A 71,127-nucleotide genomic window follows, 5' to 3' on the forward strand; every position below is an offset into this window, starting at 1 on the left:
ATAAGCTCCAATCTGGCCTCATCCTTTCCCTGGTCCTTTCGCTGAGGAGCTGCATAAGCTCGGGTAACTCCTGGACGGCCTGGAGTATCCCCAACCAGGATCTCTCAACTGTGCCCAGACTCTGGAAAAAGACTCCCGAACTGGGTTGGAAAGGATGGGACACTCCCGTTTCTCTCTTTTGAAAGCGAAGGGAACTAATTGGGAAAGGGGAAGCACAGAAAGGTGCGAGGAGGCCAGCAGGCCAGCGCACCCCACTCCCTCCAAGTTCACACCTCGGAACTTCCCGCTCAAGAATTTTTCGCAGAGGATGCTGGGAGGAAACCTCTGCCCCATTCCTGGAGGAGGGTGTTGGGGAGGTGGGATCGGACCCAGAATGGAAGTTTTCGCCCCAATTGCCCCCAGAACCCTGGAGGAAAGAGGCACAGTAGCAGAGCAGAATCCAAGACACGTCTCTGGAATACGCTGTCATAATCAGTATCCCCATCTTGTGGGACAACCCAGCTAAAAATCCACAGGACATGAGGCTAGCTCACATCAACCCTCGTTAAAGGCTCGTATATACCAAATCCTTTTACCTTTGCTTGGATTTCCCCACCCGTTTGTGATGTCGGAAGTGGCGAAAGATAATTCCTGATCTCTACACGGTCGGAAGAGGCAATGACAACTAGACTTCTGTCAATGTTTTGCCTACTTCTGGCACCTTGCACCTCAGACCCAAATTAGAGCCCTGCCTGGCAGAAGCTGAGTCAAGTGTCTTTGAGTTAGGGCACAGACGCCTCCCTCCTCTCCACTCCCCACTGATGCTAAAATTCATTCCCACGCAGGTTTCCAGCCCCGGACACCTTGAGTATTTTCACCTTCAAGAATAGCAATGAGAGAAAGAGGAATTCCAGGACTGAAATTTGTGCAATAAATCACTTGGAAATGAGGGGAAATGCACGGACTTTATCTGATGATTTCCTTAGTTTTAAATCAGAAAAGCAAACTGCCTGTGACCAATAGATGTTTGTGGGGGTGGGGTGGAACTGATTTATATAACTGTCCTAGCAGACCCTTGACCTTCTGGGCTAAGAATTTCTTATGACTAATGAATAGGGTTTGCGCTTTTCAATTATAATTAAACTGCTGGGGACTCTGCCCACTTAAATACATGTCTGGCTCTGATGTGATGAATTGTGGTCTGTCCAAGGCATACGCTTAGCCTCAGCCTTTAGGACACCCCATTTGGACAATTCCTTTAGGCCAATGTTTGCTAACACCCCCCCCCCCCAACCTGGCCTCTCTCTCTCTCACCCCCTCCCTTCTTCCCTCCCTCTCTCTGTCTCCTTCTCTTTTTCTCCCAATTCTCAGTTGTTCTTGGCTTTCTGGGTTGGGCAAACATCAATAGAAAGGAACTTAGGCACAGGGTGGGTGACTTTCCTGCCTGAGGTGGAGCTCTTGCATTAATTGTCCCAATAAATTGAGATATAGTGTGCATAATGCAATGGAACAATATGGTTATAGTCCACATGTATGACTTAATTAAGCTATTTGCAGCTTGATGCTGTAAGTCAACGGGTGTGCAAGTGGATTAACAATTGCCCGCTCCCTTATCCTCAGGATGGCGCATAATTACTTTACTAGCAGTACATATCAATTTTTGATGATTGCGGAAGCCATGCTCACTTCACCAAGAAGCCGCTTAATAACTCTCCGTTGTGTATTAAAAAAGTAGTGTTTGGAAATATTTTGAAGTCGCTCCCAACATTTTTATAGGTTCTGATCGTGGCCTTTAATGGGTTGCCATTTTATTCCTGATGTATATTTTATAAAGGAGCAAAGGCTAAACTCTAAGCCCCCTCCTGCTCTCCACTCAGTGAAATCCCTGTGCTTCTTCTGGAAACCCCTAAAGCCAAGTTATAAGATGGGGATGTAAGGGACACATATAAAGGCTTGCAGGGGGACAGCCACCCTTCCTCTAAACTTTTCTGGTTCTGCTCCTCCTTTCCCCTACCAGAGAGACTGTGAGTGCCCTTCCTCCAAGTACCCCCTCCCCAGCTTCACAAACACCACTATGTCCCTAAGGATGCATGTCCCTCATGGGCAAGACCAAAGAAGGCAAGGCGTCTGGTGGCCCAGCAGGGAAGTGTGTACTAACATGGGTTGATAAAATTTCCAAGAGGGATAATAAAATTACCCAACCTGATGACAGAGACATTGACATTCTGACTTCCTGGGCTCCATGCCCTTTGTTTAGAGTAAGACGGCACCAAAGCCCTAGCTCAGTTCCATCATGGCTGGAGATGGTGGCAAAGATGTGCATGTGTTCCATGTGATTTACTGTTTGAATCTTAAGTCAAGGCTGATCTTTTGACCTCTCTGGATTATACTAAATTCATCACCTATAATTTTGTTAAAATGCCCTGTGGCCATCAATCTTAATGAGAGCATGGGGAGCCAACACTTTCCAGGGAAACGTGTCAACTTCATGGACACATGGCGGTTACACCATCCCTTTCCTGTCCTGGACTGAGCAGGCACAGACCTAGGGTTCCCTCTGAGGAACACAAGGTTATTTCAGCTCCCAATGGGTGAGGACATTTGAAAAGAGGAGATTTTTGCTTGCCTATCTCCAAAGCTGAGTGAGTTAGTGTCAAGATTTAGGCCAGGTTCTAAATGAGCCCCCTACCTTTGGACTCAGGAGATGGTTTACAAATGGTATGCCCATCCTCAATCCGAAGGAAATTTCAAAACATTCCAAAAATTCCTGTGAAATCAGGATCAGAGCTCATCTCCCTCATGCCTAGCTGTAAATCACTTTGAAACTGCAATATACTTCAGCCGTACATCCTTCTGTGTATCCATGTTATTGCCTGTTAGTGAAATAAATGTTACAGCAGTCTCATTTAAAAATTTAAGAAGAGCAAAAATTTCCAGTGGTCTTTAGACTCTACTCAACATTAATCCTTAAAACTAAGGTTACAGAGTTCCTATTTTGAGGGTTTCCTAGTTAAAGTCTATTTTTCTTATACCTGAAGCAGGTGATGTTTCTGCAGAAACATCTGAATGACAGCGGGAGTGAAGGACAAATCTAATAAAGCCTAATAAAGCATGAGCATCGAAATGTCATTAAACTTACAAAGATGAGACTCAAAATCACCAAAAAGGTAAATGTCTTCATTAGTCTGATCTCTGAAGACTGTCGAACATTTCATTAATTTATAATTTATGATTGTTTGACAAATATTGAAAAGTATGTAAATATGAGCTGGATAATGTCTTTTCTGCGGGGGATGAGGAAATGACCCAAACTGTACGTGTCTGCAAGATTACACACAGGACCCAGCTCTCTGTTATCAAACTGTGCCGCCCCTTTAGCCAACATATTGTGCAAGTGACAAGTGAAATAGTGCAGATAAACCAATGGTTTAAAACGTAATAAAGACAACAGCCATTTGCATTTTTTACATTTTATTACAAAGGTAATTTACTATGACACATTTCTGAATGTAATTTATGAAAACATGTTAAAGCAATTACATCGTGTATATAGCCCTCAGAGCTACAAAATTCAGATAAATAATAATATTATAGACCTTTAGAGACTTTCCCTATTGAAAATATATCATAAAGGGAATCCTTTATTTCAAAAATGGTTTGTAAGAAGAAAACAATGGCATTAAAATTTAAAATTAAGAATAAAATCTTGACAAACATTAGAAAGTAAATGAATAATATTCTTTGCTGGAGTTGCAAAATTAAATCTTTATGATGACAATTCGTTTATTTCACACAGTTTATTATCAACAATTTCCTTTCCTTCCTGGAGTCAATGTTAAGCACAAAGTATTAAAAGCTTTTGGGGAGGAAGATACAAGAGGAATGTGTTTCCTCTTTCAAACTTCTGAGCTCATTCCTTCAACCCATTTCTCTTTTCTAAAGCAGAAGACTGTGCCAGCTCTGAAAAATAAAAGGAAATCTATTCCCTGAAGGTCAGTACTGTCTGAACTTATCCTTCAAGTAAATTTTCTATACCAGACTGTCATAAGTTATCAGAATGGCAGAGGATTCCATGGGGGGAAAGGAGAAGAAAAGTTTAGATAATAGAGTAGGAAATAGAAATGAGAAATGTTTCATTTCTTCTTCCATTCCCCATACATGAATTTATTTCATAATATCTCCATAATATGTTTTAAATCTGGGAGTGCAGGACTTGATACTTTAGATTCAGCCTCCAACTATTCTTATCAACTTTTTCGGGGGAATGGGGGAGGTGGGTGGATCATCCTTCCTTTTTATTTATAAGTACAATGCTTTGCAAATGCTTTAGCCTTTAAAGTCATAAGTACTATTCTTTGCAAATGTTTTAGCTTTAAGTCAGTCGTAAAAACAAGTCTGAGATGGGCCCTTTTCCTGCCTAGGGGGGTGGAGGGGAGGCATGCCCTGGGTTTATTCCACAGCCTTGAGACTGTCTGCAAGGTCAATTGTATGTTTGCTAAAATGATGCCTTAGGGAGTGTTACTGCTATGTGACAGGCTTATAGCCACAATTTCCTCCTAGCCACTTTAAATATCAAAAAAAGAAGAAAGAAAAAGGAAAAAACCTTGACATACCCCCCAAATCTGAATTTGAGGAGCATCAGGAACACATATTGTGCCTAGTCTTCTTTTTTAATTGGGGGTGTCTAGCAGCCCACAATAACTAGCCTCCACATCTTCCCCTACACCTCCCAGCCAGGTTCAAACACTCAACACCCCCAAGTGAATGCACAGGCACTGGGGCCCTTGAAGGGTGACTGCAGAGTTCTGTCCAGTTACCTAACCTGGGCCATCACTCCGGAGCAGTGGACAGGTGAGTCTCAGGTCTAAGGACCAGACTCTAACTCTCTGCCCAGGAACTTCTGCTCTGCCCTACCCCCTGCTATACTGAGCACGCAGCCAAAGTTCCTCCACTTCCAGGTGAAGCTGGTACTGCTGCCTTTCTCCCACCAAACATCCTTTGGTTGACAGCGCTGGTGAATAGACCTGCAGCTCAGCAGGCTTTAGCTTCGGACCGATTCCTCACCTCCATTAGCCCCCTGGCCCTAGCCGAGTCTCAGCACCTCCCCCTTGCCTCTAGAGCTGGGCTGAGACAAGGAGGTGGGCTGTGCACTAGTTCTAACCAGGGTTAAGTCAGTCCTTGGTTCCAGCCTTTGTCTTCTCTTGGAATGTTCAGGGGCTGCATATGCTTTTGTGTTGCAAACAGCAAGCAGGGTCCCCAGGAGTCTCTAACCCCATGCCTTGGCTGGAGCATGGTTTCCCTAGACGACTGTGGCAGGGCAGACCTCTGGGCTGTGGTCTTGTGCACTGCCATGCAAACCGGCAGCAGGGCAGACAGGCAGCATCCTTCACAAACACAAAGAAAAGTTCCTAAATAAACAAGTAAATAGTTTAGGAATGAATTGCACTGATGGTGAACTCCCTGAATTCACAGATAAGCTGCAAGAAGGGAAATATAATGAGGGAGGGGATCAATAAAGAGAGGGGGCTGAAGGAAAAAAAATACCTGCTGATGTGTCAGCTTCAATGGGCAAACAATCTTCTAATAACAAATGAAACAATGAAAGGGCTGCATTGTTTCCTATTAAGTGCTCCATCCATGACCCCGTTTATATCTGCATGGCCATGTTTTGATGACTTAGAGTATATGCAAAAACAAACTTTCCTGCAGTGTCATTTTTTTTCTCTTTCTTCTCTGCCTGTCAAGCTTTTCTTTCCAAATTGTAGGATGATTTTAAAAAGACGGCAAAGCAGAAGAAGGGAAAAAACCTCCACCACCATCACCACCCAAGAAATGATAAATAGCATCGAATAGCTAATCGCTGGAGGGTGCGTTTACCAATTCATAATCATTTATTCTTGGTGATGTATGGCTCTTACTCTTAAATCTGAAAAGCTTCTATTTGAAGGTGTAAATAGCTTTTTTTTCTTTGCTGCAGTAAACCTTCCTGCATTAGCAGTGATTGATCTCATGTACAATTCGTCCCAGAGTGCTATTTTACAGGGGGAACACTAGCTTTTGGAGATTAACTGGGGAGTCTGTTACATATTAATGAAGCCGGGAGATATACTAACGTTTTGGTAATTTAGTTATTTGTGTCTATAGCTATCGTCGTTATTTTCTTTTAGACCCCTGCGGTTGTTATCCATCGAATTAAAAAGTGGTCCTTAGAATTATTTTTTTTCCACTGGCAACTAAATGCCATTTAATGTGAAAAACAAATGTTGACTTCTCTCTTTAAGGAAGTGTGTTTCTTGGCAAGACATCAAAGTGTTTTAAACTGTATTAGTGGGTTATGTTAGTTTTCTTACTCAGAGCCGGCACTAAAGTAATAACTAATGGGAAGAAAAAGAAAAAAGAAGTCTTGGCCTGTCTCTATCTTAGAAAAATTATTTGATCTTCTAGGGGAGTAGGAGGTTAAAATTCTAGAAAAAAAAAAATGTTCCTGGCAAGAGGTTCCCCCAAATATTTGGAAATCCAAACTTAAATTTGGGAGTGGGGGCAGTGGGGGAGGAGGAGCAGAGATTGCTCATTGGTTTGCAACTTGATAATTAATATATCCCCAAATGAGACATCAAGGTCATTAATGCCTGTGTGTTCACAGAAAGATATTTTAGTGAATTGCAATCCTGAACAAAAGCCACACCTGGCAAAGAAGTTGCTTCATGGCCAGAGATTAAAAACGGCACTGCTTCTCTTTTCTTGTAGGATTTTTATGAGGAGATTTCCTAATATGATCTGTCTTCCCTCAGAAGATCTGGGGGATCGTCAGCAGACAGGAAGTCTATCCAGACATCCCCCAATTTCTCGGGTTCTGTGGAGGACAAAGGATCACTGCCCGTTGCAGGAGTAGGGACAGGGGAGGAGAAAAGCAGTTGTGAAAGTCTTTGGTTAGAATAGAGAGAGCGCGCGCGTTAGATTCTGCCTTGTGTAGGAAAAGGTGGATCACCCGCTTCTACTTCCGGAAACTGCCTACTGAGTTCGGGAGAGTCCAGGAAGTGGCAAATCATCCAAGAGGGTCACATTTGCTCCTCGGTCCTGACACTGGGAATCTTTGCTCCAAGTTCCCTCTGATCTCCTACCCCAAGCCAGGTGCATCTGTCTTACCCTAAAAGAGAGTCCCCTCTACATTTCCCTCCCACAGCCTGTTACCAACCTGCTCCCATGGAGCTCCGCATGATTGGGGCTTTCCATCCCAGAGTTTAGAGCGAGTGCAACTACAAGACGCAACCAACTTTCCAGAGCCAGGAAACACTGAAGCGTGATGGCGCCAGTTGGCCGGGGCGCGCCCCTTTTGTTTTCGGGGGGCGATTTATGTTCTTTATAAAAATGTGGTTTGGAAAAATAGAAAGGGCCTTGAAAACGTTGTTACAATGAAAAAGGGACAAATTAGAAGACATTTTCCGTGATCAAAGGCGGGAGAGAGAGCGCGCATGGGCATTCACAAAGCTTGACTTATTCACTCCCCTCTGCAAGCCAGGGCAACAAGCGTGTCCCCCATTGACAAGGCGCCCTATTCAGACTGCAGGTGCGAAGTGGGCCGGCGTGCCCGGCCACATTATGTCAAGGTTGTTGGAGATTAGTGTTCGGCCTTAATAACTAAAGCGCTTGATTTACATTGGAAAAAAGCCCCCTCAGCCGTGAAAACAAAATCGTTGAACGCGTGATCATTTCGAGGGCGGCTGATATCCTAATACGCGTATTGTTCTCCTACTGGGCCCAGGCACGACCTGGCCTCTTCAGGAAGGGCAAAGCTTGGGTTGCTGCCCTTGGACCATGTCTCCAATCACACACCCTGACTGGGGTCTGGAAGAAAAGGTGATGGGTAGAAGTTTTACAGGGCTGTAAGGAAGACAGAGTGGGAGCTTCCCTGGGAGTCCAGATCCGCGCTCCCAGTGTTAGCAAACCTTAGGATGGGAGAATCTTGGGGGCTCCAGGGCCTCAGGCCCAACAGTCCAGTGTCTCAACGCTGGAGGGCCTCAAACGTTACTTTGGTGGGAGAGCAGAGGGATGTGTCTTGAAGTGCTATGGGCAGAAACTTTACCCAAAGGTGATGATCCTTTGGTAGTAACTGGAGAGCTGAAGAAACTTAAGACTAAGACACACCTACTAATTTGGGCTGCCTCCTAGAAGGCCATAGCATTCAGGCCAATTCTCTCTCTCCTAGGATAGCCTATTTCAGGGAAATCCAGAGCTACTTGCAGCCCCTAATTCACTTTCTCCGTACTTTCCTGTTTTGCTTTCCCACAGATGAAGGGGATAGGGTGAGGAAGAGGGGTAACCACCTTGGCCTTAGTCAACTCCATTCCCCCCTATGCTACTCTATCTGTGCCTTTCAGATTTCCCTCTCCCCCACCCTGAAAAGCAACACAGAGAACAAGAGATCTGTGGTTGGGACCTATGAATAGCCATTTCAATATGTGTATGTATCTATTCTAACTGTGATATCTTTTGTAGACGTCAAGCTACTTAAGGCAATTTCCATAAGATCTGTACTAGAAGAAAAGGTTCAGTGGGGACAAGGTGAGAAAGCTGTTAACTATTGTCTGGCCCTGAAAAAGTCGTAAGTCAGTGCCTTGGTAGCTGACCTGTCAGTGGAAGGTATAAAGGCTTTATTCATGCAGTTGCTGCAATGTTCTCAGCTCTCACAAATGTGTTTTTATGATTTGGTTCTCTTACCTCTTTTCTTAATTAAAAAGCTGAACCATTAGAATAGCACCTGCATCATGTCCTGATGGTGCCTGCATACTAATTCCAGAGCCTTTACAACCAGTAATTATAACATAAAATCAGAGATTGAATAAAACAGAAGGATTTTGCTCCCAAAGCCCTGCTAATCCCCTTTTAAAAGGGTCTGGTGAAATAATTCAGGACAGTATCCGGAAGTTGGATTACCGCTCCTTTTTTCACTTTTTACAATGAAATGATATTTCACACTTGAAGCTCTGTTTTTCTTCAACAAGTTTTTTTGGGTTTTTTTTCCTATAAGAAACTTGGCAGGTTTTTTGAACAATACAAACACTTGACTATGGATTCACTGCTTACTAAATACAGTGGTAGAAAATGTAGGGAAAATTTATGTGACATGTTTCAAATACATTTTCTCAGGTGAAAATGGCCGCAGTGTGATGGAGAACTGCTATGTGCATCAGGAAATTCTCCTCACTTCTCTCAGAAGAAATAAATAAGCAAATCTTCTGGGGTCAGATGCCTATTTTTCAAGACTTAAAAATATGTACATTTCAGGTAAAACACTTTTCTCTAAGTTGCTGGGTGTATTTTAAAAAAAAAAAAAAACACTTAATGAATACATTGATGAACTCAAAAGCTAGATGTCTCCATTAAACCCCAGGCAAGACTTTGCAGTGGCACAAGCCAAGGACCTTGAGCTGCCTGCAGTTTCTCCCCAGTTCTGGCAAAGAACATTACCCTCTTCTGGCTAATCTTATCTTGCATGGGCCAGCCGTCAGTCAGAAAAAGGAGAAAATGGGGTCATCCTTCTGATTTTCTGTGTAAATCATCTGATAATATTGTGGCTGGGTTTTTTTTGTTTTGTTTTGTTTTATTTTGTTTTGTTTTGTTTTACAACTGCATGGCATAGCCAAAACCATAGAAATTTACTTAATTTTGGTTTCTTTTCTCTGAAGACATTTCCCAAAGCTTCCCATTTACTATGAAGTTCAGAACCACACACACTCTGCTTGACTTGTTTTGAATTGATCAATATTCTTGCCCTGCATGCTGGCTCACATAGAATCTATATTGAATCTAAAGAAGCCAAAATGCAAGACAAGTTTCAAGTTCACCTCCCTGGTCATATTTACATTTTATCAACTTGCACCTCTCCCTCTCTCTCTTCTACAAAGTTGTTTGGATGTTTACAAAGCCACTGGAAGATGCAGAGGCAAACATCAGACCTCTTTTAATTGTCCAATGAATTTCTCTTTTTCTTAAATGGTTTTGAGGTCTGAACTTAAAAATATTCCTAGAAAACTAAGAAACTTTCCTCATTGAAGATTTTTAGCTAAAAGAGAAATGCTGTCCTGATGCCCAGACAGGGAGTCTGTGACAAGCGGAATGTTATTGTGGGATTCTCAATTACCTAGTGACTACGATGTTGTTAATTTTCTCAGAATGAGGATTCAATATGAAAAACAAAAATCTCTGCTTCTAAAAAAGGTTCTGATGCCTTCATGGATAGAATGTGCTTTTGTGTGACTCTTGTCCCAAATCGCTCTGTCCTGGGTCACCCACCTTTACCTCTCCACTTGCATAGTCCTGCCCTCACATCCAGGATGGGTCTTGAAAGGCTTAACACCAGACTCAGAGTAAACTCAGAAACTTATGGTAAAAATAAAATCAACCTCTGGTTCAGCTGCAATGCTAGTGTCTAAACAAATCATGGGAGTGACATTAGGATGATCAGGTTTCTCCTGCTTCGTTCTGTGCCAAAATAAATTCAAATCCCTCTAATCATTCTTGGGCCTTTTGAAAATAAATGACATCTCTGCCTCAGTTCCCCTCTGCACCGGCATCTGGAACTCTCAGAGAACATAAACTCATGTGGTTTCAGGACCCTCAGCCTAGAAGAGGAACATCCTGCTGCAGATTTTGAGGTTCCTGTGGAATGCCACTCTTTCTAGGAGGGTCTGGAAAGCTGATTCAGAGAGGAGCTAGGGGATGAGGCTGAAAGTAATGGGGAGTCTTGTAAGTAATAGTAATAACCAAAATTCTAAATATTTCAAGAATTATCTTATTTACCGCTCAAGACAAACCTCACAAGAAAAAGATTCTTTGAAATTCTCTTTTAGCAGATGAGGAAACTGAAGCACGGGGAGGTTTCATCCCTCATGCAGGGGCACAGGGCCATAGGTGGATACATCTGCCTTCCTGTCACAGATGCACTTTCTACCTGGAGCTTTTATTTAGAGTAGGGAAAAGGAGAGGCCCAGTGGAAATCACTAGCAGGCTAAGGTGCCCCCAAACTCCCCTCGGCCGTGGTGCTGTCACCTGCCATGGGAAGTGGATAACTTCCCCAAAGTACACGAGGTTTTTCTCTAGGTGAAGCTAGCCAGGAGCACGTGGGCACCAGGGACTTCACCCCTCTGCCAAAGGTCACATTATTGAACTTTCCGCCAAAGAACAACACTTCGCAGAAAGCCCGAGCAGTCTTAGGGGCAGGCGGCGCACAAATGCCCCCGCGCACTTCGCCTGTCCTCGCCTCTTTCTCCCTCCACTCCGCAGCCTCAACTCCCAAGCTCCGACTGGAAAGGTTCAAAGGCAGACCTTTCCTCCAAGGCCCGCTGGGGGGCCAGGCGCCCTTCCTCACACTCTCCTCTCGGTTCCCGGAGATGGTTGGGCCATGACTCCCAGGGGCACAGCGCTGTCCGGGGCGGAATGGGGAGGCGCGGCTGGAGGGGCCGATGTTCCCTCTGGCGGGCGGCCGTCCAGACTCGGCAGCAGGACCAGGCGACGAGCCTCGAGGGCCCTTGGCCCAAGGTGCCGGGGCCGTTCTCACCCCTCCTTGCTCCCACCACAAGGATTCCGTCGGTCAAAGGGTTTACTGAGCGCCCTCCCACAGAGGTCAGGAGAGGAGACGGGAGCAGCAGGAGAGGCCTCTCTAACTGGTCCCCAAGCCGGAGGAGGGGGACTCTTCTGAGAAAGGGACGGGAGGGGGCGCTCATCCCAGGACTAACCGCCAAGGGCCTCCTACTCGCGGCGCCCAGCGTTTTGGGCCAGTCCAGTGCCCGTCCCCTCGGGGCCGCTCTTTTCAAACACCCGCGGGTCGCCCTGAACCTTTGAGCGCTGGGGTCCCTCCCAGAACCTTCTCTGCAAACCTGCCGCCCTGACCCTATGAACTGGCTCTTTAAAGTGTTCTCAAAAGGAACACCATTCAGACCCAAGAGCCGTTGTCCTCCCACTCAGTTCATCCTAAGCCCTAGCTAGGCCTGTGGACAGCTGATGGAGAAGCTCTAATGCGAGGGAGGAGTGCATACTGGTGCCCAGAGGCTCGGCAAGAGCTGGGAAGGTAGGAGGAAAGTTCTGGTGGTTCAGGTAGTTCTGATACATCTGAAATCATTTCTCCAGTGACAGGGCCAGATAAGAGAGCTTCTGCATCAGAGGCTAAAACTCACCGGAGATCCCAATCGCGGCACAAAGAAGAGTCAGTAGACTGTAGCCACCTAGTCTTAGGGCTTGGCTCTTCCCTGTTCTCTGAAGGAAGGTGCGAGGTCTGACCATCTGCTGCTTCCAGAGGGAGTGGGATCCAGCTGGGAAGACTCCTGAGGGCAACTGTGCCCAAGGTACCCCATCAGCGCTTAGGGAAGTCTTGAAGCCAGGCTAGCCCTCTCTTTTTCTTCCTTTGTTTTATTCTTACCAACTATCAGGGTTTTTTCTGGTAAGTCAGAGGTGGTTTGTGAGAGGGTGCGGGATGCCAGTGCCATGAAAGGCAGCCTTGCCCAGAAGACATTGAGAGCATTGTTTTACATTTTCTGTCCCTTAATGGACACCAGTTGATTAGTGCCAGTGTCATTGCAGTGAAATTAGGGCAGGGGAAGTCTTCCCTTCCAAGGCTGCTTTGGTGGATTCCTCCATTTTGCTGCCCTGAATAACTAGGCTTTAGAGATGTTTCTGTGAAGCCATGAGGGAAGGTAGTGAAGAGGACAGGGTGCAATATGAGAGCCCTAAATCTCTCCCAGGATGATAAAACAATAAATAACAGGACACTCAGATTCAAAGGAGGAAAGGGAACATCACGTGGTTTATTTCCAAAGAAAATAGCAAAATGGAGTTCCATTACACAAAAGTCTTTGAAGGGAAAAAGTCACAGACTTTAATTCATTTTTACATATTTACAAGCAAGATTAAACCACAGATTTCAACTATGTTTTCATTCAAAAAGCATTTTCAGTCAAACACATAACAACTTTTTATTTCTTTGAAGTTAGTTCATAATTTAAGGATGCTAAGGGGACAGATGATAAATCACAGTGTGGGTAAAGAGGGCATCAAATAGTCTAAGGTTTAAGTCAGGCTTTCTTGCGTGTGTGAATTATGATTACAAAACATTTGCCTGTCTGTATAATTCACATTCATTGCAATCATTACATTTTCCCATAAATTAACAATATAAACAAACATATGGGGACCTCCAGTAAACAAAAAATCAATATAAGAGACAACATTTTGTAGCAACTATAATAACAGCATGGGTTACAGCTTGGGGAAACTTCTTTACAAATCATTTAGTCTGCACACACAGGGTGGGGAGGCTGCAACATCCTCATTTATTTAAATCACCTTTAAAACCACATCCAAAGGGTTGGGGGAAACCTGGACAGGGTGAAAGTTTCTTTCCTGGGCTCAGTATGAAATAAAGAACAGGACACGAGGATGGGAGGGGGGGGGTGTTTGCATGCACTTTGGGATCCTGGACCTTCTGAACTCCAATTGCCAAGATTCTGAAGAAAGCAGGAAATTATAAAAATGTCTCTCTCCCTCAAGCCACTCTCCTTTCTATTAATGGCAGAAAGGGCTTGCTGATTGCTACTAGTGGGAAGAAACACACAATGGGTCTATTTTTAGCAGAGATTGTCTTTGAAGGAGCAGGAAATGTTAGCAATTGCTTGGCTGCAGCCTTAGGTTCCAAGGATCAGGAGCAAGAATGCTGGGAGCTCAACGGGTCCCCAGGTGACCTGCCTTGGACTGACTGAATGCAGACCAGTGAAGAGAGAAGCAGACATGCAGTGTAGCTTAGGGTACCTAATCTCTGTCTGTACCACCTACATTATTTCCCTCCTGTCCCAGAGCCAAGCAAAGGGCCTCTCAACATCTGCACACCTCGACACACCCTGGACTTGATGTCTCTGCATTGCTTTTGTTTTTCCGGTAGCAGGACTTAGCCCTAAGTTACCAGTTAGTGTAGTGTGCATGTATTTTCTTTTTTAAGAAGTTTGATTTTATCTCTTTAGAAACGGTTTGAAACTAACGGGGCAGAGGGAGTTTGACAGAGAGGAGAACAAATCGCTGACAAAGAACCTTTTACGTTTCATCAGCGTTGTTAGGACGACAAGAAGGAATGTCTCAGATAATAACTCCCACTTCAAAGATTTCTCAGCTCAATAGAAAGCGGACCATCCTTTTTATTCAACCACAAGGACTGGCACTAAAGAAGACTCCACTGTTTGATTTTTTTCCACCATGTTTATTTTTCCCCTATTCACTGGGGTACTTGGATAAAATAAACAACAAGACAATTAAGGGAACATGGACTTCTAACTTTCCTGCCATCTTCCCTATCCCCTTGGCCTTGGGCTCTTGAGTCTGTGCCCAGGGCCAGCCCAGGCCTGAGGGGTACCATAACCCCTCGCTAGGGAGAAACAAGTTTGGAGAGCTATGAGTAACTTCTGGGATAGAGAGGCAGAATGCGCTGTGCTGGGGCCAAAGTGAAAATGTCCCAAAGGCACAGTCTGAACTTCCCAGACTCATCCAGGGTGGCTCCCTTCCTTCTCTAAAGTCCTATTCAAATTTAGGCCTTCACCGTGCTTCAGACGCAGAGAGGCACTTGGCACTGAACTGAGCTGGGGATGCTCATTTGTTAAGCTTCTGAGCTTCCCCTAAAGTTATTTAGTCCTGACCCTAGAGCCTCTTTGGGGCGCAGTCGAAATGCACAGAGTCCAGCTCCTCCCTTTCCTGAAAGCGTCCCTGGAGCCAAAGTGCCCGCGCCCCCATGGAAGTGCAAGGTGAACCCCTAAACTCTGGCCAGGCAGGCCCCTAAGGAGGAAGTATATACTGGAGAGCACGGTGACAGTATTAAATGGCGTGAAAGCAAAGGTCAGCGCAAATGTATCTTAATAGAGTGTCTGCAGTGAAGTGTGCCGCCTTTGAAGCGGCCGCTCCCCGCGCGCATTTCCATGGCGAGCCTAACGCGGCATGCTGATGCGCCGTCAAACTCACACTTTCAACCCCAAAACCCGACTCTTTGAACAACCCGAGCTTGATTAGACCTTTCTCCTTTTCTTTCCCCTCTTACAAACCATTTCCTCGCCTTTAGAAACTCGCCATCAAACCCAAATGCGCCCTCTGATCACCGCAGAAAGCAGAAACAAAGGGGGCTGAGCGGCGATTCAAGCGGCCCTTTTCTTTCCTCACATTATTATCCATTTTTATTATGATCGGGAACAAGTGCCCATTCGCGTGGGTTTTGTTTACCGGAAATTAAATGAAAATGATTTAGCCCGCGTCAAACAAAAATATATACTTGTATACACAAGAAAAAAGGCCTGTTAGACGTAAATATTATGTCCTTAATGAAAAGCCTGGACGGGCTCCAGGCTCGGCCTTTCAGGATTTCAGTGCGACTTGCCCATTGCCATAGAAATCCTAACTTACCATGAAGATGCACCGTGGCGAAGAAACATTGCTTTGTGAGCGGGCCCTTTGATGTCGCAGGCGCGAGATGCGGGCGCTCAGCTGCGCTGGGCGAGATTACCTTGCGAGCAACGCGGTGGACATCTGTAACAAGCAAATGAAAAATTAAAGGCGATTAGTGACCGACTATGCATTTTTATTTTATTTCATTATTTTGGAGCGGGGTAGAAGGGAAACTAGGGCCTAGAAATAGAAAAGAAAGGAGTCCTCTTTGGAGGGGGGGGGGATTTTTTCAAAACATCTTCAGAAGAAGCAAGTTCCCCAGATGCCCTCAGCACCTTGGCACTGGGACGCGTATTTCCCGATGGGAAGGAGCTGTTTGCTGTGAATCTCACTCAGGTCCTTGGCTAGGCAGCCTCTGGACCCTATTGTGGTGGGGGCAGGGTGGGGAGGGGATTGAAGATCCCCTTCTACAAGGACAGATTCACTAAGGATGTATTTGGAAGATCCTGGTTTTATTAGCGTTAATGAAAACAGTCCTTCTCCAGTTAGGAGTTATTTATCTCATGTAGGTGTGCAGCAACAGACAGAACCGAGGATCCTGGAATGGTCTCTGTAAAGAAGAGAGAACAAGTGTATCCAGCAGAGTGACAGAACAAGGGCTTGTTGTCTGGACTCAGCTTTTTAAATTGAGCTCTTCAGGGGAATCCCCCTAGGTAGGAGTACCACACACCTACTTATCTTTAAATTCTTAGGGGACTGAAATGGGTCTACCAAAACTTTTCTCTCCATTTCTCCCCCACCCCCAAATCTTAGCAAAGATTTTGAGCAGCACCCCCCCCCCTGCAGAGGGTGGCAGACTGAGAACCAGCCCCTGATTTTTTTCCCCTCTTGGCAAAAAATTCAAAGATTTTCCTCTTCCCTGTGCCCAACATCTGGTTCTCCTTCAGGGAATTTGGTGCCCAGTATATCAAATGCACATTCAATCTAGACCCAATTGGGTATTTGCCTTTAAAAGATTTATTATTACAGTTCATCTCTTGCCCCTCCTTTAAAAAAAGACCATCTTTGTGTGTTTTTTGACAAAGACCACTGCAAAGTTGACATGATTCATCCAGATGTTGTTGCCTAGGCAGAATCTCTTTGCTGTGGAGGCCTGGGCTTAGTGATATCATTGGCCCATTCTGCACCCTCAATGCCAAGCTCCCACAAAAATCCCACAGGCAGCACCTCTAACAAGGGTTGGGTGGGGAAAAGGTGGCTGGTCTTAGGAGCCTTTAGAGCATTGAATTGCAAAATCTTTTTTGAGCTCTTTTGTTTATATTTTCTGTTGTTTAGACTCACAACCTACCCCAAGCATATTGAGCAGATAGACAGACAGACAGATGTATCTGTGTGCTTGGGACAGTCTACAGAGGAGTGGCATGTAATCCCTAGTGAAGATGCTGACCCCACTCTGTATAAGTGGTTGGAAAATTTTGAATCTGGGACTTGAATAGGTGGGGGAGGGGGAAGTGTTGGGAGGTAAAAGAGGACAGAAATAGGAAGGGACAATACCGGCAGAGAAACTCCTAAGGAAGCTCAGACTGGAAGCTGGGAAGGGAGTAGGGATGGCAATCCAAGTGACCCAAGCCTCGAGGAAAACATTTCCCATTCTGTGAACCACACAAGATCCTTGTGGTCTTACTTATGCCACCTGTAGTTGCTAATATTGCACATAAACTCTCCTAATACGGTTGTTGTTTACCTCTTGCTTATCTCTTTCTCTAGTTTCTTTGCACTGGTTTCAGGCTACCCAGTCATGAGGGCATCTGTGTGTGAAGGTGGGTGGGAGTGCAGGATGTGATGATAGAATCTCTATGGGTACCATTATTGATATTTTAAGATAATGGACATTATATCAGCATATTCAACAGCTCTAACAACTATCAGTGGTGACCTTCCTTCCCTTCTTCCTTCCTCACTCTCTCTTCAATCCTTAATACTGGAGGCGGCGGCGGCGGCGGCAGCAGCGGCAGGGCCAGGTGGTGACACGGCACTCAGGGGAGCCGCAGGGGCTGCGGCGGCGGGGCCAGAGCCCTGACACACGTACCATTCACTCAGGTCGGCGCCACGCGCCACCACCGCCGCCGAGGAGGCCACTGGGGGCTCGCGGCCGAAGTCCGAGGAGGGCGACACGAGGGCAGATGGCGCGGCCGAGTCGTAGCCAGAGCTGGGAGGCGGCGGCGAGCGCCCGTGCACCTTCATGTGCTTACGCAGGGAGCTGGGGTGCGTGTAGCACTTGTCGCAGCCGCGCACTTTGCACGTGTAGGGCTTGTCGCTCGTATGCACGTGTGAGTGCTTCTTGCGGTCGCTGCTGTTGGCGAAGCGCCGCTCGCAGCCCTCGAACTCGCACCTGAAGGGCTTCTCCCCTGATGGAGGCAACGCAGAGACATTAATGCGCGTGGGCTGTGGCCCCAGCCCGGCCTCACCACCCTCCCCCAATTTCTCTTCCATTTTGGGAAAATTACCACGAAAAATTTCAGAAACCTCTTTCCCCGGCGCTTCAGGCCCCTGCTCTGAGCTCGCCCCCTGAGCTCCCTCCCGTACGCCTCCACCCCTCCCCTTCTCCCGCCAGGGCCTGGGGGGAGGGGACGGGGAGGAGCGACAAAGACTCCATCTTAGTCTAGTTGCCTGCCTAGAAAATCCTGATCCACTCCGGTTGTTTTCCTCCAAATTTTCTGCACCCAGAGTCAAAAGCACCTCTGCCCAGAGAATAGAGTTGACTGAGGAGCTTACATCCGCTCAACTTAAAGTTGCTGTTCCACCCAAACGTCTCTGCTCCCCCCACTTCCCCGCCCAGCGGTCCTACCCGCATACATTCAGTAGTGGCCCAAATTGTCTCCTAAAACAGGTTTTGTACAAATGCCAAGGCGATGGAATAATTTAAGGATGCGCAGCCGATGCACACGGCCTGTGCATAATGTGGATTCGTGCTGCAGGGAAAGGTATTCTGAGCAATGATTCACTTCAGACACGATTTTTACGGGAAATGGAGCCCCCTCCCCTTCCCCTTTACCCCCTGAGGGCAAACATTTAGCAGCATTCTTCAAATCTTGCCTAAACCTTCCCGGATCCCTCCAGATACGCGCGCCGGCAATAATGTTTTATTACGTTGCTCCAGCGGCCTCCCGGAGACTCTACCGCGGGCAGCCGGCTCTCCTGGTCCAAACTGACTGTGAGAGGTTGACCGGTCTCCCCAGACCATCCACGACCCGCGAGCGGTCCAGCCTCCCAGGCCTGAGCCGAGAGACCCGCAAGACAGGTTCTGCCCGAGCCAAGCGGGATCCGGAACCTCTCCCGCAACCTCACGATTGGTCGCTGCGGCTTCAGGATGAGCGCAGCTGCAGCGGTCAGGCCAGGCCTGGCTCTGCGAACCAGAGAGCAAGCGAGCTGCTGGGGTAGACCAGGGAGGGTATCGGATCCGTGGTGTGATGCCCTGTAGAGCCGGGGGAAGGCGCGAGCGCGTGTTAGGGTGGAAACATTGGCTGAGGACCGAGCCCCAATCCGGGAGCTCACCGCCGGCTGTCTTCGCCAGCTTGTGGGGGAGGAAAGGACCCCAAGAACCTGGAAGCCCAGGTTCCCGCTGGAGCTGCAGACGCTGCGGGAAGGAGGGGAAGAAGTGTCCATGCTCTTTAAACAAACGGATGCGACCGGACGCCCTAGGTTGACTACCAAGCGTCTGGCTAAAGAGGAAGAGATGAACAGCTGTAGGACTCTTGCCTTTGTGGTCGCTTCTCCTGCCGCGTCCTGGAAAGAAGGGTGCTTAGGGGGCAGATTTGAAAAAACAAAGCCCGCGTTCTGGGGCCCTATGGAGGCTCAGTCTGAGCTAGAGGTTTGCGCACAACCTTCGCCTACGCGCGGCAGCGGCTGGAGCTCCAGCACCGCGCGGCCGCGGGGTCCTCTCGCTGCAGGAGTATTGTTAGTACAGTGGAACACTGGACGGTGCCGGTATCAGCCATTTTTCGGCACACTGGTACAATTTTATTTAAAAAAAAATAAGAGAAAGATGCAGAATAAACTTGGGCTCCTATTTGCCCTCTTTTTCTCCTCTCTAATTCCTGTTAGCATCTGCAAAACTAAAACTTTTCTTCCTCCCTTCCTTCTTTTCTTTTTAAAATCACTTACAAGAACCATAGAATTCAGGGCCTGCAAAAGAAAGCAAGATTTGCTGAGACAACAGAGGAGAAAGGGATTTTGAGGTTGATTGTCACCCCCAAATATCCCCCCCAATCCCATATCATGATCTCCTTGTTGGACATTCATGTAAAGCAGATACAATGATTTCGTCCCAGACTAGGAACAGAGGCGAAAAAAGCAGGGGCAGCCTGGAAGTTCCAAGGCCCCCAGGGAGGCCTGGTGAGGCGGCGCCCCAGCTTCTTCCCGGTTCTCCACAGCAGCAGGAGGAGCTCAGGACTCCTCGCCTAACTCTGCAGCCCCCACCCCCCGTCACGCAGCCTCCAGCTCTCTCCCTCCCACCAGTCTGGGCGCTGCGCCCTGGGTGGGTGGGTGGATGTGGAGAAGCAAGGTTGGGATAGGGCCCCGCAGCTAGCCCCAAGGAGCCTGGGCCGGAGGCTAGGTCGTGAAAGGCTAGGAGTGTCCTCCCAGAAACTCAGCAGCCGGGAGAGGCCTCGTCCCCGGCCCGGCGCCCAGGCCCCCTGGACAAAGTTCGGCAGCAGCGGGGCAGTTCGGCTCGCGCCATTTTCTAGCACTTGTAGCTGCACTAGGCTGTCCGAGCGTCTCTGCCCAGTGTGGTCTATCCTCCTCTCTCTCGGATCCCAGCCCTGCCTCCTTCTACCAATTGCCTGGGAGAGTGGGGTGAGCCCCCAATTCAGGGGTTTTGAGAAGGGCGCCGGCCGGTAGGCCCGCGCCTCCCTCGCGGCGGCACCATTGTTCGGGGATTGCTGTGAGCCCCGCAAAGCGAAAGCTTTCGGAGCAGGCTCGGAGCAGCTGCCTCCGAAGCCAGGCCCGGGATTCAGATCCCGGAAAATCTCAACTCCTGAGAAAGCAGCTCCTATTCGCCGCTTCCACGACTCGAGGAAATGAAACGTTATTAATATTTGAAAAGGCAATTATTTTCTTGTTGAATCGAAAACTGTCTTCATGAATAATTTGTAGTGAGGTCTATTGCCATTTGAGAAACATTTTGTTGGTTTTTTTTTCCCCCCTCTTTTCATTTTTTGAGAGGACGGTTTGAGGTAAACGCCAGAGCAGGAGAGGCTCTGTAGATCCCCCCCTCCCCTTAACTCCGGCGGTAATGAATCAGGACTGCCAGTGGAACCGGACAGGGTGCACTTAGAATTCTGTTCTGAATAGATGTAAACCTGAGCCAGCTCGAGCGCACTGAACTTGCTTCTCTGCTGTAGGTCGATTGCACTGAGAATTTAACCATTTTCTGCTTCACGGACTTCAAACAGTAGGCCGGCAAAGAGCAGTAAAAGTTTGTTTGTTTAACCCCCCCACCCCCACCCCCGTCATTAAAAAAAGAGTTCCTTTTCTGGCTCAGGACTGCAAGTCTACCTTCGTGGTGCTCCCCCAGCTCAATGAGCAGCTAGCCTGAGGGCTGTGATCCTGGCCTCACTTCTCTACTCCTTACCCAGGATAAAACTGCAAGCAAGGGGACACAAATGTTTGAAAGAGGTTGGAAACAGCTCAGAAAAAGCTCAGAAAATCCGGACATTTCTGGAAATAAAGTAGGAGACTAAAGTGGACTTTGATCTAGCTTCCTTGTGTGCCAATGTCCTGGTCAGGGATCTGCCCCAAGATTGCATGGTGTGGGGGGAGAAGGTAGAATTTAGCAATCTTCCTTCCTGGGCATTGCCAGCCTGGGAGAGTTCTTTGATTTTAATAATTGCTGATGTTTCCACCAAAAATAGAGGTGAGTAAGGCAGAGTGCCAGGGAGTAAATGTGGGGCACCAAACTGTAACTTACTTCATCCTCTCCTCATGGGCCTCCTTCTCCCACCCCTAAAATGGAGGAGGAGAGATGTTGACTTCTCAAACTTTGAGGAAGTGGGGGCAAGAAAACCCTAGCTAAGGAGAGTACAAACATCACCTGCTAAACTAATTAATGTAACTTAACAGGCTGTTCTGGGAAGTGTGAAAACTTTCTCCTTGCAATTGCATTAATTAGAGATGCTTCTGGCCAGAGGAGTTCAACTTTGCAGGCTTTTGAGCAGGCTCCGTTTCTTTCTGTTAACTAGAACTAACAGATGTGGTTGACACATGTCCCCATTTCACTTATCAGCTCAGTAAATGACATTTAAAGTGGATGAGTCTCCTTGAGTCTCTGCTAAAGCAAAAGAGAGGGTTTGTAAAACATCCCAAGTGCAGGGCACCAAGTATCCATAACAGGGGCAAAGTTAGCCCCTGAGATTCCTAGTCCTAAAGAAGGAACCAAAGGCCTGGTGGACATCAGTTCAGGTGGCAGTCAGGTCATCAGGCCAACCATTGGAAGAGTGGTGGCCACACAATTCCAAAGGGACTGGGAAGAATTAAATTGTTCCTATGTCTTTACGACTTCGAGGAACCATGCCTTTTTAACTATCTTAAAATCAAACTCCATAAGCAGAGACCACACATTTGCACACACACAGAAACCCAAGCACCCCCCCCCCCCCCGCAGCAGTAATCTCTTACTGTCCTCCCCATACACAGCCTCAGGAAACTTCTGTGATTCTAACAGAAGGGCATAATTAATATTTTATGAACTTGGCTCACGGAAACACCAAAATACCCCCCCTCCCCCAAGGTGGAACTTGAGGAAATCTAGCCCTGGGGGCCTGAAAGAGGCCCTCTGCTTCCCCAGAGGGTCCGCACGAGACAGATAGTGCAGAATACTGACCTGTGTGAGTTCTTTTGTGTATTTTGAGATTTTCTGATCTAGCAAAGACCTTCCCACACCCCGGGAAAGGACAGGGGAAGGGCTTCTCGCCCGTGTGCACGCGGATGTGATTTACAAGTTTGTATTTGGCTTTAAAGGGCTTGCCCTGGCGCGGACACTCCTCCCAGAAGCAGATGTGGTTGGCCTGCTCAGGGCCGCCGACGTGCTCCACGGTGACGTGCGTGACCAGCTCGTGCATGGTGCTGAAAGTTTTGGAGCAGAGGCGCGGGGGCGCGGGGCCGTCAGCCGCCAGCCACTTGCAGATGAGCTCCTGTTTGATGGGCTGGCGCATGTAGCGGAAGAAGGCGCCGGGACCGTGGGGCGCGGCGATGTTCATGGTCAGGTTCATGCTCCCGTAGCCGTGCAGGGCTGCGGCAGCTGCCAGGGCGTCACTGCGGGCCACAGGTCCCGGCGGGAAGGGTTCAGGCCGTGCGTACATGTCTCCGGGGAGCCCCAGACGCAGGAGTCCATTCAAAGTGCCGCTGGGGGAGGCCTGGGGAGGCTGCTCGTGAAGGCCTGGGAACACCAAGGGGCTGGAGGCGGCAGCGAGCTGGGGGCCATGGTGTCCAGAGCTGCTACCTGTTGTCGAGACAAATAGCGCGAGTGAGAGCGGGCGGCGTGGGCTGAGCGTTCTACCGGGCCCCAGGGGGCAGACCCAGCCCAGCCACACCACGGCCTCTGCGGTCAACGCCGGGACCGAGAGCCAGACGGCGGCGGCAGCAACCAGGGCGGACAGCGAAAGGCCAAGCGCCTCCACCAAGGTCCGGCTGAGCGGCAGTTCAGTAGAGCCCCCTGTCGCTTCATGAGCAAGACAGTGACGGTGGCGGCAGGGTAGGTGGAAGGGGCCGTGGGGTGCGCAATGCTCAGTCTGTGGCTTGTGGTGGCCCCTGGGCTTTTCTCCGAGGGGGTCCCACCTGCGCTCCAAGCGCACTTTGGCGGCCAACTCCCCGGGACGCTCCAAGCAGCGGCGCCCTGCGGAGGAGTGGAGGTGGGGGAAGTGATGTTGTAGGTGGTGGTGGTGCCGAAGCGCTAGGGCCATATATACTAATTTCAGAGCCCAGCTCGGCTGGGAGAGGGCGGCCTGCTGCATCCCGGCCGCGGCTCCCCGGAGCTCCTTAGGTCGGGCCGCTCACGCCACTGTCACCTGACAGAGGGGAGGGGAAAGAACAACCAGAAAAAAACTTCTGCAAAGTTCCCCCCACCCCCCAACCCCACCTCAAGTTTTGGGTTGTGACTTTTTTTTTTCCTCCCTCTCTCTGTCTTTAATGCCTACTTGAAATCCTGTCCACTACAGAGGCAGCAGCGGGGAGCGTAAGGAAGTGAATAGAGATTCGGGGACGCGGCCCGGGCCCGCCGAGAGGAACAATCGCCTAGGTCGCCCATTGGCCCGCGGCCCGGTCCGACGTCAGCGATGACAGGTCTCTCCGCACGCGAATACACACACACACACACACACACACACACACACACACACACACAATCACAACTGCTCCAGCTCCCCTCCCCACCCCCATCTCACGCTTCTACTGCTCATGCGCTCTGACCCGGGCATGGATTCTTTTCTCCACTTGTGAGCCCCCTCCCCCTTCTCTCCCGCAGGCTGGGCAGATCCGCTTGCCTCGCGGCTCCTGGAAAAGAGCGGGCTTGGGTTTGGGGAGGGGGCTTGCGCTGAACGTAAGGTCCTAAGGACAGACCAGAGCCCCCATCCCCGCCGGGACTGATGGGCAGCACCAGGCGTGCGGGGACCGCGGCCTGCTTCTACAGTGTGTCCCAGGAGTCGGGCCGAGGCGAGGGCCGGGACTGGGGGAGGAAAGGTGGCTACAGACTGGGAGGCCCGCAGCCGGAAAACTCCTAGGTCCGCAGCTCTAGCGCCTAATTTTGTTTTCTCGCTTTCTTCGAATTTTCTCCTGTCTCTGTCTCTCTCTCTCATTTCCACGAAACCCCTGACCACACTTTCGCGTCTTACTTGGATCCTTTCTTCTCCCCTCCTCCTCTCTTCTTCCCACTCCATTCTTCCCACTTATCCTTGCTGGCTCCTTCACCCCGGTGCCTGGAGAGCTCAGAGACCGGCAGAACAGGGAATCTGGTCCTGAACCGAGCCCCAGGAGTGGCCGGAGACGGTGATGACCTGGGGGAGGCTGGCTTGGAACCCACATCGCCCTCCTGAGAGGGTCTAAAGATACTCCATCACCACCCCCAAATCACACGGACCTGCGGGGCCAACCAGCCAAAGAAACAAAGGCGAAGTATGAAGAGGAGGAGCAGGTCCTCAACCCCAGGTCTCCCACCGTCACCTTGCTGTCTTGAGCTTGGTACCCGAACGCAGACTGAGCCTCTGGGAAAAGGGATAGGAGCACTTCCACTTTGAGCTCCCTCCAGCCACTTGTTGCCCGCGGCCTCATCCTGTCTCTCGTTGCTTGCTTTCTGGGTTTTGGAAGAGGGGATGCCAGGTTTCCTGGCCCTGGCTGGGAGAGCGACCGCGGGCCATGGCCTCCTCTCTCGGGATGCCCTTCTGGGCTGTGGGTTCCGCCGTCTTGGGGTGGGGTCAGCCGGTGGACAAAACCTTCAGTTCTAGCCCAGCCGAGTGTGGCATAAACAGAGGAGTGGGATTCTTTGTTTGTGCCGACCGGCTAGGGCCAGATGCACCGCCGGGCGGTTTAAAAGCCTGCTGGCCCTAAAGCCAGCCTTCCACTAAGTAGCTGAAAATCCCATCCTAAGTTCTTGGGGCTCCCCGGTGGCTATAGAAAGTACCCTCAAAGCAGCGAAAGGCTTGGATTTTTTAAGAGAAGTTTTAAGGATTGAGTTAAAAAAACCCATTCCCCTAGCAGAGGTGACAAGTTTGTACAGATTACAAGGAACTCTGATGGAGTTGATTGAGCTACCCCACTCATCTCCAGCACTAAAGACTATTCTTAAACATTTCCTGGTCATTAAATAAGGGTTTCTTTTAAATTTTTAAAAATAATTAACTTATTTATAGTAGTTGGCAGATTCTTTGAGACTTTCTTCATTTAATGGATTGTTCCCTGCTCAGGGCCACAATCTCATGAGGGATTGATTTCCACAACAATTTCCCTCAGCTTTGACAAGTCCAGGTCTTTCTGCTCCTCTGGCCAGAAGAGCTTAAACAAACTACCAATAGATACTGTGTTAGCATTAGGAAAAAAAAAAAAAAAGTTGAAGGAGGGCATTTGACAGCCAAATGTTTTCTCCTCTGGAAACCAAGAGCTTCCATATGGCAGTGTTGACACTAGACTTTGAGGATTTTTCTCCTTTTCTAGCTTTCACCCTCTCCCACATGCTCACTTTCTGGGATTTAACCCCTCTTCCCACAGGTGCCTTGTTTCCATTTCCTCCACCCTTTCGCACTTCCTCAAAGCACTGGTTTCAAGGCTTCCCACCACACAGGTACCTGTTAAGTAAGTGCTACAGCTGTCTAGGCCAACCCATGAAGGTTCAAAAATCAAGCAAAAACCAAACCAAAATCAAAAATCAAACCAATGTGTTCCTCTTTGGGGCCCCTTGCTTAGCTGTTTCTGTTAACCATTCTTCATCGCAGAACTTAGACTACTCCTACTGTAGTATTCAGGCCTAAGTGCAGGGGACATTTCTTCAGTAGTCCAGCAATTAAAAGATTTTCTTTCCTATCCAAAAGTAGGTAATCTAAAACCTACCATTAAGGATGTTTGTCAAACATCTACTTTGGCATCTATTAAAACTCTGATTTGTGCAAAAATGGATCACTTATACATTGTGACCACACCTGCAGTTCTCCTGTGGCACGGTAGGTTAAGGCTCTGGCACTGTCATGGCAGCAGCTTAGGTCACTGCTGTGGCACAGGCTCAATCCCTGGTCCAGGAACTTCCACTTGCTGTGGGTTTGGCAAAATAAAATAAAATAAAATCAGCCTGACCACACCTGCATCAAAAGCTTTGACTAATACCGCAGTTGTTCTAGGCTGTGGACACTTTTGGAAGTCTGATGAAGCTTGTGATTTTTAAAAATTCTTTGTTTGTTGCCCACACTTATAATGGAAGGAAACTAAAACATTCCATTAGAAGGTGGTAAAAATAAAGAAGCAATTTTTTTCCCCATCCAAATTTGTAGACCTCCTGAATTCTAATTACTGACTCCATGAACTGCAGGGATAAGAAGTAGATACTTTATATACATAGATTTTTACTACACTACATATTCTCTCTTAGTAAGTTTATCTTTGAAAAGCTTTGAACATGAGTTTGGCTTTTTGTTCCAACAGTGAAAAGGCAGATACATCTGATTCAGCCAAATTCACAGAGAGTAACTTGGCCCCATGGAGATCCTTTCCAGATGCAGCCTTCTCTTGAAGCCCTGAAAACATCTGGACAGATCCTGGGTAGATACTTCTTGAGAAGGCAGGGGTCAGTTGATCTAAGGTCATTGAGTTTGCCTGATCTTTGCAAGTTCCTTGGAGCCACATGGTTCATACCTTGGTTGGCTAACCACAGCAATGGGACCAAGCATTCTTTCAGAAGGACATTTCCCAATGAACAGAGATAGGGAGAAAGAAAAAAACATTTCACTCACAAATATTTATAGACTGGGAACTTTGGCTGATTACATAAGGGTATTCAATGCATATCTCTAAAATAAGCCCCAAAGCAGTATCCAGCTAATCACAGATGACAGGTGGGGCATCAATGTCAAGGAGGCATATTTTAGTTTTCAGTGCATTCCTCCAAGTCTTCCAGTGCCCAGGTAGCAAGGATTCCAGATTTCATTCACTATTGCCTGGGCAGGCTAAGTAGTAATGTCTATCAGTGTTGCTCAGAATTTTTCCTTCAGAAACTTTCTCACTACACTTATCCCCAATACCAAATGCTTGGCTGAAGCATTTTCTTCTTAATCTTTCTGGGGGTTATATCAATGTTAAGTCTACATTTCTGTTTAATTTGCAGAAATGACGTATTCTGTAGCTCAGATCTTCTGCAGAGTTTCAAGAAGCACTAGGAATTTCCATGGGGACTTGTTTGGAGCAAGTTTCACTACAAGACTTCAAACATGCTATTAGATCCCAGAATCATATCCTAAGCACCTGTGTTTGCCCAGGCCATGACACAGAAATGTCATAAACTAAAGTGATTGTCTAGTCCTGTTGTATAGAAATATGATATTTTGTGGCCCAACCATCTGCCAGAGCTCCTAACATCATTGGTTCAAATGGGGGAATGTCTATCTTCTCTTCTTTGGGAATAAAAGAAGTGGGGGAGATTTCAGACCAGTAACTGAGCTATTTTTCCATTTTGCTGTTTTAAACAATGCTAAAAGATGATTATCTGTTGCTGCTTATGCTAGGATCCCAGGGGCTGAGAGCCACTGCACAGAGCCTGGCCAATCACAAAACTTGTTGCTGAGTATTCTGCATCTAGGTCTGCAGTCTCTTGTTAATCCTTTCTTCCCTGTTTCTGGTCAGGATACCACCCAAAACTAGGGTCAAATCTTTTCATAGGCTATTCACAGACAGAATTCAAGATTCTTACAGTGAGAAGTTGTCTCTAGTGTTACCAGGGAAAGAAAACAACAACAAACAAACAAACAAAGCCCTTAAGCTCCTGAAGCCTGCTTTTGATCCATGCCCAAACTATACAAAGGAAATGAGATCTTTTGGGATTGTTGAAATAAAGCTATTCCTTCCTTCTGCTGTAGAAGTTTAGGCATTAATCATCATTAATGAAACTGAGTATGAAAGAAAATATGCTTGAATAAAATTCTTGGATACAATTTCCAAGCAAAATATCTTTTGACAAAAGATTACAAAACATGGTTAAAAGATCTCCCAGAGCAGCACTGAAGAATTAAAATAACTGAAATTACATAATAGCCACATCTCTCTTGAGAATTCTGCTATTGAATCATCCCAAAACAATAGAAGAGGATCATTTCCTAAGTTGTCCTTTTAACTTCTGTTAAGAAGGTTGCTTTTCCTACCAACAAGGAAATACCTTGGAGGCAACCGTCAGCTGATAGTATAGTTGAAATGAAGGGAAAACAGATGCCTGAAAGGGGACACACCCAACCCTAAATCATATGCTTATTCTAAATGGAATATTAAATTAAATTCTTCACAATGAAGGTATTCCTGACAGAGTGGCTGTCAGTCACTCCCCATTCAGACACCACATTGTGGGAACATCGTTGCTGCCACATTGCAGAAGGCTGGTGTCCCTGGTAAAGATGATGCATATCATGTAAACCCCATCACCAAGATCAAAGTCTGCTCCTTTCATGGAAGCCAATACATGTCAAACCTCATTCCAATCAAATCGTCCGGAAATGAATTCAAGATGAATATGTCATAGAATAATGTGACAGTGGAACTGCAGAAGGTCAGGGGTGGTTGTTTCAATGAGAGAGTCGTCAAATATTAATTCTAGAACGTCCAGATGAGTAGGCATTGAGGGGGATTAGCTGGCTGCTGGTGGGACCTTGTGTCGCTGATTTGTGTGCAAATGCATCAAATCACTTAGAACCAAGGTGTTGTTCTAAGTGTCACTGAGTCTCAATTTCAAACTTAGCAACCAACATAACCAAAAGACCAAAAGAATACACAAATAACTTCCTACTTAAAAAATAACTTCAGCAAACCAGTATTCAAAAAGAGGATATTAACTTACTTGACTCTTTCAGGGTGTTTCGGTAAAGCCGTATTCGTTTCCTCATCACCAAAGAAGTCTTGTATCTCATTTTCTGCCTTTGAGCCTGTTTGGGAGGAAAAGAGAGATGGTCACTACTTAAATAATTTCCTACATATTTGCATGGCAAGACTGTGTGGCCTGAATAAATGAGTGAAATAACATGTTGGTCTAGGGAACTTTTAAGTGTTTCTTTGATTATTTTCAAATTTGGAAGTGAAGGAAGAGGACCCTGCTGGAAACTACCTACATTTACTGCAAAACAATATATCCTTGGTGATAAAAATATTAAAAGTCATCATTTTCCCACTAGATTTTTATCTGTAATTCATTTGTGGATCTCCATTACAGGTAGAGTTAAGCACCCTTTCAGTCAGTCAATGTTTGAACCTCTCACTCCAGAATTTAAATTTTTTGTTTGAGAAACTCCAATAATTTTCTGTAAGTTTATGAATTGAGTTTGGTGAGAAGGAGCTCTGGGTATCCTTTGGGAGGTTATCAGATTGAAAATTGAGTTGTGGATGTGGGAACTGATGAGATTTTTTTTTTTTTTTTCGGATTTGTAGAGATCCTGTGATGGTGTGAATCCCTAACCCTCACATGGCTTCCACCCCCTCACCCATTTGTAAACCATCACTTGGTTTATCAAAGTTAATTTAAGATCAGGTTAAGGAGGGGAAAGATTTCTATCAGTTGGTCCTGGCTATCCACATTTCTTAGTTAAGAAGCTCAGAAATACCCCCCCCCAAGCCCCCCAAATATTAACATTCCTTATTGGATTCACTTTGTGGCTACAGCAATCCAGCCTTTGGCCACCTTAAAGCCTTAAACCAATCCTGGGGGACCTCTGCATCTGTCTGGCAAGGCTGAAAGCAGTGGAGCAGGCAAACAGAGGCGATTCACCCAGCCCCAACCCTCAATTTGGCCTAGAAAGACAAACAGTCATTGAAAAGGTCTCAGGCTGGACAAACACAGCAAGCTCTCTGTCAATGAGGACGTCTGCCTGTCTTGACACTCCAGCCCACAGAACAAGCGGTTGTTTAACTTGCTGAACCACAGGCCAAATCCAAGTGGGACTCTGCTATCTCAAAGGCTTTCCAGTTCTCTGTGCTCAAGGATCCCTTTCTCTCTCCCTCAACCTCCAACCCAGGCTTGAACTACCTTAGGTGTTTTCACCCTTCCCTCTTCCTTCTTTTCTAGGTCCAAGCCTGGGGTACGAAGGGGTTGGGGGGTAAGGGTGGGTGCAGTTAGACTCACCTTTTCCCAGAGGGTTTTATTTATTTTCAATTCTTTCTAACTGAAAGACATCTGTCCCCAAAGGTAATAAGCTCCTTCCCGCACAAATCAGAAAAGAAAGGAAGCCCAACTTTGCATTCCTACAGAAGGGCAGCATGCTGGGCGTCCTTGCTCTAAAATTTCCTCATGGCAGGATGTCTGGCACGAGAAAAGTCCTGGTTGGTTGGAACTAATATAATTTACTTTTTTGCTTCTGAGGGAAATGGGTGTGAGTTTCCCTAGAGAACTCTGTCCACCCACAATGCTGCCCAGGCCAGGCCCTCCCTTTAAGAGTCCTGGGTCATTTCTATCCCCAAGTCCTGGCAGCCTTTTGTGCATTATAAACCCACAGGCATGCAAACAAACATTTTAGAGACTGGGCTTCAGACAGGCAACTGGGACCAAACTTAAGCTGCTCCTGGAGCAGCTCCATTACTGGCCTGTGCATGGAACCTGGGTAAATATCCTCTCCTTTGGTTCAAGCTCTGACCCCACTTAGCAAGTCCATCATCTTGCTGAAGGAGGGCTGAAAGAATCTAGGAGCAGTCCCTGGGACCCTGGACCTGAGCTCCCTACTAACCCAGGGATATAAAACCCCTGAAAATGCTCGGCTTAGTTTTCTCCAAGTGGTTGCTTCTGACTTGTCTCTTCTCATCAGCCCTGCACACTAAATCATCAGTCAGGAGCACAATCTGGAGACTTACTGGAATTTGCCTTCCTTCCTACACCTTGAGAAAAGGAAAGGGTGTTTCAGTAATTGATCTTGCTAAGGGGAGAGCCATGAAAGTTGACCCTTGGGTACAGGCAAAAGGCATAATATTTCTTTGGGGGGAACACCAAGGTTACACATTGTGTTGTCGCCCTAGCAGGTGCAGGCCTGCCCAAAATCAGAGGTCATCTTCAGCCTGCTTCCCAAGCCAGCGATTTCAGTCCGGAACCTTCACCGCTGCTTCACACTGATTAACCCGCAGGCGCGCCGGCAAAGCCATGCCCGCCTCTCCCACACAGCTCTGCAGTCGGCTATGCAGGGGCCCTTCGGGCTGCCTGAAAGCTCCCCAGTCAAAGCTAAAATGGCTCCCCACCTCTGCCTGGCCCGAGGTCACCAGCTGCACCCAGGACTTCCCTGGCTCCCCTCCATCGGGCCTTCATGCACCAGGAAGTCGAGCTGCGAGTCTGGGGTTGTGCGGCGGCCTTGTCTCATTCTTCTGTTCCCTAGAGGGTAAAGCTCGGCATCCGCTAGCTCAGGGCTGAATGATGCCTGGGCGACCTCCGTGTGCCCAGAATAGAATCTGCTTTAGTGGGTCGCTTGAAGCCTGGATATTTAACAGTCCCTTTGGAACCACCCTCAACCTGCCAGCGGCTAGACAGAGGACGGGAACGTGGTGCCTTGCTGCAGGTCGCTCTAAGGTCAATGCTGTCGGAAGGGGTGTAGAAATATGACCTTGGACTCCAAAGGGAGTTTCGTGATGATGGTGCCAGCCAAGATGCAGCCATTCGGATGCCCCTTCTCCATTCCTAAGAGTTCGCTGGCTCCCAGCCGTCCCCAAGGACCATTTATCAACCCCAAACTTTCCCGTTAAATCTTTCAGGCGGTTCTTGCTTTCTTTCCCAGCCTGACTCTGTTCCCGCCCAACTTGCCCCTAATTTCCAATGCGTTTAGGTGTCTAGGGTGGTGCCCAGAATCCCAGGTGGCTATTGCTCTTTCCCTTGAGAGCTAGTTCGCATCCTGGAGAAAAAAACCAAGTCCCAAACCCACGGCCCGGTGGGCACAGAGAGCAGATCCCAGCGGTCAGCGTCCTGAGGCAGGACCAGACTGCACGAGGGCAAGGATCCGACCCCGCAGCAAACCCAGCCGGTATCTCTCTTCTGGTTGGGGGTGGAGAAGCTCCATCATCTTGTTGCCAGTCAGGCTAACTTGGCTCCTCTGACCCTGGAGAAGGGAAGCCAAGTCCTTCCCTGCCATTCTTCTGAGGGCAGGGCCGAGAAGCTGCTTGGAGGGGCCCCTCCCTACGATGTCCGGCTTACTCAGGGAGAGAAGCTCTGGGCTGTGACTCCCCTTCTTGTGGCAACGGTGAGGCACCCAGGTGATTTACAAAGGGGGGAGGGAAGGCAGGAAGGCAACAAGCTGTTCTTCGTCCCCTTACTAGTGGGAGCCCCATGCATCCCCCTTGCACCACTACCCCCCTCAGAGAAGAAGGGATGGACTCATCCCCAGTGTTGCCCGTGGGCAGAAGGTCCCCCTCCTCCCTTCTGTGTCAGTGGGGTGGGGCCTGTACCTCTGGTTGGGGGGGGGGTAAGAAGAGAGGGGATGGGAAAGAAAATCCAGCTGGGCCTCTTACCCAGTGAGGTTCGGGTGCCAAGGGCAGCGATAAGGGTGCTCCCTACCCAGCTGCTGGGGGGACAGGTCCGGTCTGGCTGCCCCCTGGACTCATACACTTACCCCACTCCACCTGTTGCCGGAATCGCCTCATTTCTGCACATCACTTTGGTGTGGCTGAGGGGGGACCACAAACCCCTCTAAGCCTCTCTTTTGTGGTTCCAGCGAGGCGGTCATCTTTCATTTCTCCTTTTCCAGCTTTCGGGAAGCAGTTAGGGAATGTATGATGAAGCAGAAATGAGCCGTCAGGATGATATTTTAATGGCTTATATGTCACGTTGGTGCATGTGGCTTTGAACTGGAGCCGCTTGCGTTTCCTGCAGAGAGCGCCGCAAATCCCACTTGATAACTTCTACAACCCACAACTTTTTTTTTTTTTCCTCACATTCACTCTTACTCTGTATATTTGGACGCTTTTCCTAAAAATACCCTCTTGTCAATGTCCCCCCTGGATTTTCCACGGACTGGAGAGGAGAGGACTGATTTTTTCTTTTTTGAATAATTATTTTCCCTCTCCCCCTCCCAACAACTACCCTTCTCCCCTCAGGTCCCCTCCCTTGTTTTTGAAAGGCAGGCGAGGTGGGCTCAATATTTGTTCTCCCGGGTGAAAGCCGTATAGCCTCCGGAGAAAACTTCTCTCTGCAGATAAGATTTTTACAACTCTAGTGGAGGCAGGGTCTAAATTCCCCTTGTAGGCACCAGAAGGCTCTGTGTGGCTTTGATATACCTTTTTTTGTACAAGGTACAAAATGATTTTTTTTCTTTTTTGAAAAGCAACCCTTCAAGCCCCAGCTTTTTGCCTCCATTCCCTATCCTGCTTTCACTCAAAGTTGGCAAGGAATTCAGGGCTGCTGCACTCAGACTTGTTGCTGAGTACTGAACATTTGATTTTTTTTTTCTTTCTCAAATTTCTACTTCCCAGCCAGTAGCACAAACGCTCAGCCAGTTCCCTTTAGATGCTAGGAAACCATCCCATTTAACAGAAGTCCAATTTTGAGCAGGGAGAGCCCAGGGAAAGGGCAGCTCAGCTCACCAACCCAAGTAAGTAATCTAGCTGATGGAAAAGACTAGAAAATAAGAAAGGTGGAGAGGCCAACGTTGACCCTGCCTTCCTCCAGCCTCTCCAGCCTAAGCCGGAGACTGGGCAAAGAATATTCATTTTCATTTTCCTCTTGCCCAGGCACTGGTGCGTTTCCTAACGGGTCGCCTGTGAAAGGATGAGTTGAGGTCTCTTTGTCTGAGAAAAGAGTTTAGGGCTCTGATTCAGCTGCAAAGAAGCCAAATGAAGTTAGAAACAAAGGGCAAATTGAAGGATTCCGACTCTTGGCTTTTTGTGTTTTCCTTACTAGAAAATAATTAGACCTAATGAATATGCAGACGCTTCTGCTAAACCCTCGGCCAGGGCTGCTGGGTTTTAAACAGAGCTGCGGAGAAATGCAACCTTCATCCCCCAACCCCCCGCATCCGCGTGCATTTTTTGAAATGCATAAATGTTGCTCGCCTTAATTGATTGAGTCACAGAGATTTTTTTCCCCTGCTTTTAAGTGCCATACTCCTCTACCTTTCAACAATCATTTTAATATATAGTCAATGGCTCTTTGTGGACGGGACAAAAAGCAACTACGCGCAGTTGTTGAATAGAATTTGCGCTGGGCAAAGACAGGTTAATCGAGGGCCGCATCGCGAAAACAAGCGAGTGTTGTATGTTTGCACTGAATCCAAATGTCTGCATTTTCCTAACTAAATCAAAGGGAGTGTTATTTCTTTTTCTGCTCACTCATCTGAAGGTAAGTAAATTTTCTCTGGCGATCAAAAGCCTGGTCGGCAACAAAGACCGCGCCCGCTTTTTCCACCGTCCTGGTGTGGCAAGTTGCGGAATTTCAATAACTGTGACAAGGGTGACTGATTTGTGAACTAGAAAAGGTTTGAATGTCACAAAATTTACATTGGTCCTATCTATCGGAGATTTAAATACCAAAAAGTTTTCGGGGATTTCTAGGGAGCTTTGGGCAGTCCTGAAGAACAATGGCGCGTTGGGAAATTTACAGTTTTACCTGAATGAAAGGGGCCCGAGTTGGGAACAGGAGTACAGAGGGAGGGGTTAACGGGGGCAGACAAGGGAGACTAGAAAAAAGGGAGAAAAGAAAAGAATAACACAGGAGAGGAAAAAAGAAAAAATTGGCAACAATGTTTTAAATTTTGCTGGGGAGAAAAAAACCTCCAAAACCTCAACCTGGAAAGTTAGAGCTCCCATCCACCTGTGCTTATTTTTTAGGGGGAGAAGGGAGCAAGACGCCTGATTGATTTGATAAAAGAATCGAGGCGACCGGCTATCCTGAGAAATTACATTTCTTGTAAGAAAGTGGAGTGCCTGTGTGTTCCCGAGATCTTAAATTATAAACAGGAGGGGGACGAAGCAAGAGGAAAGCGAACTTCAAAAGGAGCAAATAACAAAAGCCTCCTTTTCTGTCCTTCAAGGCGGGGACAGGGGGGAAGAAAGAAAAGAAAGTTGCTGAATCGGGACATTCTGGAAGTGCCTTAGCTGTGTTTACCAGCCCCATCCCCGCCTCCTGTTCTTGGAGACGTCCGAAGTCTCTTGTCCCCCGGCTAAGAGTAGGTTTGAAGAAGAACAAGATAAAGCAAGATACAGATGGAGAGGGAGAGGAATACGGATAGAGAGAATGTATATGACTGAGAAAAAGAAAAGAAATCATGGCAATTCTTTTTCTTTCCTTGAGAAGAGGGAAAATTTTTGGCTAAAAAAAAAAAAAGTTGCCACTCCTGGCAGCCCTGTTTGTCAAAAGGGGATGTCAAGCGCTTTACAATACCTGGGATTGATGAGGCGGGCGGGCCAATGAACGCCGCGCGGCGCCTCGGCGCGCCCTCCGTTGGCGCGGCGGCTGCGGGCGGGGGGAGTGCGGGCACACCAATGGGCGCCCGCGTCAGCAGCACGTGACGCCTCCCCCCTGCTCCCATTCATCAAGGGGGGGACGGTGTCGTCCTTTCAATTCATTTATCTGCAGGAATGATTGCTGCTATCAGTCTCGCGCTCACCGCCCGGCTGAGGAGGTGAAAGTTTCTCCCCAGGAAGATAAACCGCAAAAGACAATATTGTGCATGATTTGCGCCTTTTCTTTGGCTTTTTCTTTCTTTCTTTTTTCTCCCCCTCCCCCCCCTTTTTGCAAAAAGCAGAGGGGAAAAAGGAGAGTGAAGGAGCGAGGAGGCGAGCCTGAGAGAAAGGAGAGAGAGAGAGAAAAGAAAGGGCGAGGGTCTAGTGGAGAAGTGAGGAGGGGCGGACGGCGCAAGGCGGAGAGAGGGCGAGGAGTCGTGGCTCCGGAGCTCACATTCCTCTATGCTACAAATCCAGGAGGAAGTTTTTTTGGGGGGCTGAGATGCTCCACGCCTTTCCCTGGGCAGCCTTGACGCGGGGTCCTCTCGGCAGAGACTGAGCGGCGAGAAAGTGCGAGCCGGGCCGGCGGGGTCTGCTCGGCGGGCGCCGGAGCCCGCCTTGCTCGCGGCCCGCAGCCGTCCGGCTTCCCCACGCTTGGCCAGGCGGGCGCCCCGGAGCGCCGCGCCGCTGCCAGCAGGCTAGGACTTCGAGAGGTGGGTCGACTCCTCCTCCCTCCTCTTCTTCTTCCTCCTCTTCCTCCGCCTCCTGTTTCTCCTCCTCCTAATTTTCCCTCCTCGGCGGGCGAGGGTGGGGGGGGCGGGGGAGGCCGGGGCTTGCCCCGAGCAGCCACGATGCTCCTGGACGCCGGCCCCCAGTACCCTGCGATCGGCGTGACCACCTTTGGCGCGTCCCGCCACCACTCGGCGGGCGACGTGGCCGAGCGCGACGTGGGCCTGGGCATCAACCCGTTCGCCGACGGCATGGGCGCCTTCAAGCTCAACCCCAGCTCTCACGAGCTGGCCTCCGCCGGCCAGACCGCCTTCACGTCGCAGGCTCCTGGCTACGCGGCTGCGGCGGCCCTGGGACATCACCACCACCCGGGCCACGTCGGCTCCTATTCGAGCGCAGCCTTCAACTCCACGCGGGACTTTCTGTTCCGCAACCGGGGCTTTGGCGACGCGGCAGCAGCAGCCAGCGCGCAACACAGTCTGTTCGCTGCTTCGGCTGGGGGCTTCGGGGGCCCACACGGCCACACGGACGCCGCGGGCCACCTCCTCTTTCCCGGCCTTCACGAGCAGGCAACGGGCCATGCATCGCCCAACGTGGTTAATGGGCAGATGAGGCTTGGCTTCTCGGGGGACATGTACCCGCGGCCCGAGCAGTACGGCCAGGTGACCAGTCCCCGTTCAGAGCACTATGCCGCGCCTCAGCTGCACGGCTACGGGCCCATGAACGTGAACATGGCCGCGCATCACGGCGCGGGAGCCTTCTTCCGCTACATGCGCCAGCCCATCAAACAGGAGCTCATCTGCAAGTGGATCGAGCCCGAGCAGCTGGCCAACCCCAAAAAGTCGTGCAACAAAACTTTCAGCACTATGCACGAGCTGGTCACGCATGTCACCGTGGAGCACGTCGGCGGACCTGAGCAGAGCAACCACATCTGCTTCTGGGAGGAGTGTCCGCGCGAGGGAAAGCCCTTTAAAGCCAAATACAAACTGGTCAACCACATCCGCGTGCACACGGGTGAGAAGCCCTTTCCCTGTCCCTTCCCTGGCTGCGGCAAGGTCTTCGCCCGTTCTGAGAACTTAAAGATCCACAAAAGGACGCACACAGGTACGGAAACAGCTATCCTTGACACCCCTTGTTCCCCATTCTCGCCCTGGGACCCGAAATCCAAAAGTCGGCGACGGGGACGCACAAATCCCGGCCTCGGTTGGGATGGAAGTCAGGTTCCAGTAGGCAGTCAGCAAACCCAGTGTGTTCTGGGTTTTAGTTTGAGGCTTGAAATTCTAATAACGTATACAGAGGGTAGGATGAGAAAGACCTAAGAATACAGATTTTTAAATGAGAGCTAAAAAAGGCCAGGAGAGCAGAGAGATGAGTCGGCTTTGTGGAGCCCTTGGTGCGCGCTAAGCCAGGAGAGGTGGCTGGGTCTGGGCGGCGGCGTTGTCAGCTGCTCCAGGTGCAGGCAAATCTAAATGTTTGCTCTTGGCCAGCATCCCTTCTCTATGCACCTTAGTGAGGACTTTGCCAAAGGAAGGAACTGAGAAAAGTGGAAGAAATTGGATGAAGGGGGATAGAAAGAAACAAAAGCAAAGATAGAAAAGGAGGGTTGGTGGTGGTCAAAGCAAGTAAATCGAGCCTGAGGAGGCTTTTGGAGATTAATGCATATTTAAAGAACCCCGATTATAGTAGCGACTTTGTGAGTAGGCTTGAGGAGTCGGGAGACTGGGTAGAAGGCGGAGAAATCATTTTTGTTAATTAGACTCCGTGAGGACGTTTTCAAAACACCGGTTACCATGGGCTGGCCTTTAAAAATAAAGCAATCGGTCAGGAACATTTAAAAGAAAAGTTTGCTGGAGCTCAGGGCTGTAGTCTGGTTGGGGAAGGCCATTCTGGGCTTCTTAGGCCAACAAGGCCGGGAATCCTGTCTGCTTCCCTGTTTTGGTTCGCCCGGGCGATTTCTGAGAACCGAGTTTGGAACTTCGCGTTTAATGCAAGGGTCAGGCAAGAATTTCCGGCGCCGAGCTCTTGGCCCAGATTACCCTATAAAATGTGAGTGTGTATAGGGGGTGGGGGCAGCGATGAAGTGGGTGAGAAGTGTCTGGGAGGGAGGTAAGGGGAGGAGAGAACAGCAAAACAGTAAGAGAGTCGGCCGGGAATGTGAAAATTAGAAATCCGGAGCTAGGTAGGAGCTGCCCCAAGCCATCTTATAGCCCCGGGCCTAAAATCCAGCAGCCAGCCCAGCTGCTACTCTGGGATCTAAAAAACTACCACCACTACAACTCATAACAATACAATTAAAAAAAAAAATCTGGATCTAACTGGATTAGGAGTTAAAATAGTTCAGATATTTATAATTCCACTGCAGATAAACGACTTTTAAAGATCCGGGTTTTGAGCTTGCAAGGTGCTGGCCCTGGGCCCCTGCCTTTTTAATTTTTGTTTTTATTTTTTCCATTTGTTTAAATTTTAAAAAATCGCTGCGGGGTTTGTTCTAATCAGATCTCTCTCTTTCACACCTTTCGCACCAGGGGAGAAGCCCTTCAAGTGTGAGTTCGAGGGGTGCGACCGACGCTTTGCTAATAGCAGCGACCGCAAGAAGCACATGCATGTGCATACGAGCGACAAACCCTATCTTTGCAAGATGTGCGACAAGTCCTACACTCACCCCAGTTCATTGCGCAAACACATGAAGGTAATCGCCGCGCTATCGCCGCCCGTCTTGGAGCCAAGAGCCCGCTCTGCTCTTTGGCCGGGGTCAGGCGGCGAGTGGCAGCCGGGCGGCGGCAGGAGCCCGCGGAGGGAGAAGCAGTTATTCCTCTCCGCTGGATGGGGTTGGCCACAGAGGGCGGGGGCTGGAAAAGGGGATGGGGACACACAGGGACGTTCTAAATTTACTGTTTAATAGTAAAAGTCAAAAACAGCGAGCACTGGAGGCCACTACTGATGGCGAGCTAGGGCCGTCCCAAAGGGTTGAAGCTACAGAAGCTGCGGTCATCGCGGCTTGGCCGGAAGCGGTGGGCAGAGAGTTGGGGTCTTGCACCAAGGCTTGCGCACTTGCTCCCCTAAATCTGAGCAAGCAAATTTCGGTGGCTGCGGGAGGGACCATCTCGGGCTTTGGACTCATGTCCAGCCTCCCCTTCCCAGATCTATTTTCTTTTGTGAGTCCCAGGGGCACTGCCGCTCTCTGGATCCCGGCCTCTGCAGGGCCGAGGCGGCTCAACCAAGCCCGAGTCCCAGGCCTCCCTGGGGTTCAAGGGTACCCAGGACTCTGGGGGGAGGGGTGGCACGGCCTTCACCCGTCCTAGGTGGCCGCCGCGCTGGCTCTTTATCCCCATAAAAACGCGACTTTATTCCCGCAGGTCCATGAATCCTCCTCGCAGGGCTCGCAACCTTCGCCAGCCGCCAGCTCGGGCTACGAGTCCTCCACGCCTCCCACCATCGTGTCTCCCTCCACAGACAACCCAACCACCAGCTCCCTGTCGCCCTCCTCCTCCGCGGTCCACCACACAGCCGGCCACAGTGCGCTCTCTTCCAATTTTAACGAATGGTACGTTTAAAATCAGAAACAAAACGCAAAACAAAACCCTATTTAAGAGACTGAGCACACACATGTATACACAGTATTACTGAAAGAACCCTGAGCATCAAAACAGCCCCCAACCCACTCTGCAATCCTATTTTTTCTAAATCTGTCAATAGACCCAGGACCGAGTAAGAGAGAGAAAGCACCAAACCATTACATTTACCCCCCCTTTCCCCCTTTCCTTTTCTTTTTCTTTTTTCTTCTTTTTTTTTTGGCAAACGTTTGGTAGCCAAGGGGCGGGAAGGGGGTCGAGGAGACGGCGGCTGTCTGACCAAATGCCGCCAACCCCGAGGGCCAGTTTCTCCTCGGAGGCGGAACTGGCTCTCTGGGATTCGGCTTTTTTTTTTTTTTTTTTTGCTTTGCATTCTTGTAAATACAGAATTATTAGCTTAAACCTGTACTGTTGGATTCTGTATATAGTTATATCTCGGTTGGAACGGGCGGGTGGGATCGTGGCGTTGTGGTCTTTGCATTGGGGAGGGGGGAGGGGCCGGGAGGGGAGGGGGGAGGGGAAGGGGAGGGGCGGGCGGCCGAAAGCCAACTGTTTGTACTGAATGGCAAGAATGTTCTAGTAAATGTGTACCAAAATGTGAATTACTTTGTACGATTACAGTCTCCACGTCGACCTAACAGAATATTATTGGTATTAATGTGCTTTTTTTGTATAAAGTGCAAACATTTCGTCCCAAAGTCTAAGTACTTTAGTGCGGTAAAATGTTGTTTCACGTCCTGTCAAGAATTCGTATAGTACGAGCCTGGATCTGCGTGTCAAACTGTTTCATTTGTTTATGTAAAGTGATATTAAAAAAAAGATATAAACTATAACTGTCCGTTGCTTTTGGCAAAAGATACAACCACATAATGTATATAATTCCTAGTTTCCATATTTATCCGCATGTAAAGGGCCGGTTTATTCATGTTACAGCTATTCAATATTTATGGCTAGAAGAACTCGTATGTACACTTTAGTTTCCAGAACTGTTTGGTAACCTTTCGTACCTTATTAAAGATTCTTAAATCTCAGTGATTGTGGTAGGAATTTCTTCTTCCCCCCAGCAACCTGCTGCCTCTTCTGCCAGCCTTAGTGGGTCTCGGAAAACCTCACCAGTCTCCCTCGCCTTCCCTTTCTGTCATCACAGGTCGTATAAACGTGATAAATGAACGCTACCCTGCTGGCTCTCAGAGAGGGTGTAATTAGTATTTATATCAAAATTTATGAAACAAATTTTCAGCCACAGTATAATTTAAATGACCTTTGCAGACGTAGAATAACAACCATAAAAATAACAGAAATAGATTGTGCAGGCGACATCAATATTAATGTAGGTGAATTGTCAGAGGCTCAGGGGCTCACTCTACAGCGTTGTAAATGAACTTACAGCTGAGGGTTCCGCTGTCCCCCAAATTAAATTCCCCGAGCTGAAACCAAGTTGCAGATTTACAATATCATATTTTAAATTGCTGTCTTCAATTAAACCATTTATGGCTATAACTAATTTTCAGGATGTCTATGCATGCTTTTCCAGGCCTTCCTTCTTACAAAAGTAAATGTCCATAAAGTGTTTTACTTATATTTTTTCAAACGTGATGCTAATTTAAATTAATTACTTCCTGTGATATGTTATTATTCCTATAATTTTGCCACTGTTATTAGTTCTCTCAAAAATACATCTAGAAAAGAGAATTATTTTATGTAATTTGATTATCTTTCTATCTCTTTTATTTATTTCTCATTTACTTAAGAAATTCGTTCCATTGGCTGGCGTTGATACAGTAAATTTGTAAATGAGGAGACAATATAAAAAATCTAAATTACTTGTGCTTAATGACTGTAGCAGAACGCCTTTTCTCTAAATCAGATTGTCTTTCTTGCAGTTTAGTTTGATAGATTTGCAAGCTATGCTGCTCCCGAGAAGTTAGCTGCGCTGGTAGGAACGCGAGCTTCTTTGTCTCTGGTTGTAGCTTGCATGATCGCCCCATTAAGCAGACAGTGTAGCTGGAGATCACAAATCAAGGCCTTGGCTGTAGCTGCAAGGGTGTGGCTTGAAAGAGCAGGAGAGAGAAAGTGACCTCACTGTAGGCTAGGAAGGAACCCAGGCTGGCATCTTTAACATTATATGTGTGTTCAAAAAGTCACAGGCCATATTCACTCTGAGAAGGAAAATAAGGAAAAATCCCTCAAGAGTATGAGAAACCCTTAAAGTACATCTATTTCCAAGTGTACTATTGATAAATTACAACATCAAAATGTTAAATTCTCTTAAATTTTTTTGGCTTGTCCTTTCATTGCTTGCAATTTGTATTTGTCACTTTTAGTCAACAAAGTTTTACTGGGAAAGTGAGGATTTGCTACACTTTCTGTACCACATCAAAAACTGGAGATGGTGGTGTTTAACTTTTAAAAAATTGTTACTCTGATTTATAAGAATAAATACCAACCTTTCATGAAAAGAGCGCCACCTTGCAAGGTTTGGTGAGATTTGAGGAAGTTGAACACCTAAGCAGGAATTGTTGCTGGTTTTGAAAATTTGTGAGGCCAACACTGACCCCAGTTGGCTTTGGAGGGTTAAAATTGGTATAGTGTTTGAAGTGACTCCTGACATTAAGCCCAATAATTAATAAACATAGAAAGAGGAAAAAAAAATCATCTCTCTAGGTAAGAAAGATAAACACCTCAATTAATAATCCTTCCCTTTTATATTAGCAATCAAAATGTCTAGGAGCCTGACATAAATATAATGATAATAATATAATAACAACAGTGCTTTTGCAACTTTATTAATGCATTTAGGAAGATACTAAATTAGTGTGTTCTTTTCTTTGACCATTTCTAAAAGCAGTTTATTTCAAATTCGGAAATGTAAATGTCTCATCATTTGTTACGTACCTGATGCCCCTTTAAGCTTTAATATCATAGTATGATATATGATTTAAGTATGATATTTTAAAGATAAATTTTAGAGATAAATATTTACTTCAAAACTACTTCATATTTTAAAAAAATTTCCACATTGAAGGCCAAAAATTAAAAAAAATTGAGGAGTACTGTGTATATTTGTGAATAATATTGCTCACAGAAAAGAAACTTTTATGGTAAAAGCCAATATTTATGCCAATCCTCCTTATGCACTCTCTTCTCCAACATTTACCACAAAGAAAAACTCATTAATGATGTAGGTTACCTAAAATAATGCTTTGAACTTAAATGTAGTCTATTATTTTGCTGGTACCTTTAATGTCTGCTTCTTGAGATGTATTCTTCATACTTTTCTTCATGGGCTATTAGGTTTTGAAATACATGAATGTGAACAGCAAAATATATTGTTAGACCCTATTTAGCAGGAGCTGAAGATGCTGCAAATGGCTGGTTTCTCTGTGTAGCTGTGGATTTTGATTTAGGCAGAAAGCCTTCCGGTTCATATTTTGACTGCATTGTATTCTGTTACTACCAGATGATTAGAACAGGTAACAAGTTATTAAAAAGTTATATTGTGTCAACAAAAAATGTCTGAGTACAAGAAATCATATTTGAGAAATGAAGAGAAAAGTGTATGTATGTACATTTATAGAGTAAGCATGTAAATATACAAGCACCATTTATGTGGGGGCTAAGTAATTTTCAAACATTTCAGATCCTTTGTTTTCTTCTTCAAAAGCTACCCCCAACTGCTTTAAGCATTTGCAGTTGATGACTTTGATTTTTTAAAGTCAAGCATTCAAGTTAACCTTTAAGAAGCAAACCACCTCCAAAAGAAAGATGTAACCTTTCAATTGCCCCATATGCTTATCATTTTTCTTCTTCTTCTTCTTCTTTTTTTTTCCTTCTTTAGCTGACAATGAAAATAGCACTAACCTTCTTTGCTGATGGGCCTGGCATTTAGATGTTTTTATTTGTTGATTGCGAAGTTTTCTCAGAACTTTTAAAGGGTTGGCGACAGAACTACACTCCCCAAATACCTTATCCAGCCCTAAAACCTTCCCTTTTTGAGGCCAAGTTGTAATCTGTATCCTGGACCCCTTGTGAATCAGTGCTGGTGGAGTTGGTACCTGAGGATACTGTTTTCTAGGAAGCAGCTTGGGGAAGGCTCTGATGCTTAAAGAGCAGCATCAGTTTATGATGTGTTGGGGAGTAACTATAAGTGGTTTGGCAGACTCAAAATGAAGGCTGAGTGTGTGCCTTTGACTATTTGTTGACTAGATATAAAGTCAGCAGATTCCCAACTCACATTTATTTTTTTCCAATTCAAATTACTAATTACAAATATATCTTCTCTCTGGGTACAGAGTTCTTGCTCCTAGCATCAAGCACAGTTCTTAGAACTATGTCTTCACATTAGGAAGACAAAGTGTTGTTTTCATAAAATTGGTCATAGTTGATATCACTCTCTGGTTTTAGAATTCTTGAAAATAGAGTAGCAATGGAAAGATTTATCTCATCTATGTCAGGCAAACCTAAAATCTGGGTTCACATTAGCCAGGGTGTTATTTTTCAGCATTTTACCACCCAACTCACCATCAGTAATATAGACTCATTTAAACTGGTTAGATATAGAATGTAAGACCTTATAGGGGATAATTATAAAACAATATATTTTTTCAAATGATAATTACTAGTTTGGGGAAAGAAAAAAATGTTAATAACTTCCTATAGCATGTCACATTTGAGCCTTTTCCTCAAGGTGTATTGCAAACATAATGGCATAATATACACAAAACCTGGGCAATGTTTTCCACGAATCTACACAAGACTAGTTTACTCCAGAGTGTTTCACTAAGCAAGAGGAAACACGATCAGGCCAAACCAGGGTCTATTTTTACCATGCAGGCTGAATTCTGGCATTAGTTCCTAACTTATTTCCACTTCAGAGCAAGGAGCTAAAACAGTATGAAGTTTCCAATTGATGCTATACTGGAGGTGGGTTTTTCAAGAAACCGGATTTAGTTATCTAGTATGGAAATGACACTGCTTGGCGATGATACTAGAGACTCAGCGTTGTCTGTCAACTATCCACAAAATTTTGGCTGCCTCATATTGCATTGCAGGTCATCCTTGTAAATATATGAAGAAGAATCACAGGTTGTGAAACTTACACAGCGATATTTTCACACACAGCACACACACAAGTTAACGATTCAGCTCGGCTATAAGCATATGGGAATTATAGCTTTAAAAAAAACGTTCGAAGGTTAGCGACCTTAGCAAACTTAAAAGATATGATTATTTTGCCTTTGTCTTCCGTGCAGCAATCCTCATTAAGGTACGGAAAACATAAGGGCATAAAGACGGTGAGAGAAGCTCACATCCCATTCCTTTAAATTTTTTGTTGTCTTTTCTGGAAAATCCTAGCCTCTGGCAAAGAAAACTGAAAGTTGTGGAGAAAGGACAGGGGTTGGTGAGTCTGTGCGTCAAGGGGGTGTCTGTCTCGGAGAATTTCTTGAATATACATAAACACAGGCTTTGGAGGTGAGTGTGTGGTGGTGGGGTGGAACAGCGACACTTCACCGTAGCAACTCCACATAAGGCCTGGCGATCAGCGTTTGAGGGGCCCCTTGCGCCACCCAGCAGCCCGGCGGGGTGCTTTCCTAGTCGCCGCCGCCGGCTGGGGCTGGGGCTGGGAGAGTAATGCGCATGCGCGGCCCGCGGCCCGCTTTTCCACGTGCTGATGAATATGCATGAGGCGCCCCCGCCCACGCTGGCCGCGGAGGGAACAACTCTGCGGCTCTGGCCTGTGAAAGCTGCTTGCCCGTCTGCCAAAATAGTGCGTCGAGGAAGCTGCACGTGTTTGTTTTGAAATCGCGCTGGTTTAAGTGAGTTCCCAAAGCCAAGCAGACAGCATAGGCACCAGCCGTGGAGCGGCCCGGCAGTCTCCCCTTCCCTGAGGGCTGCGGGCTGCTAGGTGCGCGAAAGTCAGCGGACCACGAACCATGTCCACTTATGTCCCATCCTCCTGTTTTCTTCCAGGGAGCTGGCACCCTGGCTGTTCTAATATCCCTTATCTGAAGAAGACGTTCCCCCCAGTTCCCTGGCCCCTAGATAGAGCCCAAGCCTGATTTGGGGAGGGGCACTAAGGGTTTTCCTAGTGTCAACCCGCTTTCTTTGCTCTGATTCAGGCTTGATGGGTTTGTTTCTTTGTCCCCTTTTCTTCTGCGGGTTCCTATCCCCACCTCAGGCTGTACCCCAGTCTCTACCCACTCATCTGGGGGACTGTCCGCCGCTCGTTTGAACGACTGCTCTACGGTTTTCACTAGATGCTTCCCTAATAATACTTACCAGCTGGCGCTTGTTTAAGAGCTGGTATAGACCTGTTAAGCTCTGTAAGCTCTGCTTAAGTAATGCAAAGGCGATGACTGGTGGAAAACTGCTGTGGGCGTGAGACCTGGAAAGTGTAGGGTTTGGTAAGAAACCCAGAGCGCTGGACTATTGCTTTCCTTTCCTGGAGACATTCTTGGGAGTTTGCACGTTGAGTGATATTTTGTGGCCAATGTACTGACATTTTCAGAGTGAGTACATAACCTGCCTGGTGGAATGACCAATACTTGTAAACAAAGGGACGGGGGTCGTGGAGTGTCCCTGGTCACTCTAGCCTCACATCCAACTCTATGGAGTTATGCCTTTGGGTGTTTCAATCAAAAATCCTAGGTTCCATGGTATCAGAAAATGGCTGACAGAAGGATTCCAATCCTTCCCTGGATTTTACTTTCAACTGGAGGGACAGACCCATTTCATGGCGCCCTCTTCTCTCGCTTTCCCTCCTGCCAAAAGGAGAAGGCTTTTGTCTTTGCCCATTTTGCCCTGCATCTAACCCAAGGCCCGCTTCACTCCTGCCAGTTCTGAGATCTGGGGGCCCATAGCATCATTTCACATGACAGCCACCACTTGCCAAATCTTCAGTTTTGAACCTAGTGGAGCGGCAGAGGGGTTCTGGAAAAGTTCCTGCTAGGAAAAGGCCTGTCCTCCTACCCAGCCTCTGAGTCTCCGCGCTCAATAACACAAGCAAGGCTGGAGAAGAGCCCTTGGGACCTAGGCCCAAGGAGGCCTGGCAAAAGCCAACCACCCTGGGACTCTGTGGAAAGGGGCTGGGGTACAAGAGCTCTCTTGTCCGAGGTCCCTGGAGGACAGAGCACAGGTGTCTAGTCAGGAGTGGAAGATCCTTCCATCCACCGAACCCCCGCCACAAGGGCCACTCCACAGGAAACCCATTCGCGGTTTGGGTCCTTTTGTGTTTGAACATGTTCCGTAGACTCAGCGAACTCCATGCTAATTATAAAGACCTATGTTGGACTCGCTCTGAGCAGAAAGCTCAGACCCAGCGTGGGTTCCTGAGTTCTTGCCCAAAAGGCCAAGGCCCAAAGAACCTTTTTCATTTGGCGAAGGGCTAGAGGGAAAGGGAGGGGCGAAGGCGGGAGCGGGCCGGGGTCTGCAAAGCAGCGGCCGACGCGGCTGACTTGCCCCGCTCCTCCGCTTGGTTGCCAGCGTCAGTGCCGGCGGCGCGGTAGCCTTCTCCCGGCCAGAGAGTGGGGACGCCCCTTCCCCGCCCCCCCGGCGCCCCCGGGGTCGGCGCCAGAGCCCCGGAGACCCGGAGGCTCTGACTTGAGACGGTGAGGCGGGCTTTGGGGCCTCCCCAGCCAGGCCGAGTTTAGTCTGCGGAGGCGACGGCGGGAGGCGCGGGCTAAGGCCAAGGAGCAAGGGACCCCAAACCCGACAGGCTCTTTCCTTTCCTCCCTCCCCACGCCCCAGTCGTTCTTCAATCCCTGCCCAAATTGCCCGTCTTCATAGGACTAACTGCCCGGCCTCACTCCGCTGCCAACCTTGCCCGAAATCTAGAGCCCAGAGCCGGTAAGTCGAGCTCTTCCCTCACCCCGCCCCGCCACCTTCCCGGCGGACTTGGCCAGCGGCTGCGTGCGCGCGCGTGGCCCGAGGAGCGCGCCGAGAACCTGGGCTGGTGTGGAGCAGCCCGGCCAGTCCGGCCTCTGCGGCTGGTGCGTGTGAACGCCGAGCACCCCAAGGTGGTCAGGAATGTTTAGGTGCTTCCCAGTGAGGACCGAGAGAAGAGGGTCTCGCTCTCTTGGACACTCTTTGTCCCTATGGACAAGCGCCAAAGTTATCTTTTAAGAATAAGCTTTCTGCGCGTCTCTAAAGTGTTTGAGTGTGTTGGTGGGGGTGGGGTAGAAGTAAGCGGGGGAGGAGAATTGCCGCTTCCCCTAAGCAGTTTCTAATCCCTAAGGTCCCCAACAAAGTTTACTCGTGGTTTCCACTGGAAAGCTGTGAGGTTATTATTACTATTTTAAGTGAAGATTTCTAAGAGTCACAGCTTCTCAAATATACGTGCCTCTTGAAGGCATTTCAACAATTACCTTGTCCACTAACTGCACTCCCTTCCCATTGGAAGAATAAAAAAATCTTATTTATTTATTTATTTTTCAGTAGTTGCCTTAGGATACGTTTGCGAGTCACTAATATGAGGAAAGAAAGAAAAACAACCTTGGCATTTCTCGTTGTGCTCTATTATTGAAATGTGAAAGATGGATTTTTTGGAGGGGGAGGGGGAGGCAGGGCCTGGAAGAGTGCTTTTGAACCGCGCTGCCCTGTTGCACGGGGCTGACCTTTGGCTGACTCGGCCACGGAGCGGGCCGTTCGTTAACGAGGATTTGATACATTAGACATTCGAGCTGGGCGTGTAAACCCACACTCTGAATCCAGATTTCGCTCAAATTAGTGTACGAGGAAATGATCTTTTTAAGTCCTGAGGCTTAAGCAAGTGTCAGGAGGGCCGATTGCTGCCTGAAAAGGGCAGCGAAGTACACTGGGTAAAAGGAACATTCCTTGCTCCTTAAAATACAAATGAAATAAAACCCTGGACTCTTTGAATAATTCCTGAAATCCTCCAGGTGGCCGCTTTAAAGTAATAAGGCTAATCAACTCGTTGCAGTAAATTCTGTTATATTAAATCCTAACACCAGGCAAAGCTGTGAAGGTAGTGTCATAGTTATGGATATGTGTGCATATGTGTGTATACACACAAACATGCATGCACGCGTGCACACACACACATATTTCTCTTTTACTCTCTAGAGATACTAGAAGGTGACAATTTATCTCCGCCAGGCAGTGGGGCACATACGGAGGTCAGAGGCATAGATTTTAAAGCCGTTTAAAAGTTGAGAGGTCTCAATTTAATTTGGTTCCACTTGTCTCCAGACTTTGGAGCCCAGAAAGGGAAGATAGACTGACCACAGGGACTCTGGCCTGGTGCATGGCGGCTGAACCTACTGCTCCCCAGCCTCACAGTTGAAGCTGGGGTTGGGGACTTGGCTGAGGCAGTGGAATAGGAGGCCAATTGGAGAGTGCGGCAGCCCCTGCTGTATTTACTGACTGACTTGGGCTAGGTGTCATTTTATTTAAGTTGACAAGAAAGCTTCAACTTAAAAAAAAAAAAAAGCAGCCCCGGAAAATGTTTTTCTTCTCTTTATCCTAATAGCAGAGCCTGTGAAGTGGTCTCAACCGGAGGGGGGTAGAAATTCACTCCTGCTGGAGTTCCCAGCGACTCTTAGGGTGAAAGGGGGAGGACGAAGCGAAAATCATATTCTTGATCGGTACCCCAGCTCTGCAAGGGCCAACTTCGGCTACCGTCCTGGGGGAGGATCGCTGCAGCAGTGGCAGTTTTCTGCACCCGAGCGTTGACTTCTGCAGCTGGGTTTTGCTGGGGCCTCACAGGAGCTGCTTCTGGGACCTGAATTTATTCCAGGAGAAGACGTAGCAAAGCAGTTTTCAGCCTCAGATCTTTGCTCTAGGAGTCTCTGTCTCCACTCCCCTCCATCCTCTGAGTGAGGGTGAAAAGATGGAAAATTAAGTGAGAAATGCACCTGCTATCATGAAAAAAAAAAAAAAGATTGTTTAAAAATAAAGATTCTAGGGGAGAGAAGTGATTCCCCCAGACACATGTTGGAGAAATCCAAGACAGGGCCCACAAGAGCTACAGGAGTCGTTCCAGACCGAGTTCTGTAGGTCCAGTCCCAGGAGCTGGCTGACGTCTCGCCAAACTCCTGACCCCGACCTTTAGGAAAAGGGCACCGGAGCGGGTGGAACACTTTTCGGGGACAGAAGCCCTGACCCCCTTCAGAAAAAGCACACCTTTGCTAAATCTTGAGACCGCCCCAAGCTTGGGAGAGTTGTAAAAACTGGTCTAAGGAAGAAGAGAAAAGTGGAGGAAAAAGGAAAGGTTGGGAGAGGAAGGAGAGAGGATAGATTGTGGCCAGTCAACTGCGAGATGTTCATTTTTCCCCAGTGGCGGGTCCCAGCATCCTCCCCCATAGGTCTGGATCACCAGACACCGGAGAGAAACTCCCGGATCACCAACTTTCAAGTTGTGTCAAGTTTGAGGTAGAAACGGCGGGTATATTTCATTTTATAGTCCACTTTTGAAGACGGTGCAAACAGTATAACAGTTGACTTTATAAAAGAGTGGAAGGAAGGAAGCGCCCGCCGCTTGCGGTCTTGTCCGGAGTTTTTTGGCCCTCTTTCCTAGACTGGCCACCCTCGTCCAGCCGCAGTAATCTAGCCCCAGTTCGGGGCCTCCACACGCGGTCCCAAGTTTGGGTGCCCCTGTGTTCCTGGAAGCTGCGGACGCTGCGGCTTTGACTGGTACGGTACAGGACTTTCTGGTGGGTGTGGGGGCAGCCCCCTTGGCTCCTTCTGGGGTTTCCTCCGGCCTCGCCCCGGGCTCCCTCCCGCAGCCCCCGCGGCCCGGGACTAGGCCACCGGGACAGCTCTGGACCTGACGCAGGCAGCGCGGTCGCTGACGTCAGGGGCTCCCGGAGGCCCAAACCTGAACCCCAGCCGGGGCCATCAGGCGCCGGGCGTGGGCATCGTTAATTATCAGGCACCAAATGTTTCGAAGAAAGCTTCAGGAGGGAGCTGATTTTGGATATATAAATATATATAATTTTTTTTTTTTGAGTGGGGAGCAGGGAAAAAGAAGAGAAAAAAGTGGAGTGAGAAACAGCGATTCGGTTTGTCAAAGCATAGTTATTAACTTCGCCCCCTCCAGCGCCCAGGTCTGCCCCCTGGGTGCACCCTTTTGTAGGTACTGGGCTCCTCACTTTGTACCTGGTTTGAAAGATCCTTGGTGGAAGCGCCAATATTTGTTCCTGTGGGACTCAGAGACAACTCTCCTGTAGATTCAAGCTTAAGGAACTTAATCATCTCCTACACCCAAAGGGGTGAAGTGGGGATGGGCATTGTATGATAAAGCTGGATCTAGGATGTTCATATCACCCTTTCTGTTTGGTTAGATCCCTAGCCCAAGATCTGATATTATTATTGTTGTTGTTGAGTAAAAAGCGGGGCTGGGGTGGGGGGCATGTACACTGATAGGGCCAAGATAAATGAACAGTGCAATTCTGGTTTCAGGAGTGAAACCTTTCATTTGCAGCATCAAAGGCAGCTTCCCCCCCCCCTTTATTTTAAAAGGAATTAGATGTATAATATCTACCTCCAAATAGACTTTTAAACAGAACAGCAATAGCTTCTTCAAAATCGACTAGTTCTTGGCTCTAGCTCTAAAACATTTTCAAAAATCCTTTCTCTGAGGATCACTGCCGAGTAAACACAGAGCACAGCAGGTCATTGTGAGCCGAATTCTCTCTTGGACTCTTCCCTGCAAAAAGAAAAAAAAAAAAAATCATGCCATAGATGATGGATTCCACAGGTGATGGTTAAGTGATTTTTTGAAAAGAAGAATGAAGTGAAATTAGAATTAAACTAAAAACCCATCCAAATTAAGACAATTTTTATGTACATGGAAATAATCCACAAATCCAAGCATCTTAATTATATCTTATTTGTCATAAATAATTTCCTTGAAATTGGCTAGTCAAATTAGCCATTTGGAAGACCTTGTGTCTGAAAATAAAACTCACATATATCACTGCATATTGTTAGTAAATAGCAGCTCTCACAAATATAAAATTATCTTCATACATATGAATACAGAATGTGTTTGATAGTACCCACAGAGTCAGAATACAAAACCTTTCTAATTATATCTATAGGAGGTAGAAATATCCTCAAAACTACTTTAAATGGTAGGTAATTTGTTTAGAGTTTCACAGAAAAAGAGTGAACTGAACTTTAATTTTTCTTTTGAAACTTTTAGAGCTCTGTATGCAGCTTTTGATTCAAAGCTGTGATGGTGACCATTTTATTCTGAAATTAATAATTTATTTTAACCAATAATTATATGGTAAATATTTAACAAATACATGCTGATTTCTCAGAAGTATGTGATAACTGTTTTGTAAAATATGAGAAAAAATGGAGCTCATTCTTAAGCAAATTTAAATATATTTGCAGTATTGAAATTTTTATAGAGAATTTTAAAAAGCTTAAAAAGTCACATTAACGTACAGAATTCCAAAAACATGCATCAGTAAAAATTTCCAGAATTTGTGTGTTAAAAGTATTAGAAAAGAGATACCTGCACACACAAGAAAAATAAAAAGGAACCTCAGGATAAATAAAAATAAACAAAGGTCCCAGATCCCACATATTTCTTTAATTATTATTACCTATTTTATGGCTTCTAATACCTAAGTTTTTATCTTAAATTCCAAAAATGTGTGTTAACTGGAATAGAAAATATTTGGATTGAGGGCAACAGTTAATCAGCATTCAACAACTTCAATGCTGTGTTTTTATTTTATGTAATACTACTATTATATACTATAAATCTTTCAGAGAACTCTACTATTTTTGATACAGGAGGCTGAAATATATGGGTCTAAGATATTTTCCAGACTATATATATAACACTCTGAGGAAAAACTGTAAGATATTCATTAGATTTAAAAAGTCAGCTAATATTGTTATAGTTTCCCAAATCAACAAATATCTCAAATTTCCAGGTCCGTGTGTGTGTGTGTGTGTGTGTGTGTGTGTGTGTTTGTGTGAGTTCACATAAGAAATTTATACAATTTAGATAGTATTCTATAGGTGTTATGTGATTTTTGGTGCTGCCTCAATCATAATTTCACTTGCTGACCCGGTCAAGTCAGTTGATATCCTTGGCTCTGAGCTTTTTCAATTGTGAAGTCAGTGCCCTAGACAAGATGTTCACTAAATTTTTACATGATTCTCAAAGCAGTGACCTTGCTTATTCTTACTTTTGGATTGAAATTTTAAAAACTTGTGAAGGTAAAATTTTATTGATAAAAAAATTAAATCAGGGAAATCTGCTTAACTGACTTGGCTATAAATGCAATGGACTAGCAATTCCTATTGTAATTCTTCAACATTAAGGTTTTTCTTTTGTGAGAGTCCTGTTTTAGAAATATGCATTCTATTCAACAGGACGGAGGATATAGGGAATATATCATTTTCTCTTTCTTAGTTTGAAAAGGAAATAACATATATTCCTAATGTCTTGTTTATGTGAATTACAAATAATATTTTCATAAACCCGGGGCAGAGGGTAGTTAGGAAATGGAAACACTCTTAAATTCAATTGTTTAAAGTTGTGTATTTGGGAAGAGGAACTTTAAGCTCTGGTCATGTGCAAATCAATGTAAAATATGTTTGTTATCTGTATTAAATCCCTGAATTTACAAATCCTACTATGTAAAGTAACAAAAATAAGAGGAAAACACAATTCTGCCCTCATGGCTGGATCAGTGTGAGGAGCTAAATATATTGAGTGTATTATCCAATCTGTAGGTTCTGCAGCTGTTACCTGTTACCTATCAGCTGACTGCACTTGACTGGACCAATTAATTGATTAGTTAATTAAACCAACAAACATCAAAGGCAAGAATGGTCACTGTTATTGAGTCCAGAACCTTAAAAAAAAAAATCTAAATGCTTTCTTTCTTCCAGGAATACAATAGGAGGAACACATAGAGTTAAACAAAATGTAAGATGGAAATATGGCATTTGTCATAAGGAATAAGAAATATGGTATTTGTCATAAACAAAATTTGATTGGAAAATGTTTGACTTTCTGATTTTCTTTAGGAGATCAAAGGTCATTTCTGACTTACAAAATCAGAACAAAATACCATGTCACAAACTTTTCCTTCTCTCTCCTTCATATTTTCCACTCACCTCCTCCCTCTTTTTCTCCCCTCTTCCTGGCTCTGGAACCTATAGGCAATGTGAAAATGTGAGCTTGCTGCCTGAATCCTCTTCAGGCCTTTGTCTTTTGGGGGCAGTTTTGTCGAAAGTGCCCATCTGTAGCCAGCTAGCCTGGGATCCCCTGGATGAGCTTAAGCTCTGTGAAGACTGGGCTTTGGGGCTGGTTTGAGCTTTTCAGCTACCAGGGTGTCCATTCTTATGGTTGAAGTAGGTCAGACCAGGCAGAGACCAAGTTCTGACAACTCTAGGCAAATATTTGGAAAGAGGACACTGATTGGTCCAGGGCATTTACACTTAGCAGAATTGTGCAGGATTTCTCTCTCTTCTATTATTTGTTTGATCTAAGTACAGATTGTCTTGTCACTAACAAATAAGCCTTTTCCTTGTTTTTATGATGGTTCATTTGTTCATTTTTATTCTGTTTTTAAAATATTTACTATGAAAATTTTAACTAAGTTTTTATAAGTTTTCGGTCTGTTCTAAAAAGCTGTTGAGCCATGTTTTTTTCTCTCATTGAGGCTGACTTGATTCTCTGGCAGTATTTTCCAAGGAAATTTTATGTCCTCCTCATAATATTTGATAGTTACCCCACAGAACCAAGGAATAATTCATGTTCTCCCAAATGGGCTACATTCAAGAGTTTTAGAAGTTCTAAGTAGGACTAACTTATAACTAATCAAAGAAGTAGAAGTAACTGGCCAGTTTATATATTACTCAGATTCCTTTTTTTGCTCCTTTGTTGCTATTTTTTGGGTCAATTGGAAAGTGGCACAATCCAGACCAGTCTGATTAGCACTTGCTGGCTGTTTGGGTGAGGGGATTTGGGCAGGAGGGGTTGCAAAGTGTGTTTGAGGACTTTGTCATTTTCATGTGATTTCTATCCTCTTTATAAAGTAAAGTTTTCATTCTGAACAACTTCTCACATGTACAAAAGTAGAGAGTATAATATAATAAACCTCCATCATGCAACATCAACATTTATCAACTCATAGCCAATTTAATTTCATCTCTACTTCCATTCACTACTCTCCCCCAGGGTTATTTTGAAGCACATCCTAGACATCATATTATTTAATATGTAAATATTTATTGTTTAACTAATATATAGTTAATGTGTGCTACAAACCAGAGTGGCTTTCTCAAAGCAACTAGTGTGTTTTTCTGAAACACTGCCTGGTTTGAGCTTTTGGGTTGCTGTTCATGATCCTTTTAACAGTTTTGCTTCCAATACTAGAGCCTTTATTAGCCACTGGAATCAAGGAGCTCTAGTTCTCAAGAGGAAAAGAATCATTTAGTTGATTATCATCATAATCAATGAAGATGAAAGCTTCAAGTGGGAAATCCCACAATTCTCAGAGTCTAGTAGTCATAGTGGAATCAGAATAATTCACTCAACTTTCTGATTTTGGGAAATATAAATTCCTTTTATAAAAAAATAATATGAGCTTGTACTGTTATGGAAAAACCATTGTACTTGGAAAAACTCTCTCTTATATGCACTGGGTTTTAGCTTCGTACTACCCAGGGAAACTCCCCAATTGTTGATACATTAATAAAGATGAATTCACACACTGTGATTTAAGTGTAATGTTTTCTTATCTCATTAAATTTTATGAAGTCATATGTTGTGGTTAATTTGTAAAAAAGAGAGTACTGATAATCCATTAGAGATCTATGCCAAACTATTTATGGATGAAATAATGATGTCTGGAATTTGCTTCAAATAATCTTGGGTGGGGGATGGTGAGAACCAAGATTTTTATTGCTAGGTGATGATCACTTGGCAGTTCATGATAATATTCTTGCTACTTCTGTAAATATTTAATTTTTTTCTTAATAAAACAGTAAAAAAAAAAAAAAAAGAGCCAGGAAAAAATCCCACTAAAGTGTATTTCTATCTGTTCATCTATCATCAGAGAGGTCAAAAGGTAGAATGAAAATGTTTGGAATTCAAAATTTTAAAAAGTGGAAGTCTATTTTCTTCATCTTGGATTACCTATGTGTATACTTGGAAAAACCAATGAACCTCTTTATTTTTTTGTCTTTTGTCTTTTGTTGTTGTTGTTGTTGTTGCTATTTCTTGGGCCGCTCCCGCGGCATATGGAGGTTCCCAGGCTAGGGGTCAAATCCGAGCTGTAGCCACTGGCCTATGCCAGAGCCACAGCAACGCGGGATCCGAGCCACGTCTGCAACCTACACCACAGCTCATGGCAACGCCAGATCGTTAACCCACTGAGCAAGGGCAGGGACCGAACCCCCAACCTCCTACGACGGGAACTCCCTTTTTTTTTTGTCTTTTGTCTTTTTGTTGTTGTTGTTGTTGTTGTTGCTGTTGTTGTTGTTGTTGTTGTTGTTGTTGTTGCTATTTCTTGGGAGAACCTCTTTCAATTGGGGTTTTCACATGTATAAAAATACTCCCTCTAGTTTAAATAAATGCCAGCATTTTCTCAGATACTTCTATATGTTAGATATTAATTCTTAACACTTTGCAAGCAAAAATGTTGCTTAATAATTTATGCTTTCAGTTACTTGAATGTTTGCCAACTAATCGTTCTGAGATTTATGGAAAGATCTAGTTGTTACTTTCTGCTTGTAGTTGTTTGTGCATTGATTATCATAGAACCTTTCTCAGTATGGGGGAAAATAACAATAGCTATAGATTTTAAAATGAGATTATTGCTAGAGTGTAATGCTGGGCCATCCACTTTCCTGGTGTGAGATGTGGACCCTTGAAGTTTAGGGTTAAACCCTTGCCTTGTTTCTTCCTCTATAACACATCTGCCCTTCAGACTTCATTTCTGGGCCTCTCCTGCTGAAGGTAGAAAACATATCAGCATTCTCAGCTGTAATTCATTGTGGAACTTGGAGTTGAATCATGATTTTGAAACTTAGGTTTTCATAGCAGGCCTCCATTTTTAGAATATGTTGCCATTCCCCATTGTCTAACCAGGTCTGAGAGTTCAGGGATGAGAACGGCATACCCTTCAAAATGGCAAACTTCTCCTCCTCCCAGCCTGATCTTCCTATAGACTAGGATTTTTTCTAAGTTTTCTTACATGTGCTATGCCAGATTATCCTGCCTGGGACCAAATCTCCCCCAGGGTACAAAACATCCCTAGACCCATCATGAGGCTAGCATATTGGAAGCATTCTTGTTCTCTCCTTTCTGGGGCTAGATCCTGGTCCTTCATCTCCAGTAGCAGTGATTCTTCTGATAATACCCAGAGAGGTGGCTTTTCTTATCACTGTGCTGCTTTGCCTACTGTAACAGACCTCTGGTACCAAACTGTATTTGAACATGCAAAGCTTCAGAAGCTGTGCATTGAAATAACTGATCTTCCCTGGTCCAAACTTTGCAGTCAAGTAAGCTCTGTCTGGGACAGTGTTTTACAAAGGACTTGCATCATAATCATAAAGGGGATGTTTATAAAAATTCATATTCTTGGCCTTTACTCCAGGTCTAATGAATCAGAATGTCTGGGTTAGGGTGTTAGTCAGGAATGTGTGTTTTAACTAAATGGAGTTTGAAAATCACTAACCAAAGCCTTAGACTTTGCACTTGGATTTGAGCCTTTCTCTGAGGCCAAGTTTTCTTTTCTTTCTCCTGCTTCTGTTGCTGTGATTTTTAAATTGCCTGATTCCTGCACTTTCTAGAATCTGGACTTTAGTAGATATTCAGAAAAACAACAACAACACTAGACTAGTTCTTAGCAAGCAAATCTGGTTGTCTCAAACACAATACTGTGTTATCACCAATGAATGCCCTTACTGCAATCCACTGTCTTCTTTTTGATCTAGTATTACATTAAGAATAAGTTCATGATATTGGTGATAATGCACATGGAAGTGCCTTTTAAAGAGTTTAAAAGTGCTATATAAATGCAATGCATTATTGGATAAACAGTGAATGAACTAATAGTCTATTTGGGGGCATTGTACAAATTGCTCCTTGAATATAGTGCAAAGAAAATGAAAGACGTATTATCTTACTAAGAAAGGCCTATAATGAGCACACATAATGTTACAGGAAAATAATTGAAAAGTATCATACCTGATTCATACCCCAAATATGCTCTTTAGTGATGCAAATATGAGTGCCCTGGGACATTCTGGATAGGGATGTGTTTATGTACCAACTATTGTATCTGTTGACGTATCTTTGACTTTATGCATTCATTTTTATCAAACACTATACATCATATCTATATTTATCTCTTTTTAAAGTGGCTGTGCAGTGGTTAGAATGTAAGCTCCATGAGGGTAAGCATTTTTATCTGCTTTGTTTACTGATGTGTTTCTACTACTCAAATTGTGCCAGCTACACAATATATGTTCAATAAATATTTGTTGTCTGACTGACTGCCGTCATGGTTGAATAAATGAAGTTAATGAGAAAAGGTTTCCAAAAGGTGGCAAATGTTAGAGGGATCTCACAGGTGTCCCTAGATTGGTTGGAAATGGTTGTCTGGGGAGCAGGGAGCACTGCAGGTCTGTCAGAATTGTCTGAGGGGTGAATGTCTCCACATTTGACAGTTTCATTCTGACTCCTAAGGGGCCAATTCAATAACCAATGACTTAGGGTGGTTGTAATTGTGATTTTTCCGTCTCAGAGGAGGAACCCCCGCCTTTAGATGGGAGACTGTTCTGAAGTGGAACTTAATTCTGTTTGGGGATGTAGGCATGGAAGGTGTTTTTTGGAACTGGAAAGTTTGTCCCTTTAAGGAGTTGTATCTGTGTACCCTACACAAATACACTAGACAGTGGCACACATTTGCTAAGTTTGAGTAGTTGTGTAGTTGTGGTTTCACTGTAGCACAGTTTCCTTTGCAGTTTTAGTTTCTAATCCATATGAGGTAAAATAGGTTTTCTCTTGGAAACTAGTAAGTGAGGCTAGTCAGAGTTGAACCAGCTACTGATCATATGCTACATGTACCCAGCCAGGATTCTAAACATCTGGAAATATAACTTGGCAATCTTTTGACCTATAATCTGCATGAAATTTTAATAATTAAAAATTTACATGCATATACAGCAATGTAGTTTGTTGTTAGTATCCCAATGCTAAAGAACAGTGATACCATGTGGGGCATATATTTAAAAACTGCAGTTTTCAACCTTTCATTCACTCACTGAAAAAATATTTATTGACTACCTCCTGGGTTCCAGGCCCTCTTCTAGGTTCTGGAGACAGGGTGATAAGATAATTCAAAGGTCCTTGTGGAAATTACATTCTAGTGGGGAAACAGGTGATGCTAATAAGCATGGAACGAACACACATAAAAAAGAAATTCAGGTAGTCTTATGTGCAGTGTTAAACCCAAGATAGGATGATGGATCAGAGAAGGCCTGGAGAGGTGGGGAGGCTCGTAGTCAGTGGCGTTTCTGAGGAGCTGGAGCTAAGACCCAAATGGTGCACAGGAATTAGCCCTGAGAAGAATAAGGGGCAGAGGACTGGCTGAGGGAAAGCAATATAAAGGCCCTTGGGTAGCAACTGGCTTGAGGTGTTAATCAAACCGTTGGTTTATTCTCTCCACGAGTGTTTGCTCTGGTCCTGTTTTGTTCAACATCCTCTAAAGTACTAGGGAAAGGGTGATGGACAAAACAGACATTTTGGGCTCCAGCTCTCATAGAACGATGTTCTAGTGGGAAAGACAGACAAAATAAAGCCAAAAAAATATCAGAAGAATATGGGATGATAATAAGTGAATTAATACTAAGTGGAAAAAAAGGAGTTCCCATCGTGGGGCAGTGGAAACAAATCTGACTGGGAACCATGAGGTTGCGGGTTCGATCCCTGGCCTTGCTCAGTGGGTTGAAGATCCGGAGTTGCCGTGAGCTGTGGTATAGAGTGCAGACGTGACTCGAATCCTGCGTTGTTGTGGCTGTGGCGTAGGCTGGCGGCTACAGCTTCAATTGAACCCCTAGCCTGGGAACCTCCATATGCCATGGGTGTGGCCCTTAAAAGACAGGAAAAAAAAAAAAATACTAAGTAAAACCATGGGTGTGGCCCTAAAAGACAGGAAAAAAAAAAATACTAAGTGAGAAAGAATAGCACGATAGAAACTTTTTTAGTGGGGCCAGAAAATGCCTTTCTGAGTAAGTGACCTGTACATTAGGAGGATACCAATATGAAGTCCACACTTACACTTGTGTCATATGCTCCCTTTGGATATTTCAAATGATGGGTTGGTACATAGTACAAAGCAGGTTGAGGATAATGTGTGACTCTTGTAGATTTACCTGTAACCTCAGCACTTTCTCTTCCACTACAACTGTTTTGAGTTTTTAGAAAAGGGAAATAATTTGTAAATTTTTGTACTTATTAGTAGTAAATTATGTACAACTCTCCTCACCAAAGATTTGGGATATTTAGGCTGAAAACAGCATTAAATTTTTTTTCTTTTTCTTTTTAGGGCTTCACCTGCAGCATATGGAAGTTCCTAGGCTGGGGGCTGAACCAGAGCTGCAGCTGCTGGCCCATGCTACAGCCACAGCAACGCTAGATCTGAGCCGTGTCAGCTCATGGCAATGTCAGATCCTTAATCCACTGAGCAGGGCCAGGGATTGAACCCGCATCCTCATGGATACCAGTTGGATTTGTTACTATTTGCCACAGTGGGAACTCCTGAAAACAGCAGTTTTAATTGAAGAGAGTGTGTGGCAGAATTAAGGAGCTTTTGCTGAATAAACATTAAAGAATAGCTTTGATAGCAATGAAACCTAAAATTAAATAATGGGATTGTTTAAATTAACGTGGATATGAACAATCCTGCAAAGACAAGATCAGCCTCAGTTTTAGCTTTTTTATACTATTTTAAATTAAAAGCAGTGGATTCAGCATTGAGAATTTTTTTGTATTTTATATATTTTTTCAAATGTTGGGATATTACCTTGTACAATGAAAAGATATTGGATATTTAAGTCAAGAGTCTAACATTGCAGGGAACCTAATTCTGTTTAAAGCAGTTCACGTTAGATGTTGTTTACTGACAGGAAATAGCATGATGGGAAACAGGTTTGATTCTGCATGTGCATAGCACTGAAAAGTAGGAGGCCCCTTGTGTCATCTCTGTCTCCACATCTGCTGCATCTATTCTCCTGTTCCTCCCCTCAGCAGCTTTCTTATGCTTTTTTCTTTTTTTATCTCTCTCCAAAAATTCACTTTACATATGGCATTTATTGATAATGGTCTCAGATTTTACTTGGCCTATGGTTCCAGTCCTTATTCTCTGACTGACTTAGTCTCTCAAATTCCTGGGGGAGATGGTCTGATTTTTCCCAGCTTGAATGAGATATATATTCTGGTCTAATCAGCTGTAGCTGGAATCGGCAAGCAGCAGATAGGGGCTACATAGGATGACCCTGTGATATAGTAGGTTATTATTAACAAATAATGCCCTCTTAGATAAAAAATATTAGTGACTATATCACATTTAGAAACTTGAAACAGTACTTATAAGAATAAAGCACCGTATTGATAGACTTTCCACCCACACTAGTCTTGAGCCTATTCACCCTCTCCCTACTGACTACTCTTCCTAGAGCTAAACCAGGTTTGCACGTATACACACATTCCACAGAAAATATATAATATTATATAAAGTAATTTCTCTATTTAACAGGTATTAATTGAATGTGTGGGAGATTCAGCACTGAATAAAATGAATAACAATTCTTGCCCTCGTGAAGCTTACCTTCTTGGAATGAAGACAGACATAAAACTAAATAAATAAGGGTTATATGGTACTTGAAAAGATCATATGTGCTGGCAGAAAAATAAATCCTAAGTATAAACAGGAAATAGAGTGGTCAGAGAATAGCTCTAATTGAAAGTGACATTTGAGCCAAGATTTGTAAGAGATCATCTAGAGAAAGGACATTCTAAGCAGAGGAAACAGCAAGTGACCTGCATGTTCAAAGTACATGAAGAAGTTATATGAGTCTAAAGCAAAATGAATGAAGGGAAAAGAGTCGGAGAGGTTGGAGTGATTAAGAAGCGCTGGGAGCTGGAGGATGGAGTTGGATGACTGATCATTCAGGTCCTTGCTAACAAGTTTAAGGTCTCTGGCTTTTATTCTCTGTGAAGTAGAGGACACTGTAAGGTTTTGAGTAGAGTAACTTGACCTGACATACTCTCAGTGGATCATTACAGTTTCTGTGTTGAAACCAGACTGAAGGAAGCTGGCAGCCGTTGGCTGTGAGGAGGCTGTTGCTATGATCCAGGCAAGAGCTCATAGCGACTTCGACAAAGAGAAAAAGTGGTGAGTAGTCCAGACTCTGAATTGATTCTGAAAGTAGAGGCAACAGAAATTTCTTCTGGATTAGATGACCATGTGAGAGAAAGAGAGAAGTCAGGTTGACCAAACGTTTTTGAACTTGAATAATTGGAATGGAGTTTTCACTAACTAAGTTCCGGAAGATTGTGAAAAAGAAAGTTTTTTTGTATATGTGAGTGTTTGGGGGAAAAATCAGGAGCTCAATTTTGGGAATGTTAAAGATGCCTTTAGGGATTTGTGTAGAGTGGTTGAGCAAGCAGTTAGATTTGAGTCATTGACATAGTGGCAGTATTTTAAGCCTTGAAACAGAATTAAATGGAAATAAATAAATTTAAAGGTAGACGAGAAGAGGTTTAAGGCCCATCTTTGCCACCCCAGTATTTAGAAGTTTTAGCGATATGCAGGATTTTGCAAAGATCGAGAAGCCATGACTGAGAAAGGAGGAAATCTGGGAAAGGGTGGTATCCAAGAAGCCAGGAAGGGGAGTGTTTCAAGGAAGAAGGAATGATCAGCTTTGCCAAATACTGTATATCGGTCAAGTCAGATAAATGAAATGATCATTCAATTCAGTTACATAGAAGCTATTTGACATGAACAGTTAGGGGGTTGTGATGGTGGAGATAAAGATCTCTTTGGAGTGGGTTTTCAGGACACAATAGGAAGAAAGGAAACAATGAGTATATAGGATGAATAAAATGGTAACATATTCTGCAAATTTTTCACAGAACCCTATGTGCTAGAGATTTATACTATTCTTTATGGCTCTATCTCATTTCTCTTAATCACTGCATAGTTTTCAATGAGATGAATGACCACAAGATGTTTAAAATGGTTCTTTAAACAGGCCCTAACTCTCTGTTTTTGTAGCAATAATGTCAGTCATCCCTACCCTAAAACACTAAGATAGCCAAAATATTCGGTGGAACTCCAGAGACAGTGGGAGAGGCAACAGCATTTTGAACAGTCTGTATGGGGACAAGTGTGGACATTGGCCTGGCTGCATTGGGGATTTCATAAGGAAACCAGTAGGAAATGAAGTCCCCTGAACTGGTCTCTGACAACTCTCTTCCTTGGATTAGGACCAACACTAATCCAAGGCAATCACAGTTCTCTGCCTCACAGCATATACCCTTTCATACCTTAGATACTTTTGCCAATTATATATATATTAAATATATATATATATTTTAAAGCATAATTTCTGGTAATTTTGTTACAAAACCAACTATAGCTCTCCATTTCCTTTGTGCTAAAGAGTGAAAGTTTTTTTTTCAGTTGTTTGGGTACCAATCTCTGGGATGAACATCCTTGCTTTCTACTAGTATTTGCTGTGCTCTCAAAACAGCTCATCCTATTTTGGAATGCTTTCTAGCTGGAACCCTCCTTTAGATCCGAACTCTCTCTTGTGAAGACAGGAGCTGTCTCTCCCCAACCTCCCACACTGCACAGCTGTTTATGAGACTTGTAATTAATGAAGATTTAACTCGCAGTGAGTTTTGGGCTTGTTGAAAGAAGCAAGGTGGGCAGCATTCATTGGGCTGGGCCTTTAACTGCATTTTGCTAATGGGAATGTAGATTGGCCTTTTTTTTTTTTTTATTAAGAGAATTTATGGGAGCCATATTCATATAGTTCAGGCCAGTTTATTTGGGAAATAGGAAATGATCGGAAGTGTAGAAAAATTAAAGAGGATTTTTCTGAATAGAACTATATTTTGTTGTTGTTGTTGTTAGGACTATTTAGAGTAGCAATACTACACCCCCTACAAATTTTCAGAAATTTCCCCATTTATTATCTGGGTTGGTTGATTTCTATTTTCAATTGTTTATAAGATGACAGCCCCTGCAACTAACCTCACTTTCATTGTTCTGATGATGAGAGGTTGATCTAGTGTGAAGTTTGGAAAGACAAGTATATGTAGGAGTCAAAGAAGGAATCAAGCAAAGTAGCCCAGCATTGGAAATCCCTGGAGAGGAGTTCCCATTGTGGCTTAGTGGGTTAAGAACCCGACTAGTCTCCATGGGGATGCAGGTTTGATCCCTGACCTTGCTCAGTGGGTTAAAGATCCAGCGTGTGCAGTGAGCTGTGGTGTAGGCTGCAGATATGGCTTGGGTCTGGTGTTGCTGTGGCTGTGGCTCCCTAGCTTGGGAACTACCATGAGCCTTAAGTGTGGCCTTGTTAAAAAAAAAAAAGAAATCCCTGGAGAGAGATGAGGACTGGGGTGGATTAGAGAGAGGATGCTCAGCTGTAGTCATTTGCCACATGAGACTGTCTGCCTGGTCTTAATACTCCTCAAGTGTTTCAAGAGAAGCTGGAAATCTGGATTTTTACATGATATCTCTCAGCTTGGAAATATTGGCAACAAACTCAAAGTTTTAAGAAAAGCACTCTGTAACGCTATATATTACAGGCCAAAGCAAACACATCTGCAGTCTGGATCCAATCCCAGGCCACCAGTTTCTGATCCAGATGGATCAGTAGTTATGGCAATACTTTGGGACTGGTTCTTTTCAGATTTAAAAACAACTAGTTGCTAATGATCTACATGCTCACAATTATAAGTTGTTCTCTCTGTTTCCTGTTTTTTTGTCTTTTGTCTTTTTAGGGCTGCACCACAGCATATGGAGGTTCCCAGGCTAGGGGCTGAATCGGAGCTATAGCCACCAGTCTACACCACAGCCACAGCAATGTGGGATCCAAGCCGTGTCTGAGACCTACACCACAGCTCATGCCAATGCTGGATCCTTAACCCACTTATCGAGGCCAGGGATTGAATTCATGTCAGGTTCATTAACTATAGAGCCATGACGGGAACTCATGTTTCCTGTTTTTGTAACAAACCTTAAATCACATTAGTCTGATATTTGAAACCTGATTAAAAGTAGAGTGACCATATATCCCAGACTTCCCAGCACAGACAGGCTTAGGCCTGTAGCAGTTATAGTTATTAATACTGCTCCCTTTCATTCCCAACATAGTCCAGTTTGGATAATACATTAATACAGACACTTTAAGAATCTTTTATTCCCATTCCCCATTTTTCACTTATTTTTTGTTTCTTTTTACAAATCTATCATGGAACATTTAAAATATAAAGAAATCTTTGGGGTTCCCATTGTAGCCTTGGTGGTAATGAACCAGACTAGTATCCATGAGAATGCAAGTTCTATTCTTGGCCTCCATTAGTGGGTTAAGGACTGGGCATTGACGTGAGCCGTGGTGTAGGTCTCAGATGGGGCTTGGATCCTGTGTTGCTGTGGCTGTGGTGTAGGCTAGCAGCTGCAGCTCCAATTCAACCCCTAGCCTGGGAACTTCCATAGGCTGCAAGTGTGGCCCTAAAAAGCAAATCTCTCTCTCTCTATATATATATATATAAAACTGGACAAATATCTTAAATCTCTATGTGGCCACCATCTAGTTTCAACAGTTACCAACTAACAGCCATACATTTTTCTTCTATACCCTTAGCCATACTCCACTTCTGTATTATTTTGAAGGAAATCCCAGATTCCATATTATTTTATCCATAATTTCTTATGCCCTTTGAATCAATATTACTTAAGTAACAACCTAACACTGAATATTTACATTTTAACCCATTAAGTTTCTCTTACCTATTTTTATTTTTTATTTTTTGTCTTTTTAGGGCCACACCATGGCTTATGGAGGGTCCCAGGCTAGGGGTTGAATTGGAGCTGCAGCTGCTGGCCTACACAACAGCCACAGCAATGCCAGATCTGAGCTGTGTCTGTGACTGGCACCACAGCTCATGGCAAGGCCAGATCCTTAACCCACTGAGCAAGGCCAGGGATCAAACCTGCATCCTCATGGACACTGGTCAGGTTTGTTACTGCTGAGCCACAATGGGAACTCCCCATTATGTTTCAAATTGTTCTTATTTTCCCCAATATCTTGACTTCTCTGTAGCCTCTTTCTTTTCCCCCTCTTCACCATGAGTCTGTCCTTCCATTCCTGAGTCCTGGTACTGAGACACTTCATTAGCATTTCTCGGGAACTTTTCAAGAGTCATTGAATACTTATTACTGCTGAGGGAGATATCCAATATTTGTGTCTAAAAACAAAGTATAATTATACTTATTATTAAAAATAAAGGAAATTTTGAACTTCATTTTCTTTAGTCCTTCAGCTGTATCCATCTTTTCACGTGTTGATTTGCCCATTAGTTTGCCCCTTGAATGATTTTCGGTGAATTTATCTCATTGCCTTGTTACAAAGTTGCAAAAGTGTTGCCAGATTCCAGTTCCCTGAAGACCTCTGCTGTCTATTGTGGGCAAATTCTGGGGCCTAATTTCAAGGTTCCTTTGATATTTGGTGGAGAATGTGTATTTTGGTAGCTTTGTCCTTTGAAAAAAATTTTGAGTTGCAAATGATCAGGGAGAGAGAAGACATGACTGTTAAACTTTGATAAATTTATTAAGGACTCAAGATACTTTTTTCTTTTTTTTTTTAAGAGCCACACCCACGGCATATGGCGGTTTCCAGGTTAGGGGTCGAATTGGAGTTATAGCCACTGACCTACGCCACAGCCACAGCAACGCCAGATCTGAGCTGCATCTGCAACCTACACCACAGCTTACAACAACACCGGATCCTTAACCCACTGATCGAGGCCAGGGATCCAACCCCCAACCTCATTGTTCCTAGTTGGATTCGTTTTTGCTGTGCCGTGGTGGGAACTCCAAGGACTCAAAATACTTTTTATGTTATAATTTTCTTCATAGTTTAAATTTTTTGGACTGATATCTATGAATGCATGTTATATAATACATATTTATAATTCGATAATACAAATAATTGATTCCTCAGACAAACAAGCTTTGTTAGTTTGTATTTTATCTACTTGGGAACCTTTAGTAAAAAGTATTACATTTTTACTCCCTTTTAATTTCTTTCTGTATTATATTTGTATTTTTCTTTTCTAAGATTTTTTTTCAATAATTTATATTAAGATTTTTCTCCTTGGGTATTACATTGTTTTTTCTTTTCTTTATATGTTGGTAATCTCCATATGCATTCTTTTCCATTATTCAATCTTCACACAGATCCAACTTCAACAATTCCTAAATGTACATACTATGAATGGAAATAATGTGGATTAGACATTACCCTTTTTTTTTTTTTTGTCTTTTTGCCATTCCTTGGGCTGCTCCCACAGCATGTGGAGGTTCCCAGGCTAGGAGTTGAATTGGAGCTGTAGCTACCGGCCTACGCCAGAGCCACAGCAAGGCAGACCCGAGCCGCATCTGCAACCTACTTCACAGCTCACAGCAACGCTGGATCCTTAACCCACTGAGCAAGGCCAGCTATTGAACCCGCAAACTCATGGTTCCTAGTCAGATTTGTTAACCACTGAGCCACGACGGGAACTCCTAGACATTACCCATTTTAAACTCAATCAAATGATTAATGTACTTCCCAACCATAATATAAATAAATACATGTGTTAAGTGTTATGGTCTTATGCTTTATAAATATTTAAAACATTAGCAACATCAATGAAGTTCTTTTTTTTTTCTTTTTTTTTGTCTCTTTGCCGTTTTTTGGGCCACTGCCGTGGCATATGGAGGTTCCCAGGCGAGGGGTCAAATCGGAGCTGTAGCCACTGGCCTACGCCACAGCCACAACAACGCAGGATCTGAGCCACATTTGCGACCTACACCAGAGCTCACGGCAATGCCGGATCCTTAACCCACTGAGCAAGGCCAGGTATTGAACCCCCAACCTCATGGTTCTCAGTTGGATTCGTTAACCACTGAGCCACGACGGGAACTCCTGAAGTTCTAAATAAAGCGTAGAAAGGTAGGTTTTAGGTACAATTCCACTAGTTAGTGAATCAACTATTTCATAATCCATTTTCCTTCCAAATTGCTACTTAAGTATAAAGGCAAGTAATTTCTTTTTTAAAAATTTCATTTACTGTAAAAAAAATTAACTGTGGTTGATTTACAGTGTTGTGTTAGTTTCTTTCTTTATTTATTTATGTCCTTTTTTTGGGCATTTCTTGGGCCGCTCCCACGGCATGTGGAGGTTTCCAGGCTAGGGGTTGAATCGGAGCTGTAGCCACCAGCCTACGCCAGAGCCATAGCAACGCAGGATCTGAGCCGCATTTGCGACCTACACCACAGCTTATGGCAACGCCCGGATCGTTAACCCACTGAGCAAGGGCAGGGACCGAACCTGCAACCTCATGGTTCCTAGTCGGATTCGTTAACCACTGTGCCACAACGGGAACTCCGTGTTAGTTTCTGATGTACAGCAAACTGATTCAGTTATACAAATATGTATACTCTTTTTCATATTCTTTTCCATTATAGTTTATTACAGAATATTGAATACAGTTCTCTATGCTACACAGTAGGACCTTGTTGTTTATTTTATTATTGTAATTTTTATCTGTGAATCCCAAACTCTCAATTTATCCCTCCCTCTCTTTTCTACTTTGGTAGCCATAAAGTTTGTTTTCTATGTTGGTGAGTCTGTTTCTGTTTTGTAAATAAGTTCATTTGTATCATTTTTTAGATTTTACATGTAAGTGATATCATATATTTCTCTCTCTGACGTGACTTCACTTAGTATTATAATCTCTGTGTGCATCCATGTTGCTGCAGATGGCATTGTTTCATTCCTTTTTATGGCTGAGTAATATTCCATTGTGTAATATATGTATATTCGACAATTTCTTTATATATTCATCTGTCAGTAGACATTAAATTTGCATCCATGTCTTGCCTATTGTAAATAGTGCTGCTATGAACATTGGGGTGCATGTATCTTTTGGGACTAGAGTTTTCTTTGGATGTTTGTAAGGGCAAACAATTTCCACACAGGTATAATTATTAGCATAGATAACTTGTTTTAAAAATCAACTTTATTAAGGTATAATTCACATATAGCAAATGCATCCATTTTTGCTGTACATTTTGGAAAAGTTTCAAAAAGTTTTGACAAATATTTATACCTATATAACAACCTCTACAGTCAAGATAAGAGAGACATTTCAACACTCCATCCCAGTCAATACCCTGCAGTCCTGGATTCAGGCAAACCCTGAAATACTTTGTGTTACTGAAGATTAGCTTTGCCTTTTCCAAAGTTTCATATTATTTTTTATTTTTATTTATTTATTTGGTTTTATAGGGCTGCATCCTGGCACTTGGAAGTCCCCAGTCTAAGGGAGCTACAACTGTTGGCCTATGCCACAGCCACAGCAATGCCAGATTAGGAGCTGCATCTTCAACCTATACCACAGCTCACAGCAACACCAGATCCTTAACCCACTGAGCGAGGCCAGGGATTGAATCTGCATCCTCATGGATACTAATCAGGTTTGTTACCACTGAGACACGATGAGAACTCCAAAAGTTTCATATTATTGCAAACATATGTGTATTATTTATACATGGCTTCATTTTTCAGCATAATGTTGTTGCTTCTATCAGTAATCCATTTCTTTTTAGTTCTATGCAGTATTAAATTGTTATCAACAGGCAACAATTATTTCTGTATACATTTGTTGAGGGACATTTGCATTGTTTCCAGTTTGGGGATATTATGAACAAAGCTGGAGTTCCCGTCATGGCGTAGTGGTGAACGAATCCGACTAGGAACCATGAGGTTGCGGGTTCGGTCCCTGCCCTTGCTCAGTGGATTAAGGATGCGGCGTTGCCGTGAGCTGTGGTGTAGGTTGCAGACGCGGCTCAGATCCTGCGTTGCTATGGCTCTGGCGTAGGCTGGTGGCTACAGCTCCGATTCAACCCCTAGCCTGGAAACCTCCATGTGCCATGGGAGCGGCCCAAGAAATGGCAAAAAGACAAAAAAAAAAAAAAAAGAACAAAGCTGCTATGAAGAGTCAGGTACAAGTCTTTGTTGGGTATGTGCTTTTATTTCCTTTGAGTAAATACTTTAGAATGGAATTGTTAGTTGATATGGTAAGTATAGGTTTTATTTTGTATAAATTACAAGGTATACCACTTTAATTCCCCACCAGAAATGGAAGAGAATACCAGTTTCTCTTCATCTTCGTATGACACATAATTACTTTTATTTTCTCATTTAATATAATTGTGCTGTGTTTTAGGTCTTCATAGTTAATCTTTATATTTTGAATATATAGACATATATATTTAATAAAAAATTGTCAAAAGGTAAAAATATATACCTTTTCTAGTTATTTATACAAGTATCCACAGTCTTACTACAAAATATTTGGAAACAAGTACATATTTTGCTTTAAATCTCCTCTTTCCTCTTGGAGTCCATCTCAGTTTCCTGCACCTCATCCTTCCAGGGTGGCCTGTCATTACAAGTCACACTGCTAAGGTAGTTTTCCATCACTTTGGGACAAGAGTTTTCTTACACTTTATAGACTCCTGATTTTGTATGTAATATGCCAGTGCTGTTAGTGGTAGAAATTTTCAGTCAAATAAGTAAATGCCCCTTAGTCATATGTTGTTTGAAGACTTATACTTTCTGTTGATAGAATTAGTTCTGACAAAAGATTTGGTTATTTCTAGATTTTCTCTGACTTTTGCAGTTGTTTATTTCCTCTTCTGCAAAGGGTGCATGAAATTCCTGTGTGTGTGTGTGTATACCAACATGTGTTTTATGGCCCTGGAGAAGAGGTATCTAGTATCTTCATAGAGTTTTAGTGCAGGATGAGTTGGAGAGGAGATTTCTACTTTTCAAACTTTTTAAAACTTTCTAGTCCTTATATATCCTGTTCTTTGCCAGGTTGAGTAAAGCATGAGCTTGATGGGATTCGCTGCCAGAATGACCTTTCATTCTCCCAGGTGGCTTGAATTAGATACTGCCATCCTCAAATACTCAATTACAATTCTTAGTCACAGACCAGGTCATAGCCAGCAGCCCCAGG

General features: G+C 45.1%; 2 protein-coding genes across 2 annotated transcripts; one reads left to right on the forward strand and one right to left on the reverse strand.

Moving 5' to 3' along the window:
* Positions 1–13,017: 13,017 nt before the first annotated feature.
* On the reverse strand, positions 13,018–32,946 carry ZIC4 (Zic family member 4). The gene is made up of 5 exons (XM_047784288.1): positions 32,697–32,946; positions 28,964–29,048; positions 22,271–22,888; positions 17,480–17,798; positions 13,018–15,531 (listed from the first exon to the last, which is right to left on the reverse strand). Coding segments are annotated over exons 2-5 (1,008 nt in total). The 5' UTR covers positions 29,034–29,048; positions 32,697–32,946; the 3' UTR covers positions 13,018–15,530.
* Positions 32,947–35,555: 2,609 nt separating this feature from the next.
* ZIC1 (Zic family member 1) lies at positions 35,556–40,654 on the forward strand. The gene is made up of 3 exons (XM_047784301.1): positions 35,556–37,356; positions 38,778–38,941; positions 39,609–40,654. Exons 1-3 carry the CDS (start codon positions 36,375–36,377, stop codon positions 39,804–39,806), a joined length of 1,344 nt encoding a protein of 447 aa, XP_047640257.1. The 5' UTR covers positions 35,556–36,374; the 3' UTR covers positions 39,807–40,654.
* The last annotated feature ends 30,473 nt before the right edge of the window (positions 40,655–71,127 follow it).

The sequence above is a fragment of the Phacochoerus africanus genome, chromosome 1 (assembly GCF_016906955.1).
Source record: "Phacochoerus africanus isolate WHEZ1 chromosome 1, ROS_Pafr_v1, whole genome shotgun sequence".
Classification (NCBI taxonomy): domain Eukaryota; kingdom Metazoa; phylum Chordata; class Mammalia; order Artiodactyla; family Suidae; genus Phacochoerus; species Phacochoerus africanus.

What these genes read in the sequence shown, in the direction of transcription:
- ZIC4 (XM_047784288.1), bottom strand. Translation starts at nt 29,033, where the DNA reads ATGAGATACAAGACTTCTTTGGTGATGAGGAAACGAATACGGCTTTAC. An exon ending in AAACACCCTGAAAGAGTCAA is followed by an intron (nt 22,889 to 28,963) that starts GTAAGTTAATAT and finishes TCTCGACAACAG; the next exon opens with GTAGCAGCTCTGGACACCAT. An exon ending in ACACAAAAGAACTCACACAG is followed by an intron (nt 17,799 to 22,270) that starts GTCAGTATTCTG and finishes TGCCTCCATCAG; the next exon opens with GGGAGAAGCCCTTCAGGTGC.
- ZIC1 (XM_047784301.1), top strand. Translation starts at nt 36,375, where the DNA reads ATGCTCCTGGACGCCGGCCCCCAGTACCCTGCGATCGGCGTGACCACC. An exon ending in CCACAAAAGGACGCACACAG is followed by an intron (nt 37,357 to 38,777) that starts GTACGGAAACAG and finishes CTTTCGCACCAG; the next exon opens with GGGAGAAGCCCTTCAAGTGT. An exon ending in CATTGCGCAAACACATGAAG is followed by an intron (nt 38,942 to 39,608) that starts GTAATCGCCGCG and finishes TTATTCCCGCAG; the next exon opens with GTCCATGAATCCTCCTCGCA.